General features: G+C 42.1%; 1 long non-coding RNA gene across 1 annotated transcript; it reads left to right on the top strand.

Moving 5' to 3' along the window:
• The first annotated feature begins 51,644 nt into the window (after positions 1-51,644).
• On the top strand, positions 51,645-57,348 carry LOC133259197 (uncharacterized). Its single transcript, XR_009740305.1, has 2 exons — positions 51,645-51,924; positions 55,497-57,348. It is a non-coding gene; the product is annotated as an uncharacterized LOC133259197 (long non-coding RNA).
• The last annotated feature ends 14,741 nt before the right edge of the window (positions 57,349-72,089 follow it).

Here is a 72,089-nt window from a genome sequence, read left to right as displayed (position 1 = left end):
TTCTTATCTCTTCTTGCTATTCTTTGGAATTCTGCATTCAGATGTTTATATCTTTCCTTTTCTCCTTTGCTTTTGGCTTCTCTTCTTTTCACAGCTATTTGTAAGGCCTCCCCAGACAGCCATTTTGCTTTTTTGTATTTCTTTTCTATGGGAATGGTCTTGATCCCTGTCTCCTGTACAATGTCACGAACCTCATTCCATAGTTCATCAGGCACTCTATCTATCAGATCTAGTCCCTTAAATCTATTTCTCACTTTCACTGTATAATCATAAGGGATTTGATTTAGGTCATACCTGAATGGTCTAGTGGTTTTCCCTAATGAAGGTTACCATACTATAAAGCCATAGATGTTGTTGAGTGGTGTGAGATGGGATGATTGTAATCCTAGCCCTGTCTGCATTTGAAAAGACAACATAGTGTTTAAAAAAAAAAAAAAAAGGCCATGCTAAAAATTGTATTTTGATACAATGCTTCCTTAGAACAAAGAAATTTAGGGCCAATAAATGTTGGGATCCACAGTGATCATAAGCAGAGTGAATGTCCCTGAAAGTCTGGCAGTGAAACAATGTTTAATGTGAGTAAATGTAATTAACTTTACCATCAATACTTTGGGAAGAATTGATCCACAAGGTAAAAATTACACACAGTGATAATCATTATCTCATGAAAACAGTGGAAAACTATAACTTACATTCAACAAGAAGAGGCTAAATTTACTTATATATTGAACTATTATATAACCATTACAAAGTATGCTTACAAGATCTAAAAAACAGGCTTTATAATAATAAAATAATATACAATTGCTTTAGAAAATACAGAAATAAATGTAAGAAAATTAAAATCAGTAAACCCAATACCCAAAGGTAAAAAGTTAACTTTTGGGTGTTTTTTTTGTGTGTGTATGTGTGTGTTTGTTACATTATTTTCTACACCCACAGACAATACACAAGCACATATGGAAGCAAAATTGATTTTGTATGTGGATAACACATTTTTAATCCTATTTTTCCAGTTATTATTTTATGAACCTTTTCTTGTCTATATGAATCCATGGCTAAAATCTGTTGTTTAGCGATAAAATATGCTTGTTTTAATCAATATTTCCATTTCTCATTGTTACCAAGTCCACACCCACTCTGCTCACCACACAACAGGCCAGTATGTCAGCAAACAGGTATTAAGGCAAAGAGTAATGACTGTATGTGGAAAGCCAGCGGACTGAGAAGATGGCAGACTAGTGTCTCGAAAAATAATCTAACGGGATCTGGATGCCAGTTTCTTTTACAGAACACAGAGGAGGAGCAGGTGAGGAAGTAAAAAGGCCATTAATGTTGCCAAACTTCTCTTGGCTTGGCCAGCATCGAGGAGGGTGTGTGTTAATTTCTCCTTTCTTGCAGCCATTTACAGGTGGACGGGGTCAGGGTGTCTGTCTCCTTGAACAAAGGCACTTCCGTTTAACATTCAAGCAGTCGGGCAGTGTTCCCCGAGGAAAGCCATTATGTCTTTTAATGAACAAAGCAATAGGAAGCAAAGGCTAAAGTAAAAGAAACAGGACTTCCCTGGTGGTTCAGTGGTTGGGAATCCACCTGCCAGTGCCAGTGACATGGGTTCGACCCCTGGTCCAGAAGGATTCTACATGCTGCTGGGCAGCTGAGCCCACGCACCACAACTGCTGAACCTGCGTCCTAGAGTCTGTGCTCCCTAAGGGGAGAAGTCACCGCAATGGGAAGCCTGTGCACCTTCACTAGAGAGCAGCTCACAGCAACTAGAGAAAGTTGGCATAGCAACGGAGAGCCAGAGCAGCCAAAAATAAATAAATAAAATTTCTAAAAGACTTAATGATTAAAAAAATTTTTTTAAGTAAAAAAAACAAATCTAACATCTAGTCAGATTTGTTTGTTCTTCCTGTAACATGGCTAGCAGAAGTTGTTTCCTGATTCATCTCTCAGCATGTTGTTTCAAACATTGCCGGTCTCCTTGCTAACCCTGGAGTGTTTCCTTTTGGCACTTAAATATTCTGGCCTGGAAATGATTTATGTCACTTGTGCTCATGACTCATCGTGAGGCATCCAGAACCCCAGTAGACACTAGGGCTCCAGACAATGCCAGCCTCCCCAGTGTCAGGGAGGTGGGAGCTGATAGCATGTGGCAGAGGGTACCACTGGCTGCCCCCGACTCCCAGGCCCACTGCACTCACTGCATTGAGTCAACACACCTTGTCTTAACCACACTCCTTGTTGGACAGTTTAGGGTTTTCATTATTTTTAGTCTTACAAAAATACCTGCAATAGATTACATATTAATCTTTGATTCCATCTCTGGTTAGTCCCTTTGGATACATATCTTGCAAGTAAACTATTAGATCAGGGCACACAAATACTGCAATACTCTTCAATTATTTTATCAGTTTTTTTCCAGAGCATTTGCACAAAAAAGTTGCTACCAGCAGCACTGTCAAGTCCAATCAATCTCCAGTTTCACCACCTCTAAATCTTGTGTTTTTAGAAGTCTCTGCTAATTTGATACCAGACATAATATCCCACTGTTGTTTTAATTACTTGGTTAATGATATATGAAAATGCTTACTATATGGTAAGAAGTGACAGGGTAAAAGTCAGCTATACAAAGCAATAACCAGGTTGGGGAGAAATCATCAAAAAACTGCACAATAGTTTAATGTACTATGATAATTTTTGTCTCCTCTGTACTTTTTATTTGCTAATTTTACTACAATTATCATAATAGAAGTAATGTTTATTAAATGAATGGTAAAGTAGTATTCCAAATCAGTGAAGAGCAAAAGAATTATTCAATAAATAGTATTGGGAAATTGAATAGCACAAAGCGTAGTATACCTTCACTATAAACATTAATAAATTCCAGAATAACACCTGCATATAAATAAGCAAGTAAATAAATAAATCTCAATGCAATTGTGTTATAATAAAATGTCCAATTAAAACCGGTAAGAAAGAATTCCTTAAGCAGTATAAAAAACACAGAAAAGATTTGTTCTCATAAACCTTTAAAATGTATAGAACAGTCTTTTGGACTCTGTGGGAGAGGGTGAGGGTGGGATGATTTGGGAAAATGGCATTGAAACATGTATAATATCACATGTGAAACGAATCGCCAGACCTGGGTCGATGCATGATACAGGATGCTCGGGGCTGGTGCACTGGGATGACCCAGAGGGATGGTACGGGGAAGGAGGTGGGAGGAGGGGTTCAGGATTGGGAACACGTGTACACCCATGGCGGATTCATGTTGATGTATGGCAAAACCAATACAATATTGTAAATTAATTAGCCTCCAATTAAAACAAAGAAATTTATATTAAAAAATAAAAATTAAAAAACTAAACCAGCGTGGGGACATCTGTGTTGTGCAGTGGTTAGAACCCCATGCTTCCACTGCAGGAGGCGGGGTTCAATTCCTGGGGAACTAAGATTCTGTGTGCCGCACAGCATGGCCAAAATAAATAAATAAAATTAAAACAGTGGAATAATAAAAGTCAACAAAGATTAACAGATATCTGTTAATGAGAAACAGATAACAGAATAAGAAACAGAATAACAGAATGAGATAACAGAATAAGAAACAGAATAACAGAATGAGATAACAGAATGAGAAAATGTGTTAATATGTGTTACATGTATAGAACTAGTGTCCAGAATATATCTAGAATCTCTACAAATCAATAGACAAATAGTAAAAATGAATCCTGATATAATTAGCACAATGCAAATTAAAACTATCAACTATTGCTTTGGGATCTTTCCTACTCTTTTCAAAAAAAAAAAAAAGATAACAAATAATGTTGGTTGCTAGAAATGCTGACAAAGTCTTCCTGGATGGAAATTTAGCAGCATTTATTAAAATGTCATATACATTCCCTCAGCACAACATTTCGCTTTTAGGTATGTCAATGAGAGATGCTGCCACATTACACACAAAAAGTATACAAGAATATTTGTTGTAAGTTTATAATAATAAAAGACTGGAATCAACCTAAACATCCATGGATGTCGAATGGCAAAGTAAATTAGCATTCATTGATGCTATGGAATATTAGCTTGTAATTTAAAAATGAGTTATATTTCTATGTAAGGAAATGAAAAAATACCCAAGACATATCATGAAATGAAAAAAAAAAGTTACAAAGTGATCTATCAGGTTTGTTCTCCTTTTCAGTGTGTCAGAGCACAGAGGTGAGAGTGTGGGCTCTGGACCCAGACTGCCTGCACTCCTGTCCTGCGGGCATGCTTTGGGCACATTCTTCAGCCTCCCTGGCCTTGGTCTTAATGTTTCTAGGACTGGTGCCATGACAGTGCCTATTGCCTAAGGCTACTCTGATTATCAGATGAATGAAACACAGTCAGGCAGTTCAGTTGCTCAGTCATGTCCAACTCTTTGCAACCCCATGGACTGCAGCATGCCAGGCTTCCCTGTCCATCACCAACTCCTGGAGATTGCTCAAACTCATGTCCATCGAGCCATCCAACCATCTCATCCTCTGTCATCCCCTTCTCCTTCTTCCTTCAAACTTTCCCAGCATCAGGGTCTTTTCCAGTGAGTCAGTTCTTCGCATCAGGTAGCCAAAGTATTGGAGTTTCAGCTTCGGCATCAGTCCTTCCAATGAATATTCATGACTGATTTTCTTTAGGACAGACTAGTTGGATCTCCTTGCAGTCCAAGGGACTCTCAAGAGTCTTCTCTAGCACCACAGTTCAAAAGTATCAATTCTTTAGTGCTCAGCTTTCTTTATGGTCCAACATTCACACCCATACATGACAACTAGAAAAACCATAGTTTTGACTAGACAGACGTTTGTCAGCAAAGTCATGTCTCTGCTTTTTAATATGCTGTCTAGGTTGGTCATAACTTTCTTCCAAGGAGCAAGCACCTTTTAATTTCATGGCTGCAGTCACCATCTGCAGTGATTTTGGAGCCCAAGAAAATAAAATCTCTCACTGTTCAGTGCTTACAAAAATCTCAAGCACATTGCAAGTGTGTTAGCTACCCATTTAGTTAAAAATAAAAACATACAAACCAAGATAGAATGGTTTGCCCACGTATACCATATACATTCTTGTAAATAGAAAGAAGAAAGTATGAGAGATTTAGAAATTGTGAACCTTGGTACCTTCAGAGCCAGAAAGTGGGCAGAGGATGAAGCTGAGAAATTGGCTTTTATTTTGTGTGAATTGTCAGCAAGGCTACCCAAAGTGATGTATGTATCTGTTGTTTGAGCCATCAAAAAATGCCAGTGATGGTTAAAATGTTTTAATTTAATGCATAGAATTGGTATCCTCACATATAGTTCTTACTTCTCTGAAATCCTTTTATAACTATGCATATGTTATAGATTTACCATTAATTTATTCCATGATCTACAGCATCCTGACTGATGTCTATCATTATGCAGTTGACTTAAGGAGCATATTTCTTTCAACATATTCAACATTCCACTAATTTTTATTGAACAGCTCCTATGTTCCAGACACTGAAGTAGGTCATGGAATTTTTTTTTAAATTTATTTGGAATAATAATAGATTTTTTGGGAATATTAACAACAATAATAATAATAGTTGCTTTACAATGTTGTGTTAGTTTCTACTGTCCAGTAAAGTTGATCGGCTATACCTATACATATATCCCCTCCTTTTTGGATTTCCTTCCCATTTAGGTCACCACAGAGCGTTGAGGACAGTTCCCTGTGCTATAAGTAGGTTCTCATTAGTTATCTATTTACTATACGGTATCAGTAGTGTATATAAGTCAATCCCAATTCATCTCACCACCGCTCTTTCCCCCTTGGTATCCATGTTTGTTCTCTACCTCTGTATCTCTGTTTCTGCTTTGAAAATAAGATCATCTATACCAATTTTTTCAGATGCCTCATATATGCATGGAGAAGGCAATGGCACCCCACTCCAGTACTCTTGCCTGGAAAATCCCATGGACGGAGGAGCCTGGAAGGCTGCAGTCCACGGGGTCGCTGAGGGTCAGACGCGACTGAGCGACTTCACTTTCACTTTTCACTTTCATGCATTGGAGAAGAAAATGGCAACCCACTCCAGTGTTCTTGCCTGGAGAATCCCAGGGACCGGGGAGCCTGGTGGGCTGCCGTCTATGGGGTCGCACAGAGTTGGACACGACTGAAGCGACTTAGCAGCAGCATATATGCATTAATATATGGTGTTTGTTTTTCTCTTTCGGTAATGGAATTTTAAAAGTTAATATAATCAAGTCAGGTTCCCAGCAAAGTAAAAGGGTCTTGAGCTACCAACCTCTTGACAGTGTGGTGCTTGGGACAGAGATGCACAGGGAACTCAGGGAAAGCCGGGAGAGTTCATGCAAAAGCAGTCCTGAGCTCTTGCTCACCATCCAGTCCCAGCCCCAGACACTGCTGAGGGCATGAAGATGTTGGGTAGGAGGCAGAGTTCTGGAAGACGAAAGAAAGTGAGGAGCAGATGGAGACAGGTGTGGGTATGAAGGCTGACAGCAGGGCTGACCTCCATGGGGCAACTAGTCGCTGCCTCCTTTCCTTTCCCAGGGCTCAGGGGTCCAGATATGGCCCTTTCCAGGCAATTGACCTGAATAGATAAATAAAACTCACCATAACCACTCCAAAAAGTACATGATCAAAGGAAGTGCCTGGTATTAATACCTGTTTCGATGTCAAGTGATCCTGTGAATAAGCCTGTTCTTATGTCAACAGTCTGAACCCTTGACCAAAATTAAAATTTGGGCCAAGTCGGTAAGATCAGATGTTGCCCTTTGTCATTTCACAGACTTTCATGTGAGACTCTTGTTAGTATCTTCTGAGGAAGCCACCCCTACATGACTCAACAAAGAGACGGTGGTAACTCTTGCCCAAAATGAAAATGGCAGGGCTTCCCTGGTGGTCCCGTGGCTCCCAGGGCAGTAGGCCCAGGTTTGATCCTTGGTCAGGGATTCCACATGCCACAACTAAGAGTTTGCATTCTGCAACGAAGATCAAATTTCCTACATGCCGCAAGTAAGAACTGGTACAGCCAAATTAATTAATTAATTAATTTTAAAAAAATGAAAATGGCATCCCCAGCCTACAGCTTCAGGAAGTAAAGTGTGGGAAAAGTCCACACACATGGGTTTCTTTCCATAGTTAAAAAGGAACTTATGACCAAGTAGTGTTATATCCTCAGTCATGTCCAACTCTGTGCGACCCCATGGACTGTAGCCCACCAGGCTCCTCTGTCCACGGAATTCTCCAGGCAAAAACACTTGAGTGGGTAGCCATTCCTTTCTCCAGGGAATCTTCCCAACCTAGGGATTAAACCCTGGTCTCCTGCATTGCAGGCAGATTCTTCACCATCTGAGCCACCAGGGAAGCCCCATGGTCAAGTAGACCACAGTCTTAAGAAAATACTCATCTGGTGTGTTTGTTTTATTTTTTTTTTTTAGATGCCAATTAAAATTAGTTTTCAGTCACTTAAAATTTTCCCTTCCTGGGGTAAGTGTACAAAGGTTGAAATGTCAAATGAGGTTAAATACAGCTGTCTTCATAGCACCATGTGAAGCTACAAATACCCTGCTGATTGGACCAGCACGAATCATGTTGTGTTGGTTAAGCCTCCAGTGTAGCCGTTAGACTGGTTCACATATAATTTTAAAATGGAATAAAAAAAAAATACAGCAATATTTTAACACCATGCAACACTATGTATTTTGACTTTTATTGTCAAAATACTAATTTGGTCAAGACTAAAACAGTCATTAATTACATCTGGATTTTGTAGTCTTATTTAGGGATCAGCAATCTGTGTTTCCACTTTACAAAAGGAAGTGGAATTAAACACAACTTTATCTTCTGAACTAAAATGAATGATTTTTTAAATTTTAATATTGAAATTAAAACTGCAATTATAAAATGAAGATAATAATGTTATAATAACTGGACAAGAAAATCAATAACAAATTATATATATAATTTGTTAACATTGTATTTGTTAACAGATGGCAAATACCAGTTCAACTAAAATTCACAATGGATTTACCTTGTTACCATAGGTCTAAAATGCCTTTCTTAAAAAAAAATAAAATAAAAAAAAAAAATAAAATGCCTTTCTTTCTTCAAAAAGAGACGTGATCACTGTTGTTCCCTCTTTGGTGAAGTCATTTAATAGCCAAAAATATATTAAAAACTTTTAGTATCAACGGAGTAACTTTACTCAATAACCCATTTATTTTCTAAAAATGCAAAGTGATTTGTAAGGTAGAAATTTGTTTATGTAAAATATGTTTCTCACAAAAATGCTTGCTCGTCCCCAACTGGAGGCATTTCCTTTGAAAGTCCCCAACCGATGATTTTCAATCAATCATTCTCTTAAAACAAATTTGTCAATTGAAATGAAAACATCCAATGACATCTCTACATGCTATTGCATGTTGGGCTAATAAGGACAATAGTCCACAAATCTTAGAAAAGTCCTCTCTCATATAAAAAGAAAGAGAAGAATCCCACACGTGCAGAAGGCACAGAATGACTCTTGGAAAACCAAGGTTAGAAATGTTCTCCAAATTTCACTTTTGCCGACTTATTCAGGAAAGCAAAGAACGGTGCCGCGCGCTCTATGGCGTCTGGCCGACCGGTGTAGACCTCACCCAGAGAGACTGGACGCATATGGACGCCATTTGTAACCAGGGGAGAGAACCCAGGGGTCAGCCTAACCTTTGGTGTCTGCCTATCCATCTGTTTTCACATTAGTTGCAAATTATAGAATCCTCCAGACCCAAATGACCATAAATCAGTACTATGAGCATGTACACTTTTCCCGTCTGTCATAAAACAATGAATTAAATTCATGCCTGTCAAAATAGGCTGCAGCAAAATGGCCTTCTCCTGCAGCCCGAGAAGCACAAAGCTTCGCCTCATCGCTGTAATTTATGGTCTCCGTGGGGCTTCGGGGTGATTAGGCCTCGGCCCACCAACACGCAGAAAAACAGTAGGAACTCCAATAACTGCAAATGGAAATCTTGGGTCAAATTTATCAAACAAATCAGAGAGAAATCTCTTTCTGTTTGGAAAAGGAGGAGATATATTGCATGTTTAGCGTTCATGCACCACTTTGGAACTTTTGGCTATTCGGTATTTGTGAGTTTTGGAATTTCTCGCTTAAAGAGTATCACCAAAGGACATGTAATGTATTAGACATGAGCCATTTTTAGCCAAATAAAATATACAACCGCAAGCAAAGAGGCTTTTCAATGTTAACATCAACATAGTTTTGCAAATGATGTAACTGAAAATTTTCTAGGTAGACCTAAAAAAAGCAGCGCTTTAGTGCTGGAAAAATACACCAGGAGAAAATGAAATATGTTCGCCATAGGAACCCAACAAAGGTAATAAAAAGGTGGGGGAAGTTACAGCGATAAGGTGGATGGACTTTAACTATCCCATGCTTCGGTTTATATCAATCCCGCCATACAGCAAATGTTTCTTTGAAACTTGCCTTCTATTAAACTGCCTTCAAGTCAAATCTAGCTAGCATCTGAATGCGAAGAGACAGAGAAAAATCAGCACCGTGCAAGGCAGGCAAGAAACACTGATGTTCGCCGTACACAAATTACTGGTCACAGTCAGATGTGATGAAAAATAAACGGAGATAATTTGGTTAGGAGGGGGAGCTGTGGGGAAGGGGTTGCTGCTAACTCATCTAGAGGATCTGGCACTTGTCCTCTGCTTAGAAGCCGCAGTGCGCTTGGGCTGGTGTTTATCACAGAGGCCCGCAGGCATTCATTCAATCAGAAAGTCGTATTTCACCCAACACCCCTGCTGTATTAGAAACGTCCGGCAGGGTTAGAGCCAGTGAAATGAGAAGATGTGGCAGCCCCGTATGTCACAGATCTGGTTAATATCCAGCCGTGAATTATTGCGTCTTTAAGAGAAATTCCCCGGCCGGGCAGTATCATTTCCAGGGGACTGGAACCCGCGTCCAACAAGAGTTCTCAGGTCGGTGACAAAATATGATTCCTGCCAGGGGTAATGATGTTCTGTCTTCATCTCTGATCCGCGGGCCGTGTCACCCCATGGGTTCCCAGCCAGCCGAACCCACAGAGACGGGGCGCGGCCCTGACACCCAGCACTCAGCAACCCTTTCTGGTTGAAATACCTTTGCTTTCTTTACTGCCTCTGCACGTTGAAGGGCTGGGGAAGAATATTGTGTTTCCGGCTGGCGGTAAGGTGCAACACAGGACATTTTGGAAACAAGCTTTGGAAACGCTTTACTAGTAGTGCTGTGGTTTACTTGCCTTAAAAAGATAACCAAAGTTAGAAATACCTATTTGATACAGGTATTCTGAAAAGTCAACTTAAGGAGCTTGGTAGAATCTTAAGATGTAGGTTCCCAATAATTCAGAGCCATCTGTCATTTGCTCCGTTGTCTTTCTCTTTTCTACTTTCTTTTTTCTCTTTTTTTTTCTTTGTGTTTCTTTCTTGGTCTCTCTTTTCTTTTGTTGCCTTTCTTTTCTTTTGTTTTCCCCCAGTTACCGTTTTCTCTTTATCTTTTCCTTTATTCCTTCTCTCTCTCTTTTTCTTTCTTCTTGCTCTCCTCTGCTTTCTTTCCATTCTTTTTGCCTTGCTTCTATAATGGATACTAATTACCATGCATGCCTGCAGTAATTCAGCTGCCGAAACTGAACAACTTTTGCCCTTAAGTAGAGTTTTATGGAAGACTGAGATATTAAACACCACATTATGCACTCAATTATGGCTATGATCATCGCTGAGAGTAAAAGCTTCTAGTTTCTGTAAGAACACAGAGTAGAGAAGTGGAATTTGACTGCATACTGGTTTTCTGTATGACTAAGCTAAGAAGTCCCACCCCAAACCAAACACAGCAATCAAGGTCATTTTCCTGTAAGGCACATCACAGGAGTTATCATTATAACCACTGGTTTATTACTTCATACCCAATAAAGTGACTCACGGTTTGTTTTATTGCAGCCTTGTATTTTTCTTTAATGGGAAACTGTAGTAGCTCCTATTATGTGAAACTGACCACCAATAACTACGGGCTTATTTTATTTGAGAGGGAATTTATTAAATAAGAACATATGTTTGAAAGAGAAGAGAAAGTGCCACTGAGTTTCTGCTCTCCTCCCATTTACTTCTCAAACCAAAGGTTATGGAAGCCGCTTGCAATTGATTAAACCAGGGCCCTGCCATCTGAATCCATTGCCAACAGCACTCATCAAAGTCAAGTGGCAAAATTAAAAAAATTATTAAAACTTCCAAAGATAAAGTTGCAGATGGAAATAGTTTCAGGAAGGCTAGTGCAAAAAAAATATTACTAAATGGGGAGAAGTCATTTCATTCTGTTTACTTTAAAATTAGTATACTATTTTTTCCAGTTCTAAAAATGCACACACAGCCTCATGTCAAAAATCAGATCAGAGACATCAAACGAATGCATATCAACAGCTTCTAAGAACTTGAAGGAAATGACTTAACGTACCTAGATAGAATTTATATTGGATTCACAATAAGCCTGTTTTTCTTTTTAATCTCTGTCTTGGTAGAAGTGTGAGCCAATAAAATATGTTTTTTACTCAAATCATTTTTTTTTAATTTCTGTTTTTCATGCTGTTTCTTTTCCACTCATGTTTGGTTTATTCTAACGGGCAATCTGGCTGAATTACTGGTAGAGTTTAGAAACTTTGAAGGGCAGGAGGGAAACTGTGTTTATAATTTCAGTCTAGATGGTGATTGCCAAGCCTGTGTGAACAAAAGATTCATGAGAAATGGGGCTTGCCTGAACCTTCACAGCCCCTTCAGCAAACAGGATGCCATGGGAGGGTACTAGAGATTAACAGCCTCAGGATTCTAACCAAGTATCTCCCCAAAAGTCTTTTTCACCCCAAGAAGAATGAAGAAAGACTTTCCATAAGAAAACCACACACTCTAAAGGGCCCACTGGAAAGATTGCAGCCGGCTTCCACCAATTTGCATCACAAGCAGGCCCGGCTGCGGGGTCTCAGTTGCCCATTATTGGAAATTATTTATTTTCCTCTTCTTGGATCCGTAATATTTTAAATGTGAAGTTTGGCAATTAAACTGTGGCAAGCTATAGAGAGAACGCTCTGCAGCAGCGTGGAGCAGGAAACCCTGCAGGAAAGCGGTATAAATCCCGGCTGACGTGGGGAGACGTGAAAGCAGGCTCAGAGCCACCCCCTCGGGAAGAGCAAATTGGGGAGCCGTCTTGGCTTGCAGCTTAGTGGGGGAGGGGCCTGCAGGGCTGGAGCCGGATGGAGACCCAGGAAAGTTTAAAAAAACAAAAAGGGGCTCCCTCGGTTAGTTCTAAATACAAATCAAATATTTGTGTATGCAAATAAAGCAAAATAATCCACGATGTATTAATATATGTGTGCTACAAATCTTCAAAGAACTCAGCCATCCTCCCTACAAAGATGTTCTCAGCCTTAGGTGTTTGCTGAAGGCTGCCAGCATGCGACAATGTGTGCTATGTTTCCCTTTCCATCTGTTTTTGATCCAGGTAAACACGGATGAGAACGACCTTGCCAATGGAAAGATGAAAGTGAAAGTAAAGTGAAAGTGTAAGTTGCTCAGTCTGTGTCCAACTCTTTGTGACCCCATGGACTGTAGCCTGCCAAGCTCCTCTATCCGTGGGTTTTTCCAGGCAAGAATGCTGGAGTGGGTTGCCATTTCCTTCTCCAGGGGATTCTTCCCGACTGAGGGATTAAACCCAGGTCTTGTGCATTGCGGGCAAGTTCTTTACCATCTAATGGAAAGGTGGGAGACAGCTTATTCCCTCAATGCCTCTGGGGATGAAGTTGTCTTACATGTTTATTTCTGGAATTAACTGAGTTGTAATGATAAAAATGTGTGGCATTTACCAATGGCCTCTTATAGGTGAAGTTGAAATGCCATACATATCTAGACGTGTCTACCGTCATCTAAAAAGAAAGGTAAGCACAAACCTTCCCCAGCCATCAAGGAACTGCCCACATTTGATCTGATGTTCAGCAACTGGGAGGCAGGAATTCATAGGAAGCTGGTTTTGTAAACAATGCAACAGCCTTTATGACCACATGTGCCCAAGCTCCCAGACGTTCAACTTGAGTCACAGAGGCTTTTACACCATCCTGTGATGGAAGCAGGGAAACTGCTGGGAAAAGCCTGTTTCACTGACAGTTTGGCAGTCTGTTGTAAAGCTGCTTACTTCTTTCACTCTGCTGTGGTTCCTCTGCTGTTCTGTCTACATCAAAGGGCATTTCTACTTAGAATTTCTATGCCAAAAATGAGTGCGATGACTTGATCATTTTATTTTATTATATACGCTTTTTTTAATTCAGTGGGGCCCCAGGTGTCTCAGTAGGTAAAGAATCTGCCTGCGATGTAGGAGATGAAGGAGGCAAGGGTTCAGTCCCTGGGTCGGGAAAATCCCCTGCAGGAGGAAATGGCAATCCACTCCAGTATTCTTGCCTGGAGAATTCCATGGATAGAGGAGCCTGGAGGGTTATAGTCCATGGGGTCGCAAAGAGTCCTACACAACTGAGTGACTAACACTTTCTCTTTCACTTTTAAATTCAATAGTTCATAAGACAGTCTATTTATTTATAGATGTTTGGTCATGGCCCATGGCATGCAGGGTCTGTGTTCCCAGACCAGGGATTGAACTCAATTCCCCCGGCAGTAGAAGCTCAGAGTCTTAACCACTGGACTGCCGGGGAAGACGCTACTTAATCACTTCTAAAGCCTTTTCATGCACATTGTTTTGATCTAATCTTCCTCCATTACAAAGCACTTGTCTACTATAGCAGAGAATCTCCCCCCTACCCTGTGTGTGATGGAATCCACTATATTTCTACCCCCTCGGCTGGAGCTATGGTTGGATTTGATCCAAGGCAGCCTGGATTGAGCTGTTGGGACAGCAGCCAAAGGGAAGCAGGCTTGCCCTGTTGTTCCTGTATGACGAGTGGCATCCTTGTGGAACTCAAGCCCATGCTCTTGCTCTGCCATCCACTCCTGCGGGCGAGGCTGTGCCCAGAAGAGAGAGACGGGGCAACCGAGGGAGAGGTTGTGGTCTGGGGGCCCCCAGGGCCTGGGGGATGCCTGTCTAGGGTCAATCTAGGTCACAGTCCCAAAGCCCTGTCCTCTGGAGTATCAGAAACTGACATCTTTGTGGCTCAAGTTCCCTTTTCCTCCAAACTACATGTACAACATGCCTGCTGTCACTGGGCTTGTGCATCCTGCAGAATAAAGCTCTATCACACTTTCAAAGTCCAGGTTTGACACATAGAAATCAAATGAATAATGCATCTGTGCTTATTATCATGAGATTCCCTGGTGGCTCAGCAGTAAAGTATCCACCTGCAATGCAGGAAATGCAGAGACTCAGGTTTGGCCCTTGGGTCTGGAAGATCCCCTGGAGAAGGATATGGCAAACCACTCCAGTATTCTTGCTTACTATCATACGAAATTGTAATAGCTTATTTTTCCATTAAGGAAAAGCAGAAACTTTGGAGTCTTTAATAGTTCAACTGTTGTACATTTTTGAATGATGTACAATGGCTATTTTTTATTATCTATTTGAGCAAACAAACTTTCTGATTCACAATGACTATAAGAATCTGGAATTATTGAGAAGGTAACCTCAGTAAGGTCCATGGTGTCTGACTTTCCAGCCCTATGAGTCCTGGCAGAGTCAGTGGCGGTCACAGAGAGGCTGGGAGGGGGAACCACGCTTCAAACATGACTTTTTCTATGTACGTGGTTCTGATAATGATCTAAACAGATTGTAAAACAAAAGGCCTTATATCTCCAAGTCTCCAGTAATATACTATGACTTTTTTCTCATTCTAAATAAATGTGAATTTTGTACCTTGTTTTATATTTGCAATTTTCTGTTCTCCCTTCCTCTCATATTATATAAGCTTCAGACCCAAGAAACCTGAATCTGTGACTGATGGGGAATTTCATAAAGCCACACCAAGCATAAAACCTGAAGAAGTTAAATTTAGATTATAGGGGCAAGTTCAAGTTTCTCATTAAAATGTGAGGTTGGGGGTGGGGAGGGATGGGGGAAAACTGTAAAATATTTTATGTAGAAGATTTATACAAATTCTGTGTTTAAAAGTTTTCTAAAAGACTCATATTTTACTTTTCTTATCATAATTATATAACATAAAGAACACATAATGAAAATCTCACCGAATACTCTATAAATGCCCCTAAATCAACTGGTTGCTATGCTATACGAATGTGATGGTTCTCAGTGCTCTGTGATGTGGAAAAGCAGAAGGAAACTGCTCTGTGCTGGGCAGTCCCTGGGATGCTCTGCTGTGATTCTGGAGCTAGAAGTCCAAGGGCGCAGAGTCCTGCAGGCTCTGGGGGCCACACAGAGACTCATGACCAGGTGCTCGGGCTGCAGGGCTTTGGTCAGCCCTTCATCTACAGGGTAACAGTTTACATCTGACGGGTTGCAATGCCCATCAAAGCTGTCTGCACTGTCAGATGTAGGATGTGTTTATGTGGATGTGTTTATGAAATGTGTTTATGAAAGTGCCCTTTGTGTTTCTTAAGAAAGAGTGAGGATTTCCTTTCCTGAGACCCCACCCAGTTGTTAAGGCATTTAGCCAGTCTTCCTCTTCACAAACAATTCAAACTCATGGAGCTGCCAGGTTGCACATTTGGAACAATTTCCCTTCATTCTCTGTTGAGGTCATTACCAGATTGTTGTAACGCAGTGACTTGGAGCTTTTGAAGATGACTGTCCTGTTCTGCTCTGGTACACTCCTCACTCTGGGTTTATTCACTGTTTCCTCAAGACTAGATACAGTTTTTGCTTTTGGCAGGAAGGTGACAGGGGCAATACTGTGTCTGATAACGTGTCCTTCTTATGACGTCACCTTAGGGGCTCCAACGGTCAACTGGTCCCCATGTGGGTGAGGTCAAATCTAGCAGGGAAGAATAGGATAAGGGCTGCAGATTAGATATCAATATTGCATTAATACTAATTTCCTGATTTGGACATCATGCCATGGTTACTTATGAGAACTCTCTTATTTTAGAAAGCACACACTGAAGAGAGAACCAGAACAATAAAGGAACCGGGTTAAAATGCTGAGTTTGGAGAATATGGGTGAAGATATATAGACATTATTTGCACTCTTTTGAAAGTTTCAAGTCCCAGATTATTTCAAGATAGAAAGTTAGAAAACAGTGCAGAGAAAGTCCACTGGACACCACATCAGACCTGAAGGAAGGCTTCTTTTTCTGGCTGCTTGGTGCTGTTTAGGTGTTGTGTTATCATCTGAGGGATTTTCTATCAAAGCCATGTTTTGGACCCAGTTTTCAATGGGGAGTCCATCAATCCAGAACAATCATTATAACGAAGTTTCTGTTCAAAAATTGAGGCATGAAAAGATTACAACTGCTTTTCCATCTCTTTCTGAATGCGTGGCTTTGGATCAGCTTTCAGCTTTGCAAAGATCGACTCAAATATGTCTAAAAACCATGTGCCAAAATACACAGCAGAAAAGACTGGTTAAAGGACATATAATAGACTTGTGAACTCTTTGCTTTCCATTTCACTGTCACTTTCCCATCCTCTGTCTGCCTTTGGGTGAAAGCTGCTTTCCAAATTTTTAAAGGAAAACTATGACTAGGTTAGGACGAAATTCCAGGACACCCAGCTGGGACATCAGAACCAGCGGGGATCCCTGAGCTGGCTTAGAGTTGTTGCCCTCACAGCTGATGAATGTTAAGGTCATGCTCAAGATGCTTGCTGTTTTTAACAATTTGCCCAGTTGAATTGGTTGAGGGGACATTCTCCAGGAATCCCAAAGACCACAGTAAATTGTTTTTTTAACTGCAGTCCGTAACTTAAGACTTTTTAGTATCACAAAGTTTGGGTACATTAGCAAAACAGAGAATACATACAGTTGCCTGAATGGAATCTTGAGATAATCCAATGGTGACTGCTTTTTCAAAAATAAAATGTACTCTGAACAGCTGAACAACTGGTCACAAATACCAAATAGCAAGAGCTATAGAAACCTCAAACTGTTGGCCTCCTGACCTGATCAGAAAGGTGTTTTGAAGTAGCTAAAGGAGCAGCAGAACTGAAGTTGACTACATTTGGATTTGTTAACAACCAGCTCTGACATTTACTTTGGGTTAAAAATCACATGTAGCACAACAGCCGTGTAAGGTTAATCAGGTTGTTGACTGAAAAAAAAAGGCATGTGGTCAAGGAAGTGGATGCACAAACCTAGCCCACACCCTGCTCACCCCACTTTGTATCTGGCAAGGCTGTACCACCCCTAGGAAGGGACCCTCTTCTCTAAGTGGTCCTTTCAGAGGAGACATATCCACCCAGAAAGGCACCTCTTGGAAGTTGCTGCTGCTGCTGCTGCTGCTAAGTCACTTCAGTCGTGTCCGACTCTTAGCGACCCCATGGACTGCAGCCCACCAGGCTGTTCCATCCATGGGATTTTCCAGGCAAGAGTACTGGAGTGGGGTGCCATTGTTGCTAGGGGGACACAAATGTGCCAACAGCAGCCTAAAAGGGTCTCTGTGCATGTCCCAATTTCAATGTCCTCATCCCTAAGGAGGGACTGAGCTAGTTGAGGCTCAAAAATGGAACCTGGGGGTGTTGATGGTCCCAGTGTTTGAGACAGTGAAGAATTGGCCAATGAAAGTAAAGCCAATGAAAGGGAAACAGTTCAGTATGCTATGATGTGTGAGATGCATCAGGCCATTAACATCACCTTTTCAAACAATATTTAACAACATGGGAAAATGCAATTAACAGTAAGTAATATTAATAAAAGAAGCAGAAACATATGTTCACAAAATCATACGGGATTATAGATGTCACAGTACTGACAGTAGTTTTCTCTAGGTTACAGGAATATTTATGATTCTTATGTTATTCATTTTATGGGTTTCTTTTTTTGTATTTTCCATATTTTAAGATGACAGTATATCATTTTCAGAGAAAAGTGTTGTAATGAGCAAACACTAACCAAAAAGTTCATGTTTTTTGACCAAGGTCCTTGACTTCAACTGTTTCTCCCATGGAAAAAAATTAGAGCCAGGCATTAATGAGAGAGTTACAAAAAAACTGTGAAAGGAGGGAAACAATTGAGAAAAATGGTTAAGAGAGTCAGTACCTATAGATGCCACCATGTAATGACATTTTTATTCCTGTTTTATTCTTATCCTCCTTTTATTTTCACGGGACTCTTTCAGATTGTGTGTGCCTGGCTGGAGGAAGAGAGAGGCCTGCTTATCTGGTTCTGGGTCTAAAGCATAATATTGGCATCCTCACTTTATTTTTTGACATATTTCCTGAGAATGAAACATGACAATCCAAAATTACTGAAAGAAAAACAAGACACAATCTACATATACTTGGAGACCTCGGCTATGTCAATACAGAAATTACAGGACACAGAGCCAGCATTAGAGACAAAACTGGAAGGAAAGCCTAAAATCCCTGTGAGGGATTACAGGCAACATGACTCTTACTTTTTTTTTTTTTTTTTTGGACTGTGCCATGCGGCTTGTAGATCTTAGTTCTTCAGTCAGGGATTGAACCCGTGGCCCCTGCAGTGGAAGCCCACAATCCTAACCACTGGACCATCAAGGAAGTCCTGGCTCTTATACTTTATAGCATTTTCTATATTTTTAAATTGTTCTACAATTTGGGACATATTAATTATGGGGACAGGAGCAGTTGGGGCAGGGAGTATATTTTAAAAACAAAACACTCCATATGGTTTATCTGACTTTGTGACATTATTTTGACCCTTTTTCACAATATCTCAGTGAGTGACAGCTTAGAGACATAAATGTGATTGTTTTTGGAGAATATCATCGCTCTGAACCACTGAGGAAATTTCTGGAATATTGCACAGCTAGGTTAAAAAAAATCTCATTTATTCCATATAGATATCCTTCCTCAAAACTTTTCCTCTCCTTATCTTTGAGTAATTCTGCCAAAATTCTTAGGTCTCGTATGCTAAGAAGATAGCAATGGGGTTTCCCTGATGGCACGGTGTAAAGGATCTGCCTCCAGTGCAGGAGACACAAGAAATGTGGGTTCAATACCTGGGTTGGGAAGATCCCCAGGAGAAGGAAATGACAACCCACTTCAGTATTCTTGCCTGGGAAATCTCATAGACAGACGAGCCTAGAGGGTGATAGAGTCCATGGGGTTACAAACAGTCGAACACAACTCAGACACTAGACGACAACATAGCAGTGAGCAGATATTTTGAGGGACTTCTGGCTGTCTGTCTGCCTAGTCTGTTTGGTCTGTGAGAGGGTATGAAAAGCTTGCTGGTAGCTCGTGTTTATGTCAATGCTATCACTTTTCTGGAGCAAAGTGTGCCTTTCTCCAACCTTGAAAGAGGGCAAGGATGGGAGGACTGTCCAGGCTGGCAGTGTGGAGGGAAGTTAGGGGCTTTCACGGTCAGAGACTGGAGGGGGCTGCTCCCAGGGAAGATGCCACTGCTGCTGCTGCTACTGCTGCTAAGTCACTTCAGTCGTGTCCGACTCTGTGTGACCCCATAGACAGCAGCCCACCAGGCTTCCCTGTCCCTGGGATTCTCCAGGCAAGAACACTGGAGTGGGTTGCCATTTCCTTCTCCAATGCATGGAAGTGAAAAGTGAAAGTGAAGTCGCTCAGTTGTGTCCAACTCTTCGCGACCCCATGGATTGCAGCCTACCAGGCTCTTCCATCCATGGGATTTTCCAGGCAAGAGTACTGGAGTGGGGTGCCATTGCCTTCTCCGGATGCCACTGCAGAGAAGGGCAATGTTGCCCCAGTGGGAAAGGCCAGATGACTTGAACTCCTACCCACACTGGTCAGTCCCATGGGTGGGGTCCACATGGCTAATGGAAGTACAGCGCCCAGCAGCAAAGGGCCCAGGGTGTGGATATGGCTTCCAGGGAGCTGACCAGCCTCAGATGAAGCAGGGAGCCTGAGCCAGGAGCAGTGGCAATGACGTGAAGACCTGGACTCCCCCATTTCCACCGACTGAGTTATCCCCGAGGTACTCTGAAACTGGGGAGAGGAGGCAGGAAGGGTCCCCCCAAAACTCATGGATCCTGGATTTCTTACCTAGGCTGCTGAGTGGGAGCTCAAGCTGAATTTAATTTGGTACTTTTTTTTTAAAGTGGAGAACCGTGGCATGTTAGACTCTGAATGTCATGGGAAAATTTATGCCAGTTTTAATAAATAAAATTATTTCTAAGCTGTAATTAATAGTCAAATAGCATAAAAAGCAGTCCCTGAAAATCCTAGTCAAAGGGTTGTGCTAAACCGTTAAAATCAGGTTGATGGGCTCTGAAAGCATGGTTTCTACTCCCAAACCAGAGTTTAGGAGCTGAGCTGAACTGGCACCTCTCAGGGCCGGGTAATGCCTGTAGGGAGAACCCACACACTCCCACCAATTCTTCAGGGCACGTTGGAATTTTCCAGGAGTGAGGGTTTTCTTGCTGAAAATTCCACTGAAACTTCAAAGAGTAACCATGACATTCCCAAATCCACGCCTTTCTCCTTGTCCCCTTGAACGTCCAAGTCCCAGCTATGCCTCTCCAGAATTATCCCTTCTGCTTACTTCCAGACATTGCAGAAACCCACAGGTCCTCATGCAAAACTGAGGGGCAGGAGAGAGAGGCAAATAGATTTCCATCTTGAGGATTCTAGAAAATTCATCTGGTGTGCATGCTGAACCCCAGTGGGGTCTGGGGGTGCACCCTGTGAGCACACACAGGTCAATAACTCTGTTTCCAAGGTATGAACAGTCCCAGAAGGATAAACCAGGACTGGCTTGTCTGTTGGTTTAGGTCTGTCAAAAGAGTTATGAAAAAAGTTCCATTTCTTGGAGACGTATGGATCCTTGAATTGTGAGTGACACAATGGACCAGTGTCTAATCTGCCTGTTGGAAATCTGGGCCTGATTGACTAAATGTTATCTCAAAATTGATATCTCTACAATAAATCCCCTCCTTCATAAAAACCCTCACTCACATTCCTCATTTCTTGGTCTCTTTACCAGCCAGGTTCCAAAGGCTGAAACCCTCCCTTCTCTCAGCCCAGATGTTGACATCACCAGCTAGTCATGTCAGCTCATTGCCCACCACCTCACTGCCTCCACCATGGTTCACATCACCATCAACCATAACTAGGGGTTGGGCTATAGGACTTCCTAACTGGAGGCTCTTCCACCATCTTGGATTGCAGATAGAGGAATCTTTTAAAATAATAAATCAGCTCTTGGAGCTACCCAGCTTTCAGCCCTTCTGTGCCTCCCACAAACTCCCATAAACTCCTAAGAACATCCAAAAACCCAAGCAGGTCCTCCCAGTCCAGCTGGTCACTGCCCTCCAGCGATGCTGGCCCTGGGGACACCTGCCAACTGTCCCACCTCAGGGGATGGTGCCTGCTGTTCCCTCAGGGGGGCCCCTCCTTTCCATCTGATCTCAGCTCAGGTTGCCATTTCCTGAATATTCTATCTGAGGCAGACCCACCCTCCACCTCCACTTCTCCTCATCACATGACCAAGTTCTGTTCTGCCTTTGTGCCAATCTCATTGATAGGAAGTCAATGTTACTGTATTCAGTTATTCACAGCACTACCATTATCATCTTTAGGAGGTCAGGCCCTTGGGCTTGTAGGATCCACAAGGGCCCCAATGAATGGAGGCAGGGAGGGCTCTCTCCTCCATGCTGCCCACTTCAAAATTCCAGGTAGAGCTGACCCCTTGCTGTCGGCTTGCCTTCCAAAGCACAACGACTATCAAGGAGTTTAATCTATGAGTCCTGGGGCTTCCTTGAAGAACTCTGGGGACTTTTAAGTGGGTAATTAAATCTTGAGAGATTGGTCTTGGGCATTTCATTCAGCTCAAAAAATATTATATTCATTGATACTCACCATAAGGACCTCAGAAGAGGAATTCATTGCTTAATGATTAAACTTCACATATGTTACATATTAAAGTCCATATATCCCATGACATATTTAGATAACACGTTTTCCAATTCTTCTGCTGTGCAAGCCCACATTTCTTTTTTTAAAATCAGATTAGTTATCATCCTGACCTACTATATGTTGCCCATTCATCAATTTTTAAAAAATTCTATCCAGTAGAAAAGATGAAAAAGTCATAAGGGTTTCTTTGTTTTATTTAAGGTAGAAGAGAGTGATTTCAAATTTTTAAAGTTTTATCTGAAAGAGAATTAAATGAATAAACTACACTTATGGAAGAAACTTTGCATTGGCTTAAAAAAGGGAAAGATACATTTCCAGAGACTGTTATTATGTGAGGTAATTTAAAACACATATCAAAACTACTTTCCTCTAATACAAAGGATACAGCCTTTTTAAAAATGAAAAGGACATGAAAGATATGTTTCTCATGCCATTTGATGAAATGTTTGACAGAACATAAAACCCCTGAGAATTTTTGGATTTGATGTTCTTGGAGGCCATTCACCATGATTTCTGCTTTTGTGGTTTCTTCAGGATAGAGTAAATTATGAGCATTCACCTAATGTGAAAAGTCAGATTGGACCATCTGGCTCAATTTCAACATGATCTTCTAATTTTCTTCTCAGAATTAAAAAAAAGAAGAAGAAATAAAAACCACTTACTGAGTAGATTTATTAATACACTTGAGATCTGGGAGGATGGAGCAAAATGTATTTACTTGGGAAATATTTGAGAAACAGTACCTTCAATCACAGTTATGGAGCAAATCCTATGGTCAATATTCAAATAAACAGTGATCTTAGAGGGTCTCAGGATACTCCCATTCACCTTATTAAATGAATCCCACTGATTCAGAGTTTATAAAAATTATTACCTGACTGGGCTAGAGCTTTTTGTATTTTTGTTTTTAAAAGCTAGTTTCAAGAAAAAATATGGTTACTGTAAATAAGACTTCAAGTAATGTTCCCACATTTCATATATATTTTTTGCATTTTATTCACCACCATTATGTCTGGAATCACTTGTTCAGAGCTCACTCTGAGCATATATGTCCTTCCAACATCTTCACAGCAGTTCTGCTAGCTGGGTATCAGGGTCACCATTTTATACATAAGAAAACAGAGGTTCACAGATGTTAATTAACTCTTCAAGGATCATGCAACTAGAAAGAAGAAGGATTTTTATTCCAAGGATTTTATTTTCATCTAGTCTTGAAAAAACATGCTAACCACTAGCTTGTGTGTCTATATGAAAATTTTAGAAATTAAACATTTTAACATCTGCAATACAGGCTGTTCCTCAGTTCAAAATAACTTTTCCTGAACAAAAGAAGACTTACACATTTGGGTGTCTCCATCATCCATTTAGCCCTGTTTTCTTAATTGTACTTTTAGAAATAACAATATCAAATGATGCCAAACTGTTATCTTTTTCAATCTGTTTTTCAATCTGTTTTAACAGACAGTGTGGTTTTCTGGGTGCTAAACCAACTATCAAGACCCAGGTCAACCCCTTCACAATGATCCAAAATCAGACACCTGTAGATTCCAGCAGATCGGCAATTGTGCCCTTGGACTTCATGGTCAACCCAACATAACAAGTTGATATGTTGCCTCTGAATCCCCAGGAGTGGCTGCTTGCATTATATAAAGCAGTGGTCACTGATGACTGTGGTTAAACCTGGACTTTCTTGAATCCTGTGGACTCTCTTTTTCCCACAGAGAGAGGCTGCATAACGCAGCACAAGTTAGACATCCATGGCCTTTCTTCTGTGTTGGGCATGGTGGCTGCTACCCTTCTGAGAGATCTAAACACAGCACACACACACACACACAAAATATATATATGTGTGTGTGTGTGTGTATATATATTCACAGATGTTGCTTTACTTTTGACCAAGGTCTAAAAACAGCCATACCATGATTCATAAATCTTTCCATGGTGAAACTCCTTTATGACATTTATGGTGAAAATACTGCCATATGAAATCCAGTTGAAGCTTGAGTCATTTGGCTTAAAGTAACCCAGATTGCTGTGTGACAGTTCTTTGGTTATACAACTACAAAGAGCCCAACAGATAGTTATGACCATATTTCAAATGCAGAATAAACTCAAGACACAGTAGCTTTAGAAATTAGGGAGTTAGCCTGAGTCCAAAAAAAAAAAAAAAAAGGGAAAGCTATTCACTGGCTTTCAAATATAATAACAACCTCCACCACCACCCAGCAAAATTTCTAGGTTCTTCCATGGCTTTCCTGGCCCTTCACCTGGATGCAGTGTAGTAAGAGATGACCTTAAAAGTAAAGGGTGAGGGACTACCTTGGTGGTCCAGTGGTTAAGACTATGCAAGGAACATGAGTTTGATCCCTGGTCAAGGAGCTAAGATCCTATATGCTGCACAGCATTGCCCAAAATTTTTTAAATAATAATAACATTTTTAAAAGAGATAATTAGCAAGATAATTTTTTAAAATTCTAGAAGTCAGAGGTGAAATATGTGTTATTTTACCTTATTCAGCAACTGTTAGTTGGATCCTTCAGAAAGCTAATGCCAAGATAGAATTGTAAGTGCAAAAGGTTTATTGGAATTAACACCTGTGAATGGTCAGGGAGAGAGGAGGAGAAGGGAGTGATGTCTTCAGATCATTCTGCAGCTCTCCTGTGATGCGAGGCATGGAAGGAAAGAGGACCAGATAGGAAGAGCTCAAGACTGCAGGTCAGTCCTGAGAAACAGAAAAGAAACTCGAGGGACTGGTAGAAAGAGTTAGACCCCAGGATGCTCCATCGCTGATCGAGGGCTGCCTGCTCCACTACAAATGCTTCAGAAGATTCCAGAGGTGCTGTCTCTCCTCCTCACGGCAGGTTGGCAAGTTCTTTCTTAGAGAAATATCCAAACATGGCATCTCCATGAATGCCAAAGTGGTTTCAATTAAATTACATGTAGGTGCTCAGTCACTCGCCCATGTCCAACTCTTTGTGGCCCCATGGATTGTAGCTCACCAGGCTCCTCTGTCCATGGGATTGGACATGGCAAGAATACTGGAGTGGATTACCGTTTCCTCCTCCAGGGGATCTTCCCAACCCAGGGATCAAACTCACATCTCCAGCATCTCTTATACTGCAGGAGGATTCTTTACCTCTGAGTTACCAGGAAGCCAAGTTAAAAAAATGTAAACCATTATAATTTGGTCCTACATTTTAATTCCACCTCTGGTTTTTCCAGTAGTCATGTATGGATGTGAGAGTTGGACCATAAACAAAGGTGAGTGACGAAGAACTGATGCTTTTGAACTGTGGTGTGGAGAAGACTCTTGAGAGTCCCTTGGACTGCAAAGAGATCAAACTAGTCAATTCTAAAGGAAATCAGTCCTGAATATTCATTGGAAGGACTGATGCTGAAGCTAAAGTTCCAATACTTTGGTCACCTGATGCAAAGAGCTGACTCATTGGAAAAGACCCTGATGCTGGGAAAGATTGAAAGCAGGAGGAGAAGGGGACAACATAGGATGAAATGGTTGGATGGCATCACCGACTCAATGGTCATGAGATTGAGCAAGTTCTGGGAGTTGGTGATGGACAGGGAAGCCTGGCATGCTGCAGTCCATGGGGTTGCAAAGAGTCAGACATGACTGAGTGACTGAACTGAACTGAATGGAACTGTAGGGTAAGGGAGTTAGAGAAGGCAAGGTTTGGAAAAAGAATGAGACCGGCACTTTACAGGAACAGATCACCTTTAATGAGGCGAGAAGGGGCAACAGTCAGATTAGTGAGCTGCTACACTAACTCAAGAAAAGAATATAGGCATATATGTGAAAATGTACTGTCTTAAGGGAGCCTGTTTTTCTCCGAGGTTGTTCGGAGTAGTTATCTCTTAAACAGCTGGGGCAAGGAATTCTGGAGATCAACCAGAGGCTGGACTGGCTGGGCGCTGGACATAATCAACCTTAATGTCCATTTTTTTCTTTGGGTGAGAGAGTTCTTTATTTTGCATAGAATGGTGGGGAGGACCTGGAGGGGAGTTTTAACTCCAGCTATTTTGAGCCATGTAACTTTCCTTCAGGAACTACTTACAGAGTCCTAGAAAGTCAACTGAGTGAGTAAAACCATGATTATTATTAAGAAAGATGTGATGATGTGATGGCCTCAGTTGTCATGAATTTCATACTCACATCTCTGCTGATAGTGGCAAATAATCAGCTGGCATCCATGTGTTTCCATAGCACAATGGCAACTTAATAGTCTTTCAACTTTGCTTTTGTAAAGATTTTATTTTTTATGTGGACAGTTTTTAAAGTCTTTATTGAATTTGTTACAACACTGCTTCTATTTTATGTTTTGGTTTTTGGCCTTAAGGCATGTGGGATCTTAGCTCCCCATCCAGGGATGGAACCCGCACCTCCAGCATTAGAGGGTGAAGTCTTAACCACTGGACCATCAAGGGAGTCTCAGTCTTTCAACTTCTTTTTGCTACTCAAAATAGAAGCTTGTTCCCATGAAGCAAACTGCACAGTCTCCAAATATGTACTTGATTCAAACCATTCTGTTTGGTCTCCTATAGTGATCATTTGATCTGGCCCCAAGGTATCTTAAAGTAGACATCAGGAGGAAACATACAGAGCATTTTGATCTCTTTACTCTCTTGGATGAGTCATTCAGTTATCTACACATCTCCAGCCTTGTTAGAAACCAGTTCCACATTGAGGGATCAATGTCTCTACAGCATGTTCCCACTTACAGCTCAGCCAAAGGGAAGGTCTTCATATCAGCCAAAGGGAAAGTCTTTGTATCATCTTCCAGGCAAGCATACTGGAGTGGGTTGCCATTTCCTTCTCCAGGGGATCTTCCTGACCTAGGGATCGAACCCAGGTCTCCCACATTGCAGACAGATGGTTTACCATCTGAGCCACCAGGGAAGCCAACTTAGTATCATCAGGGCTCTCAAATGTCTTCAAGTTGAAAAGCACTCCCACTCCACCAAATGCGTAGTTTGCAGGATTCTACCCAACTGTTTTTTTTTTCTAAAACATATAAATTTTGATTCATGCAAAGTCATGAAAAAAGAATGTTTTCAAAGCAGGTTCCAAAATAGCAGAAGAGATGAAATCAAATTCATACACACCTCATTCCTTACCCTACATGATGATAGAATCCAGTTTAAAAAAAAAAAAAATCAGATGGATAGTGTTAGCCTGCCAGAGCTGCCATGACAACTACCACAGACTGAGTTGCTTGAACAAAAGTCTGTCTTTTCACAGTTCTGGAAGCTAGAAGTTCCAGATCATTTAACCTTTATTACTTCGGTAAAGGCTTTATCTCCAAATATAGTTTGGGGGCGGAGAGGGCTCCATTCAGCCCATAACAGAGCACAGTCCAATTAAGTACCGCATGGAACATGGAAAACCAAAATATCTGAAATGTATGGGTACTGTGACCAGTTACAGATGAATCACCAATAATGTCAGGAATTAAAACCAATAACACTTCCTCAGTTTTATGGTTGTGTATATCCTCAGTGGAGCCTTGAGAAGGGCATACATCAACATCAGCCCTTGGCTCAGTTACTAAGATAGCAAATACCTCTCCTTTGTCCTGCCCACTGCTGAGGACCACCTGGGCCTGGCTCTTGGTAGAAAGATGGAATCAGGTCTCCACCAGCCACTCAGCAAGTTTGTAGATTTCATGGTGCCAGGACCCCAGAAAGAAAAGATAGCTCTCACATGGCTTGTCTAGAGAAGAAGAGGATTAAACATCAGGAAAACATGAGGCTCAGGTTACTTCTGTAATTTTGATGTCCTTGACACATGGGGAGGCCAGAACAAGAGCACTTTGCTCTGCAGCAGCTAAGACTGTTTGAGCAACAGATCATTAACTCCACTACCCTGTTGGTTCAGTGATTAAGACTCAAAGCTTCCAATGTAGGGGGCACAGGTTCAATCCCTGGTCAGGGAACTAAGATAATTAACTTGAGCCATTTATTAGATGTTCTTCTCTGATGCTGCTGTGGCATCTAGTGAGCACAACAAGGCGACCTAAAGTTCCTGTCCCTTCTTATCACGAGCAAGAACCTGGATTTGCAGGCATGAGGACAGGGTTACAAATGCAAAGAGGAGCTGGGTCAGTTTCCCTTACCACTGTTCAACCATCCCTGCTGGTCATGACTGTCCATTTCTTGTTAAGTAAAGGGGCTGGCATGCTGAGTCAGGCATGGGAAGCAGGTGATGACAGAGAAAGATGGGATAATCTTTCCACATGGGATGCTCTTATGTCTCTGTTGTCCTTTGATGATAAGATCACACACACACCTTTAAGGATAAAAGGGCAGGGAACACAGGAGGAATCTAGGGGTGCAAAAGGTATTCTAACTTATCAAGGTGCATTTCCTTTCATCCTTTTCTCCTGGTCGGGAAGCATGGGCAAAATAATTGTGAAGGATTGTCTGTGATGATAGGATAATAAAATGAACAGAGCCAGTGCCCAATTCACTGTGAATAAGGCACGCATCATACATGATGTAACCATTTGTGAATCTATTTTACCAGATATGTACATGTTTTTGCACACAGATTCTATGCTCTTGCCTGGCATCTCTCCAGAACAAGTAGCGCATGACTTATGACTCAGACAGTAAAGCGTCTGCCTATAATGCAGGAGACCCGGGTTCGATCACTGGGTTGGGAAGTTTCCCTGGAGAAGGAAATGGCAGCCCACTCCAGTATTCTTGCCTGGAAAATCCCATGGATGGAGGAGCCTGGTAGGCTACAGTCCATGGGGTCGCAAAGAGTCGGACATGACTGAGCAGCTTCACTTACTTACAAAGCAAAGGGATCTTGTTTGGGGTACAGCAGTCTGTTCCTATGGAATAAAAAGTTCACAGTAGATTCACAGGAAGATTCTGAGTGCGCCTCAGCCTCACACCAGTGTCCTCCAACCACCCTAAGCCAGCTCTGGGCATATGCGGCTCCTGTCAGGCAGATAAGATTGCTCTCATTCCTTCAAAGGAGAAACTTCCTACTGCCTCACACTTACACTCTGTTAGCAAACAGCGAAGGCTAAGAAATGACCCTTGTTCCCCCAAGCTGTGTCTCCGTCTGGCAGGCCTGCTCCAAGATGTGTTCTGCTCCGTTTCCCGGGACTGTCCCAGGTGTGCGCCCTAGGGCCCAGAGTGGGATGCTCTGTCTGCTTTCTCCTCTTACCTGTCTCTCCTCCTGCCCCCTCATAGATTCCTGGGATTCAGTTCAGTTCAGTCTCTCAGTCATGTCCGACTCTTTGCAACCCCATGGACTGCAGTAAGCCAGGCTTCCCTGTCCATCATCAACTCCCAGAGCTTACTCAAACTCATGTCCATTGAGTCGGTGATGCCATCCAACCATCTCATCCTCTGTCATCCCCTTCTTCTCCTGCCTTCAATCTTTCCCAGCATCAGGGTCTTTTCAAATGAGTCAGCTCTTCGCATCAGGGGGCCAAAGTATTGGAGTTTCAGCGTCAGCATCAGTGAATATTCAGGGTTGATTTCCTTTAGGATTGACTAGTTTGATCTCCTTGCAGCACAAGGGACTCTCAAGAGTCTTCTCCAGCACCACAGTTCAAAAGTATCAATTCTTCAGCGCTCAGCTTTCTTTATAGTCCTACTCTCATCCACACGTGACTACTGGAAAAACCATAGCTTTAACTAGATGGAACTTTGTTGGCAAAGTAATGACTCTGTTTTTTAATATGCTGTCTAGGTTGAGCATATTCCTGGGATTACCTGCCAATAAACTACTTGTGCGCAAATCCTTGTCTCAGGGTTAGTTTTTGGAAGATTCCAACCTAATGCAGAATCAATTCATCTTTCTTCATATTCGTTCCTCTTTTCCAAACCATCAGAGATTTTCTCTCTTTTTCTGTTCAGTTCTGTTCAGTTCAGTCGTTCAGTCATGTCTGACTCTTTGCGACTCCATGGCTTTTTCTGATCGGTCTTTATAAATTCAGATTCCATTCAACAAGATGGACATTCATAATTGCCTGGTTATGCAGGGGTGTCAGGATGTAGTTTCAAAGAAATCTACTGTCTACCACCAGGATGCCAGAAAAATTGAATGAGAAAGTTCATAATCTGCCCTCCAGCCCCGGCTCTGAGCCTGAGGCTATGGGTTGCAATTGAAGAAGATACGGTTTCATCCCATCACTGACTTTTCATCGGAATTATCTTTGATCAAATGTTTCGTGCTTTGATTTTTCGATTCATTGCCTCTAGATAACATTTTGAGTCAACCCTTTCTAGAAATATTATTTCTTTGAATTTGAAAAATCACAGGATAAATAATAATGCAATCTGATTTTTTTATTTCCCCCAGAGAGTTCCTATCTCCAAACATTTCTGGAATGACTTTCATATTTCTTCTCTTTATAGTTAACCGTGCCCAAAAGCATACTTATAACTCAATGTAAGACACCCTTTCCTTTATAAGCTTCAGTCATGCAACCCAATCATACAAATAAGCCCCAAGATTCATAATCATTTTAGCCTTTGTATCCCACTTCTGGCTTTGTTTACGCTAGCTTAGTCTCCATCAAAATAATGTCCAAGTTAATCCTGAAAAACAGGCATTTTCCCTAATCTACCAACAACTTCACTCCACTGTGGACATACAGCTAATGTATTTACCACACACACACACACACAAACATACACATAAACACACACACATGCTGTTGTGGGTTTATCGTTTTTCTGTAGAGAGTCTGTGCTTTATTTTACTCATAATGATTTTTGGAACTTCATTTTGAAAACCCCCTTGTTGATCATCTTCTAAAATTACACTCTAATGGAATACCACAATGGCTTTATAGCAATCTCTGGTCTGAAACTTTACCTTGAAAATAGGCTAGCTCTGACACTGATAGGAGAATCTGGAGGGAAGCAGTTGGAACCACACTATTAACTTGACCTTCTCTACGCCATCCCCTTATATTCTTGTGAGCTAGAAGTTCCTGCCCGAGTGAGTCTGCATCCCATGCCTCTCCAAGTTCCCTGCCCCCAAATAAGGAACAGAGCCTGTTAAAATGTGGAAAATTAAGAAAATGCAGAACACATCATTAACTCATATAGTCAGGAAGCTGTGGCAACCTTTCCCTCTCCTCACATAAGGCCCACTATAAATGAAATATATATTTTAATTATTTCCAGTTTAGATATTCCCAGTGTGCTATACACAACCTCAGCGGCTCGCTGTAGAAGAAAGGCAAGTTGGGCGGCGAGAAAGCAAGAAGAAAGTTGCACTTAATGCAGAACAGTTGCAAGGCATCGTCACATCGCCCTGAGCAAAACTCTTCCTTTTATTTTGTAGAAAAAGCAATTGATTTCCCCTACGAACTGCGTCTGTATTCAGATTCTGTTTACTCATGAGCTGTGACAGGTTTACCCAAAGCAGCTTTGCAAACCAGCTGCTCCCTCACAACCTCTGTGGTTATAATTCTTTTAAGTGGCAGGGATAACTTAAAATGTCCACGTTCCTCCGAGATGCAAGACAGGCAGCAGGAACTGTTGACATTTTTTTTTTTTTTAACGTAGCATTTTCAATGCCAGAGAATGGCACAGCCATGAACCTTCATTCGGGGCTTCCCTCACTTGACAGTCATTGGAAAACACAAAGCATAAAAGTCCCTTCAACCCAGCCTCTCTCCAGAGAACTCTGCCAAGTGGCCAGGGATGACATTCCTGACTCCATGAAAACCAAGGTGGAGCCCTGAAAGCACAGAGTCTGTGCCTGTCCAGCGGAACCACGGGAGGGTCACCCCCAAGAGGGACTCAGTGCAAATCACCACGCAGATGTGACATCACTTTCAAACTCTTCAAACTACTCAGCCAGCTTCGGCCTGGCCTTAAAAAACAAGAGAAAACTGATTTCTTCAAAAGTTACTTGTTCTTGTTACTTGTTCTTATTTTTCAAGCTTACTAACTCTGTACTCTTAACTTTTATCACAACAATCGCTTATGTTAGATTCCCCACATCTGCTTTAGCAGTGGCGTGGTGGGGGTACATTTAACGTGCGTCTTGTGCAAGACAGATTTAGTACTTTGAAGACTCCGAGAAGGTTCGCCTGGTTTTATAAAGGTGTTTACAAGCCCTGCTTTGGCCTGCAGCCAACTTGTGATTATTAAATAAACTTCTACTGCTATTCTACCTAAATATGCCCTGAGGGGAACGTATCCTGGAAATTTAAACTGTCAGGGAGTAGAAATGAAATGGTCACAAAGCATCACAAAGTGGTTCGGGGTTGGGGGGAATGGTTTTTTAAGATTGATGGAGGCTTAGGACAGCCCCCTCCCGCTCAGGAGTGGCACTTTCTGACTGCAGAAATACCCACCAGGGTTCCCCAATTTTCATTTCCCTCCATTTGTCTGAGTCTTTGCACAGGCTGTTCCAGGAGCCCAGGGTGTTCACTGTCTTTTCCTACCCTGGGGAAAGCTCGTGAGCTCATCCCAGCTCATCCTCCAAGCCCTAGATCAGAAAGACCGCTGGCCAGCCTCACCCTGAGACAGTGCCCTGCACACCTGTGGTCCAGCTGAAGCATCCTAGGTCCTCATCCGTGACCTCCTGTGGCTCTGTTCCTGCCTCCTTTGCCCCACCAGCCAAGCCCTCAGCAAATGTGCTTGTCTGCACCACACTCTCTTTAGTGTCACAAGCCCTCTGCCAGGTGCCAGGTGAAGAAAATGTGTTAAATAAAGATAGAGTAACAGTAGAAATACATACATGCCTATCTGTGTATATACTCATATCCCACTTTTAATACTTGGGGTGGGGAGGGAGATGGGAGTGGGGTTCAAGATGGGGGGACACATGTATATCTATGGCCAATTCATGTTGCTGTATGGCAAAAGTCATCACGATACTGTAATTATCCTCCAATTAAAATAAGTAAAAACTGTTTTAAAAACTAAAAAAAAATTATTTCAAATCAGCTTCAAGAAGAGACCCTTCCAGCCTATAGCTCTCAATTCACTATGAGAAGCAATCACATTTTTCGTTTTTCTGGAAGAAGACCAACATTTTTCAGAAAAATATTTGCTTCAGAGATAAACATTATAGTGTCAAAGTTATTTCTAAAATATTCATTGAATTTTAGGCACCATTTGGTTGCTTGTGTACACCTTTTTTACTTGGTTTATAGACTCTTTATTGGAAAAAATGTCCATTTGGATGTGTGTGAGTGTGTGTGTGTGCTTGCACGTATGTGTGTGTGAGTGTCTGAAATCATCAGCACTTCTCGAATAACCTGGACAAAATGGGTTCGATTTCATAGAACAAATAAAACATAACATATGGAGGTTAATGCTCAAGTCTGTTATTAAAAAAGAAAAAGGAGGAGAAGGGAGAAGAAGAAGGAAGGGGAAAAGGCAAGAGGAGAAGGGAGGAAGAAGGAAAGACTTAGAAATTTCCCCTGATCCCAGGTACAATTTTCACTAAAGCTAACATTTATTAAGCCCAGGCATTTTTTAAAGCACTTTTCACATACTGTCTTATGCAAGCCTCAACTACATTCCATGAGGCAGGTCCCATATTGTCCCATGTGTCACAGGAGTCACCGAAGGTGATTCCCCCGAGGTCACCAGCTAATAAATGGTAGCGTCAAGATTTGAACTTGGGTTCCTGGCTCCCTTGGAAGAGTGCTCCAAATATTCCATTTCAATTTCCTCACCTTTCACTCACCGTTCACTAACTCCAGACTGGCCTCTGACCCCATTAAGCTAACAGAACAGCCCTGGGGGGTGGAGGTCAGTGGTAAGTTCCATGTCAAAGGGGATATTCCTCAGGCCTCATCAGACTTGACCTCTTGGACCAATTCAATCCTGCTGACCTCCACATTCTGTGTGCTTTTATTCTGGGGCACAATGCTTCCCTGTTTTCCTTCTATATCTCTGCTGGCTCTTTCTCTGGATCCTATCCTGGTATCTTCTTTTTTTAAAATATTTATTTATGTATTTGGCTACATTGGGTTTTAGTTATGTCATGCAGATCTTTTGATGTGGCGCACTGACTCTTTAGTTGTGGTTCATGGGCTTACTTGCCCCTTGGTGTGTAGAATTTTAGTTCCCCCACTAGGGATTGAATCCACGTCCCCTGAACTGCAAGGCGGATCTTTAACCACTGGACCACCAGGGAAGTTCCTGGTATCTTCTTTTTAACACGTCCAATTATCAGTTGATGTTCTTCAGGGATGGTCCCAGGGATTCCTTTATTTTTTTCCTCTTATGCAATGTCCTCACCCTAGAATCTAAGACTCAAGTTATTTCATCTAATTCCCAGCTTCCATTATCACCTACATGTAAACAATACACAAATGCAAAGTTGTAACCCATACCTCAGACCTACTTCCTGAGTTCCAGGCCTTGTCAGTCCAGGTCCCTACCTAATTGGCTCCTCTTGGATGTAGAGAAGATACTTCCAACTTGCCCATCAAATTACACATCGTTGAGCCTAGCACAATGCCTGCCACGTAGCAGGCAATCCATTCATTCTCAGTGAAGGAGTTAAGAAATAAATGGATGAAAACTCAAATGTCCAAAAGCAAGCTTATAATCTATTCCCTCAAACCCATCCTCTTCCAGGTTTCCTTCTTTCCAAATGGCACCACCTTTGAAAACTCCATATTCCTCTGTCATCTCAGCACTGAATTTCTGTCAATTTCATTTACTAGTCATGTTTCATGTTAACCCACTTTGTCCACCTACACCGCCACCTGGGCTTCCCAGGTGATGCAGTAGTAAAGAATCCACCTGCCAATGCAGGAGATGCAAGAGATGCAGGTTCAATCTCTGGGTCAGGAAGATCCCCCAGAGTAGGAAATGGCAACCCAATCTCATGGACAGAAGAGCCTGGTGGGCTAGAGTACAGGGGGCTACAAAGAGTCGGACACAACTGAGTGACTAAACAAAAGCAACAAGTCACTTAAATGCCAAGAAAAGTGGGGGGAGGAAGGAAGGTGCAAGGGGAGAATAGAGGGAGGAAGGGAAGAATGAAGGAAAAAGAAATAATACAAGAAAAGAAAGGAAAGGAAAAGTGAAGGAATTACTACTGATAACAAAGAAATATGAGAATCTGAAATTAGAAAAGCCATTTCCTCCCCTTTCCCTCGTGCTGTGAGACCCAGATAGCTACTGAGCATCCTTTAGAACCCGGGAGCTTGCCCATGACCCTGCTCTCATGATGGACTCAGAGGCTGAAGATGCTGCTCTGTCCTCTTTCTTTCTTCTCCCTTGAACAAGGACCCCCTGGCCACCTTGCCACCATGTTGGAAAGGCCAGAAGAAACCTAGAAAATTTAGTCCTGACAGACTTGACCTAAATACAGGGCACCAACAACCATCTACCTCCTGACTCCTTGTTTTGTGAGGGAAAAAAAAAGTATGGGTGGAGAGACTGAAAGCATTCTTCACTGGCAACAGTAAGTAATAAGGTGAGGACAGGGGTCATATCCATAGGATGGATCTAAATTAACACATAGATGCAGGTACAAATGGGAATTCATTTTATGATGAGGATGTATCAAGACAGTGATGGTGAATTAGGACAGCTTCACAGCCAGCTGGAGTAAAGAAAAGAATAAAGATGAAGCCTTTCCCAACTTCTTACAGCAAAATATAGTCTAAAGGATCAACCTGGAATTTTGCCAAGCAAAAGTGGATGGACACAGAGTCTGTCATACAGAGTGAAGTCAGAAAGAGGAAAACAAATATCATATATTAATGCATATATGTGGAATCTAGAAAAATGGCACTGATGAAATTATTTCCAGGGCAGGAATAGAGACACAGATGTAGTGAATGTACATGGGGACAGAGGAGAAGAGGAGGGGGTGAAGACTTGGGAGAGTAGCATTGACATCTATACACTATCATGTGTAAAGCAGATCACTGGCGGGAAACTTCTGTGAAATAGATGGCTAGAGGGAACTCAGCTTGGTGTTCTGTGATGACCTAAGGGATGGGATGGTGGGAGGGTAGGGAGGTCCAAAAGGAAGGGGTTACATGTATACATATGACTAATTCATGCTGTTGTACAGCAGAAACTAACACAACGTTGTAACGCAATTATACTCTAATAAAAAATAGCTACTCAGAAAAAATAAAAATATGAGTACATGTTATTCTGTCCTGAAGCACTCCTCCCAACATTTGGAAAGAAAGTGAATAACCATGTCAGTCATGTCCGACTCTTTGCCACCCCATGGACTATAGAGTCCATGGAATTCTCCAGGCCAGAATACTGGAGTGGGTAGCCTTTCCCTTCTCCAGGGGATCTTCCCAACCCAGGGACTGAACTCAGGTCTCCCACACTGCAGGCAGATTCTTTACCAGTTGAGCCACAAGGGAAGCACAAGAATACTGGAGTGAGTAGCCTATCCCTTCTCCAGTGGATCTTCCTGACCCAGGAATCGAACCGGCGTCTCCTGCATTGCAGGTGAATTCTTTACCAACTGAGCTACCAGGGAAGCCTGTTTGGAAAGAAATCCCTGCCTCAATGTCCATTTCTTAAACAGTTGTAACTGCAAGGTGAGCACAGAAGTCAAATGGAAGTATTACACTGGCTTATTGCACGTTTAGAATCAGAGCCCCTTTAAACTGTATTAACCACAAAGATGAATTTGTATTAACTGCAAAGATGACTCAGTGTTTCCCTGAAGTGAACCCAGCAAGGAAATAATTCTTTTCCTGCTGTATTTATGGTTCTGAAACACAAGCATGCATCTTTGTGTTTTTAGTTTTCTTAAGAGTATTCTTCAATCCTTAGAAAGCGACTCACGCTGTACAACTTTAAAAGATTTTTTTTTCCAAGAAACATAAGTTAAGACATAATGGAAAATACGTTTCTTGAATTTATGCTAATAGTTGCTAGAAAAACCCCCTGGGCCTGAGTCTTAGGGGATAAAATATCATGAACTCCCATTTCAGTTTTTATCATTACATTTTTATGATTGTGAACCTTCTTGATAATCTTCCTCTAAAACCAATCTTGACAATAACAGTTTCCTAAAAAATCATCTTATTTCATGAGTTTTTAAAAAACTTATTGGTGTAAAGTTTTTCAGATTGACCCTGAAAATTTTTAAAACTACTTCTGCATAGTTTATGTTAACATTATCTATTCCTAGTATTATTTATATGCTTACTTTCACTCTCTCTCTCTCTGTCTGTTTTATTGTTCTTTTAAAAATAGCATTTGACCTTACCAATTAGCTATCCTTTTCATTTATTTGTTATTAAATTAATTTCTTATTTATCTCCTTTCTGCTACTTGATTTAGGTTTTCATGTTATTCCACTTCCCACCTTTAGTATTTGAAATATTATGCAGCTGTTTAGTCACTTAGTCATGTCCCACTCTTTTGCAACCCCATGAACTGTAGTCCACCAGGCTTCTCTGTCCATGGAATTTTCCAACAAAGTATACTGGAGTACGTTGCCATTTTCTTCTCCAGGGGATCTTCCCTACGCAGGGATCAAACCTGCGTTTTCTGCTTGGCAGGCAGAAGCTCTTGGATTTATTTATTATAAATTTGTCCTTGAAGTACAGCTTGGGATGCACACCACTGGTTTTTTCATATAAGGTGCTTTTGTTTGAAGTATTTTGTACCATTTCCTTGGTTTTCTTCCTTAATGATTTTTAAGGGAGCTGCTAAGTAGCTTCAGTCGTGTCCAACTCTGTGCAACCCCATAGATGGCAGCCTACTAGGCTCCTCTGTCCCTGGGATTCTCCAGGCAAGAACGCTGGAGTGGGCTGCCATTTCCTTCTCCAATGCGTGAAAGTGAAGTCACTCAGTCGTGTCTGACTCTTCGAGACCCCACGGACTGCAGCCTAAGCTCCTCCGTCCATGAGAGTTTCCAGGCAAGAATACTGGAGTGGGGTGCCATTTATTTATTATACATTTGTCCTTGAAGTACAGCTTGGGATGCACACCACTGGTTTTTTTATATAAGGTGCTTTTGTTTGAAATATTTTGTACCATTTCCTTGGTTTTCTTCCTTAATGATTTTTAAGGGAAATATATCTTATAATCCTTCAAGGGTGTTTTTGCTGTTATTTGTTGTATTTTGATTTTATGTATTTTGTGTTCCCTTCCTGGTGGCTTGGACAGTAAAGAATTTGCCTGCAGTGTGGGAGACCTGGGTTGGATCCCTTGGTCAAGAAGATCCCCTGGTGAAGGGAATGACTATCCACTCCAGTTTTCTTGCCAGGAGAATTCCGTAGACAGAGGAGCCTGATGGGCTACAATACATGGAATCACAAAGAGTTGGACACCACTGAGAGACTAACACCACTCCCCAAAAACTTCAGTCTAACTGTGAGGAATGACTTCTTAGTCTAGTCAGGAGAAAACATGAAGCACACCCAAATGCAAGAGTATTGTACAAAATTCTGCCCTCAGAACTGTCAAGTCATCAAAAACAAGGGAGCTCTGAGAAAATATTCAGAGGAAACTAAGGACCCATGACAACCAGATCTGATGTGACGTCTTAGATGGAATCCTGGGATAGAAAAAAAAATATTAGGTGGGGAGTGGTGAACTTCCAAATAAATGTGGAGTTGAGTTAGGTGTAACGGAACCATACTGGCTCCATGTGTGACCAGCATACCATGGTGACGTGAGGTGATGAGCAAGGGAAACTGGATGGATGTTGTATGGGGCTACCCACACCAGCTTTACAACACTTCTGCAAATATAAAACCATCCTAAAGTTTGAAAGTTTGTTTTCATTTCAAGTTGAACAAACCAAAACAAAAACCTCATGGCTTGCCCTTCACTGGCCTATCACAGGTTCACATCCTTTCCACAGCCTTGATGGCCCAGCGTGGTTGGCCGCCCACCCCTAACTGTTGGACCTCCTGGCACTTGCCGCCTCACTTTGCTCCACCTGCTTGCCCAGCGTGAGGTCTGCTCTGTGTCCGAGTCCCACACAGCTCACTCCCTCACACACTGCATAGTTTACACCAGTGTAAATTCTTACACCAGTGCACACTTCTTCCACGAAGTGCTGTCTTTCTGACTACTTGATTTAAAAGTACAGCTTTCTCATGTTTCCACTTTATCCCCTTTTATTTTTTTCTCCATAACACTTAAATCAGCTCCATGTAAGACGCACACAAACACACACAAAATTGTGTAGGCATACACAATTTTCTTTATGGTCTAGCTCCACTCCTTAGAATATAAGCTGTCTTTGTGTTTCATCCACAGAGGTATCCCTAATACCTATCGAACATCTGCCACATCATAAGAACTCAGTAAATATCGATCAAGGACAATTAATCAGATAGGATCCTTTAGCAGTAACTCCATGAGACATAGTGACATACTGGGCATGATATATGGCAGAAGAGATGGCCAGAAGGGTCAGCTTTGGGGCCACTTCGAGTACCTTGGGCTTCCCCAATAGCTCAGTTGGTAAAGAATCCACCTGTAATGCAGGTGACCCTGGTTCTATCCCTGGGTTGGGAAGATCCCCTGAAGAAGGGAAAGGCTACCCACTCCAGCATTCTGGCCTAGAGAATTCCGTGGACTGTATAGCCCACGGGGTTGCAAAGAGTCCGACATGACTGAGCAACTTTCACTTTCACTGTCGCGCTTTGTGTACCTTGGGTTGAGCAAACACAATACAGATAGATTAGATGCAGGTTTTCCATGAATGACATGAGTGAAGGATGATCTGAGGCATGTTGAAGGTGGCACCATTTAATGAGATGGGAGAAACTTCAGAGGATGTTTGGGAGCACAGAGCTATGTTTGAAACATGGTGAATTTGACATGCATCTCAAACACTCAAATGGAGATGTTCCACAAGAGTTAAAGAGAAAACAAAGGATTCATCAAAGAAACCTTACCAAGTAAATGACAGAGACCAAATTATTAATTTAGTCAATAGGCCAAAATGGGTTAAATACCTCTATTAATACAAAAGTTTCTCAGTTCAGACTGAAAAACTGCTTTATTCAACTTGATGGTCTATAAAAGCAAGGCTATTGAAAACCAAATGATGAATAAAGGATAGTATAGAAATGTGAGCTAACAGAAAGATAGAATCTCAATAACGTCCTTTTAATAATTTTACCTCCTGGTTGGTGTTTGAGACAAAGGATAACCAAGTGGAAAATACTAGCTTTGTTGGACTCCAAGCCTCAGGACAGCAGAATCAACACAGACTGGGGACGTAAGGCAGCGGGGGTGAAGGTCATGGCTGCCTTTAGTTCTTGTCAGTGGCAGCTACCATCATACTTGATTTGAGGTTCCAGAGAATCCTAAACGTGGACACCCCAAAACCCTAAACACAGGACACTTCCTTCTTTGGTTGTAGGTTCTGGGATTGTAAGATGTATATAGTGGGAAGTGGAGTAGAGATGTGTTTGGGAGATAAAATTTATAGGAAACATGGTATTTACAGGGTATCTATTTATAATCTTAAACTCAATGCAAGAATTTTTATTTTCAGTGTCCATAGAACATTATGAAAATATAAAATTATGAAATTTCCATGAAGAATCTTCACATTTTCCAAAAAGTAGAAATTCTATAAGCACAGGTTTATAACTGCAACCAGCACTGACATTGTTACAAACATTAAACATACAAAGATGACAATAAAATCTAACCCCTTGGAGTTTGAAATAAAAAATATCGAAATTAATGAGAGGGACAAAAAAATAAACATTCAATTTAGTCTCCTCAGGAATAATAATGGTCAGAAAATAATAAATCCTAAGTCATGCCATGTGGCAAACACAGTATACAAAATAAAATTTATAGCCTTTTTATGAATAAAAATAAAGAACAAAGTCAAATGACATGAAATTGTAACCTGAGAAGCTAGAAGGGACAAATAGCCTAATAAAGGGAAAGGAAGGAATTAATAAAGATATATGCTGAATTTGGTGGATTGAAGACCAATAAAATTCATATATGAGTTCAGGTGGGGATTCTGTGAGAATATCAGGGAATTGGAGAAGAACCACTGGGATCAACCTAAAGGGTGCACGGAGGTGGGATGTGGCAAACACCATCCATAGAAACCACTATCCATGGCAACCACGACCCATGGCAACAACTGTGCAGTGAGCCAATGGGAACTAGGGTTCCCCACCAAGAGCCATTATGAGATAAGTTGTGTCCTTCCAAAGTCCCAGAAGAACCCCACATTCCTCCCTATCCCAGCCAGTCCCTGAGGCCATAATGGGTCTCAGTTCAGTGCAGTCGCTCAGTTGTGTCCAATTCTTTGCAACCCCATGAACCGCAGCACATCAGGCCTCACTGTCCATCACCAACTCCTGGAGTATACCCAAACTCATGTCCATTGAGTTGGTGATGCCATCTAACCATCTCATCCTCTGTCATCCCCTTCTCGTCCTGCCTTCAATCTTTCCCAACATCAGGGTCTTTTCAAATGAGTCAGCTCTTTGCATCAGGTGGCCAAAGTGTTGGAGTTTCAGCTTCAACATCAGTCCTTCCAATGAACACCCAGGACTGATTTCCTTTAGGATGGACTGGTTGGATCTCCTTGCAGTCCAAGGGACTCTCAAGAGTCTTCTCCAACACCACAGTTCAAAACCATCAATTCTTCTGCACTCAGCTTTCTTTATAACCCAACTCTCACATCCATACATGACCACTGGAAAAACCATAGCCTTGACTATATGGACCTTTGTTGACAAAGTAGTGTCTCTGCTTTTTAATATGCTGTCTAGGTTGGTCATAATTTTCCTTTCAAGGAGTAAGCATCTTTTAATTTCATGGCTGCAATCACCATCTGCAGTGATTTTGGAACCCGAAAACATAAAGTCAGCCACTGTTTCCACTGTTTCCCCGTCTATTTTCCGTGAAGTGATGTGACCAAATGCCATGATGTTAGTTTTCTGAATGTTGAGCTTTAAGCCAATTTTTTCACTCTCCTCTTTCACTTTCATCAAGAGGCTCTTTAGTTCTTCTTCAATTTCTGCCTTAAGAGTGGTGTCTTCTGTATATCCAGAGAAGGCAATGGCAACCCACTCCAGTACTCTTGCCTGGAAAAATCCCATGGACGGAGGAGCCGGTAGGCTGAGGTCTACGGGGTCGCTAAGAATCAGACACGACTAAGCGACTTCACTTTCACTTTTCACTTTTATGCATTGGAGAGGGAAATGGCAACCCACTCCAGTGTTCTTGCCTGGAGAATCCCAGGGATGGGGGAGCCTGGTGGGCTGCCGTCTATGGGGTTGCACAGAGTCGGACACGACTGAATCGACTTAGCAGCAGCAGCAGCAGCAGCAATATCTGCATATCTGAAGTTATTGATATTTCTCCCAGCAATCTTGATTCCAGCTTGTGTTTCTTCCAGTCCAGCGTTTCTCATGATGTACTCTGCATATAAGTTAAATAAACAGGGTGACAATATACAGACTTGACGTACTCCTTTTCCTATTTGGAACCAGTCTGTTGTTGCATGTCCAGTTCTAACTGTTGCTTCCTGACCTGCATACAGGTTTCTCTAGAGGCAGGTCAGGTGGTCTGGTATTCCCATCTCTTTGAGAATTTTCCACAGTTTATTGTGATCCACACAGTCAAAGGCTTTGGCATAGTCAATAAAGCAGAAATAGATGTTTTTCTGGAACTCTCTTGCTTTTTCCATGATCCAGCGGATGTTGGCAATTTGATCTCTGGTTCCTCTGCCTTTTCTAAAACCAGCTTGAATATCTGGAAGTTCACAGTTCACATATTGCTGAAGTCTGACTTGGAGAATTTTGAGCATTAATTTGAGATGAGTGCAATTGTGTGGTAGTTTGAGCATTCTTTGGCATTGCCTTTCTTTGGGATTAGAATGAAAACTGCCCTTTTCCAGTCCTGTGGCCACTGCTGAGTTTTCCAAATTTGCTGACATATTGAGTGCAGCACTTTCACAGCATCATCTTTCAGGATTTGAAAGAGCTCAACTGGAATTCCATCACCTCTACTAGCTTTGTTTGTAGTAATACTTTCTGAGGCCCACTTGACCTCACATTCCAGTATGTCTGGCTCTAGGTGAGTGATGACACCATCATGATTATCTGGGTCATGAAGATATTTTTTGTATAGTTCTGTGTATTCTTGCCACCTCTTCTTAATATCTTCTGCTTCTGTTAGGCCCATACCATTTCTGTCCATTCCATTTTTGACCTTCTGTCTGAGCCCATCTTTGCATGAAATGTCCCCTTGGCATCTCTAATTTTCTTTAGAGATCTCTAGTCTTTCCTAGTCTGTTGTTTTCCTCTATTTCTTTGTATTGATCACTGAGGAAGAAATAATGGGTCTAAGCTCCCAGAATCTTGGGTACCACTTCAGGAGGAAGAGGAGGGACTGAGCCTCTTGAACAAAATGAGAGAATCTTGAACAAAATGAACCAAGTTTACATTACTGAATTAGATAGAGAAATTATACTGATTTTGATATCTAAAAATGAATACATTGGGCTATAGGGACTAGAGAACTAAATAAAGTTCTAAATATACATATATTTAGAGCTAAACAGAACTAAAGAACTAACTAGATAGATAGATACATAAATACATGTATAGATAGATAGATGGGTTTCCCTAGTGACTCAGATGGTAAAGAATCTACCTTCAATATGGGAGACCAGGGTTTCATCCCTGGGTTGGGAAGATCCCCTGGAGAAGGGAATGGCAACCCACTCCAGTATTCTTGCCTTGAGAATTCCATAGACAGAGGAACCTGGTGGGCTATAGTTCATGGGGTCTCAGAGTCAGACATGATTGAACAGCTAATATATATATGTGTGTATGTGTGTAAATTGGTTTTCCTACCTATGTTAAGAGGTCCATAGGTTTCACACCCGCATAGATATGAGACTAAATGTTCAACTTCTATAATAATAAAGGAGGCACAATTTATAGTCTATGACAGTGACAGTTATTTAACCAAGATCTGTCTTCTCCACTTTCTCATGATTCACAGAGGCAGAGTCATATCTGTTTACACAACATTGTAGGTGAGGGATAGGGGATTCAGTAGTCTTCACTGAGCATGTGCTAAAAAAATTTTCTTAAAAAGGAGAGAAAGAAGGAGGAGATGATGAGGGAAGGAGGCAGAGACAGGAAGAGGAAGACAAAAGGAAGGATGAGAGGGAGGAAAGGAGAAAGGAAGGAAGGGGAAGGAGGGGAAAGGAGGGAGAAGCAAGGGAAAGAAGGAGATAAAGGATGGTTCTGTGGAACGCCATTTGGAAAACATGGATTGTGTTTTCTGAGGTCCTTTGCCCTATAAATATTTATGTTGGAACACTTGCATGTGTGTTACACCCAGGAGAAAGTGGGGTGGGGATTCTGGACTGTAGCGTGGAGCATTGGAATACTCGCTTAAGCATCTGGGGTGATGGAAGGAGCTTTAAGCCTTGACAACCACAGCTGATGGCTTGTATCCCAGTGACACAGTGGTGGGACCATCACCAGCCATATCTACTTCTCCTGCCCTCCATATGCTTATCCCCTTTCACAAGTTCTCTGCTCTCCCTTTCAGCTTATCCATCTCTATTTCTGAAATAGAAGTTCTCTAAATCATAACCACATGTCATCACTTTATATGCTCTGCTCATTCCTTCTCTCCCTCCCCACCTCCTTTTCCCTCACCTTGTTCTGCCTTTGCCCCTTCTTTCCTTGAACAAATATTTACAGCAAGTCAACTCCATGGCCATTCCTGGTCTGTTTCCCCTCATCTGCACAGATTTTTTCATTGTGTCTCTGTCCTTCCTGAATCTGGAGAGCTCCCAATGAAGGTCCTCCTCCAGATGTGGTAAGCCAGCCTGTGGAGTGGGGCAGTCACGTTTCTGGGCCTGAATATTAGGTCTTCATTAATCCAGGTTAGAAGTGCATTTGTGTTGGGGCAGCCCATAACATTTTGGCTCAAGACGTGCTCACGGTCAATTGACCCCTCTTGGGCGCTTGTCGGGGGCCACATTGCTGGGTTCATAGGACCAATCGCTGTCATGACAATGCTTAGATGAGGTATTCATCCCTCTTACAGTTTTCTGTGTAGCTTTCAGTTTCTCTTTGAAATCAATGAAATCCTTTGCAATCTCATGGTTTATTTGCCTATCAACAGAATGATGTGAGAATTAAATTTCATAGCCTGATAAAAACAGGACTTAAAGCGTTGACATATTTTATCCACCTAATTCCTTTATGGATTCTATTAGTTTTCCAATGCATTTGTGGAAACTCCAGGCTTTGGAAGGTAAAACTGAGGCCACTTCCAAGCAGAAGAGACTGAAGATGGGTGTTTCCCTCATTTTGACAAGACCAGTCCTGATTTCATATTTTTCCTATTTCAATATTCTGCATGAGATATGGGGTAGAAAAAGACAAAGGACTGCATTATTCTTAAAACATTTGAAAACCAGTAAATTTTACAATCCACTCCCTCTTGTTTACTTTGAAATGTTAAGGTCATCTCACATGTTCTAGTCTCTCTCTTCATGTGGGCTCGAGGGTGAGTTTTCCTTCTTCTCTCCTGGGTGAATCTCCTATTGATTCTCCCAGCTCCTTACCTTCCAACCTCTGCTGCATCTGCAGTTTCTTCCTCTCAATTAGCAGCATCCTCCTCTCAGCCAGTGGACTGACACTCATTCTACCCTGGCCCCATGCCAGGCTGCCTCTGCTTCCCCACCCACTAGCTCCCTCTGGCCTTTGAGTTGTATCTGATATTTGTGTTTCTAGTCCCTCTTCACCCTAGAGCACCACACCTACTTCTCCAGGCTTATTTCCTTGATCCTTCTGCAGCATTTCTTAAAATCCAGCCATCAGCCCTGTTCTCCTGCTGCAAGAGTCTCCCAGGAAACCCCTCCTCTCCCACAACCAAACCCACATGCATTACCACTGTCATGGCCCAGGTTTCAATGTTGTCAACGTTACTTGAATGCTTTACAAATTTGGGATAGATCCACATAACCTAATCCAGTCAAACTTGTGGTTTTTGGCATCCATCTATAACATATTAGGTTGAATCCCATAAAATTGCCATTTTGCACATCAAAAATGTACTGTAGCTTTGCAAGATGTTACCATTGGGAGAAACTGGGTAAGGCATCCACAAGCTCTTTCTGTGCCATTTGTCACAACTTCACATGAATCTGTACTTTTTAAATAAAATTTTTAATTAAAAAATGGTCAAATAATTTCATAAGATTCAACCTAATAGCAGCCAAAATAGTACAAAACAAATGAATTATTTATTTTCCCCTTCGGGATTTCTTCAGGAGCTACAAAGTGCTAATTCAGAGAGCCACACTTTATGACTGTTAAATAATTTATGAAGTAGAGAATTTTTTTAGGGATAATTAAACTTGTTCATACAGTAATTAAGTTCATACAGTAATAGAAATTCAGTCTTTACACAGTGCCAAATTCTTTTCACAAAGAGCTGACCTTAAAAGATTTTCACTTTGTTTATAAATACGTTTTTTTCATGTGTTACATAATTTTTAGAACAAATGAATCTAATGTCAATTGCATGACCTTGGACTTGTGTTTGGATGAAAAAATCAAAACAATTTATTTTTATTCATTTATTTGTTCAGAATTTAAAGATTAAAAAGTTGACCATGGATTAGGGGTCAAGCCATAGATTAAATGCTAAAGGGTCTTTAAATTACAGATCTCAGCGTAAAAGGGGTACTAAGGTCACATGACCTGGTTGCACATATCTTTTCTGCAGCTCTACCCCTTAAAGCATCCCAATCATCCTTGGGCATACCCAGCTGCTAGAAATGTGTTTTATTTTTCATAATAAGGTAGCACTTACACCTCTGAAACTTCATCTTCACTACTGTTAGTTCTATGCCTGAGTCAAAGAGACTTGAGTTCAGACTCTCTGTGTCAGACTTGAAAATAGTTGTGCACGGCCATCTTGCCCCCTTTAGTGAAAGTTGCTCAGTCGTGTCCGATTCTTTGCGACCCCATGAAATTCTCCAGGCCAGAATACTGGAGTGGGTAGCCTTACCCTTTTCCAGGGGATCTTCTCCACCCAGGGATTGAACCCAGGTCTCCTTTATCTTGACTCTTTTCCAAGCCCAGTGCTTCCTGGACTCCCAATCCTTCCTCTTGGGCATGACGTTATCTCTGCTGTGTTGGGTTCCTGTGTGTATTTGTTCACAGTAAACGCAGTGCCTGGAATCCCAGCTGCAGTCTAAGCATTCATCTGACCCCTCCATCTATCTAGACAGTAGATATAATTAATGAAGATCTAGATGATTGTCACCCTGACCAGCTTCCCTGATGGCTCACAGCTTTTCGGGTGGCTCAGTGGGTAAAGAATCCTCCTGCAATGCAAGAGACATCAGAGACACAGGTTCAATCCTTGGGTTGGGAAGATCCCCTGGAGAAGGAAATGGCAACCAACTCCAGTATCCTTGCCCGGGAAATCCCAGGGACAGAGGAGCCTGGTGGGTTACGTCCACGGGGTTGCAGAGAGTTGGACACGCCTGAGCACAGTCTCCACATGATCATCTCAGATATTCTCAGTTTGGGCATCCAAATTCACTGTTAACTCTTCCAACTCTTAACTCCAGAACCAAAATCCCCTTCTCCTCTTTCCCTTCTCCCCTCCACTTCCAGACCAAGTTTGAGCTCTGATAAGTGAAGAATGGCCAACAACACGAGAAAAATAACTCAGTTCAAACACGAATGTCATCAGTTGCTCTCACGTCCTCCAACACTTGAAGGAATACTGCAGAAACAGGTGGTGAAACAGAAAGCCCAATGGACCTGCACCGTCCCCTTGATCTGGTATGATTTTTCAGGTTCAGACTTCTGATTAGCAGAGAGAAGATCAAAAATCTCTTTGAAGGAAATAGCTAGTCTTCCAGCTCGATTGGAAGATGACAGGGATCATTCCAGAGTGTTTTTCATGGTGGGAGGGGAATGCCAGGCTTTCTCTCAAATTATAGAGCGAAGCAAACAGATCTTATTATTTCCAGACAAGCAATGAGGCAAATGCTGGACCAAGTTAAAGTTTACAAGGAACTATGTCATAAGGAAGAGAGGAGAGTAAGTGGTGAGAGTCAGTGTTGGGTGGCTGTAGCAGGACCCGTGAGGGCCGGGTACCCTCCCCCACCTGCCCAGGGTATTCTCAGATGTTACCTGGTGGGGAGCAGGGGACCGCAGGCCTGGAGCCTTCCATGATTCGGAGGGTGTGTGGGGCTCTGAGGAACTGAGCTCCTGTGACTGAGAAACTGAACTCTCGTTGCAGTGGTTCGGGGGAGGGGGAGGTTTACTCTTTAGCTGTGGTCCACGGGCTTCTCATTATGCTTGCTTCTCTTCTTGTGGAGCACAGGCTCTAGGGCCCTCAGCCTTCAGCAATTGTGGCGCACGGTGCTGCTTGGCATGTGGGATCTTCCCGGACCAGGGATCGAACCTGTGTCCCCTGAATTGACAGGAGGATTCTTGACCACTGCCCCACCAGGGAAGCCTTAGAAAAGAGTTTTATTTGAGCCAAACCGAGGACTAGCCCACGAGCCCACTTCCCAGATGACTCTGAGGCTCTGCTCTGGAGAAGCACAGTTTCCAGCATGGCTTTATATCTTGGCAGAACCAAAAAGCATCAGACAAGTCAGGGATCTATTTCAAGGAAAAAGATACACCTGCACAGCAAGTCAGCATGATCTTTCACTTGGGAAGGGAGTCTTATCCTTAAAGGTGGAGCAGCATGGGAGTCCCAGGAAGGCAGGCGTTTCATCTTTATTTTTGGATGCTCTTTACTTTTGGCCAATGCGTGCTTTTCTCTACTAATTTAAGCAAATGTGCAATGTATGTTTTTGACGGACCAAAAACAGGCTATTGTAGTTGCATACAATTCAAGTTAACTCGTGTATAAGACAGAATGACTTCCCTAGATCCCAACACATGAAAGTTCCTGTTATTATCAGCTTCCACTCAGTGTTTCCCTACAATTTCCCTCAATGCTTCAGCCCAAGCTCCACTATATAACTATATCTCTGAAAAGGTTAGATTTAATCTTAAGCAGCATTTGGAAGAGGCTTCCCTTGGGGCTCAGTGGTAAAGAATCCGCCTGCCAAGGCAGGAAACACAGGTTCAATCCCTGGGGTGGGAAGATTCCCAGGAGAAGGAAATCGCAACCCACTCCAGTATTCTCGCCTGGGCAATCCCATGGACAGAGGAGCCTGGGGGGGGGGGCGGGGGCTACAGTCTATGGGGTCATAAAAGAGTAGGACACAACTGAGCGACTAAAGAACCACCACCACCACAACAAACGTTTGGAAGGCATCAAAATATAAGCCGTTATCTAGGGACTTGAATTCTAACAAATGCTTCCTTTCTATCAGCAGGTGGCGCTGTTGCATGAGGCTGCGTTTCTTCTGCTGAAGTTCATCAGAAGGACCAGGTCTGAACCAGTGTATTTAATTCATGGATCCTATTTACAAAAATAGTAACCACCTTAACAGAGTGATGAAATGATCGCCCCTAACATGGAATACACCAACTCTGCATCTCTCCTGGTCGGATGCACCGTTACCTTAGCGGGTATTTTTGCCTAAAGTGCATAACCTGAATTTAACTCTTGAAGCTGAGAGACAGTCACTCAATATCCAGCCAGGACCCTTCAAAAATATCACAGTCGGGAAGCCAGAAAATGGTGAGTAATTGTTCCTGATTAAATGAAATTCAAGAGACATAACTAAATAAATGTCCTGTGTGGCCTATGGACCAAGAGACTGAAACTGCTATGCCAGACATTAGCAGTTAGTCATCCAAAGCTGAGTTATAAACCAAACAATAGTGTCATATCAACGCTGAATCTCCCAATTCTGGTCATGGTACTTTGGTTATGTAAGGGGATACATGCGCCTGGTTCTTAGGAACGGTCTCCTGAAGTACCTGGAGGAAAAGGACATCATGAAGTCATCTTTAACTTATTCTCAAATGTTCAGTTGAAAAAATATGGCTTGGATACTTTACATATGTCAAAATTATATCAAAATTAAAATTATGCAAGAAGTTATGTTTTCTCATTTCCTGGACCAGCTTCTCCTCCCAGCCGCTAAAACCATATACTCAAAGTCGATCCTGCAGAAAGCAGCCCTGTCCTCTGTTTCAGCCAGTGATCAGGTGTTTTAAGTTACTCACCATTGCCCTTCTGGCTCCCAGCTTGTCAGTGTCTTCATGGAAGACCCGAGGGGAGGTGTTACCTAATGATGTCATTCCTCTGAGATCTCATATTCTTCAATACACTTGTAGGTTCCCTTCCAATAATCAGTTCATGAGGACATGTTTAGGAAGTCTGATCAGAATGTGGAAAATCAATCCTGCTGTAAGCAGCACAGAAGCTTTAGAAGTCATCATTCAAACACTGTACCCGCCTCCCCACCCTCTACCCATCTTCAGAAGATGAAGAAAAGGAAAACGATAGGGCTTTGATGACTGTGTCAAGTTTACAGAGCCACTTAGTTGCAGAACCAGGTAAAATTGCCCAATTCCTGCCTTTGGTCAGGGACATCATTCCCTCCTTTTCTCCTCATGTTGGAGACACTGAAGGTGCAAGGTCAGGTGCCAAGGACATGAAAATGCAAAACAACCCAGTGTACTCCTGTCTTATAGCAAGAAATTCAGAATACTGTATTACGCTAACATAAACATATGTAAAATCTACCTCAATTTTCAAAATTTGAAAGCCAGCAATTCCAATCTTGGCTAGGTATCTGGAAAAAAAACAAACAAACACTAATTCAAAAAGATATATACACCCCAGTGTTCACAGCAGCATTATTTATAATTGTTAAAGTATGGAAGCAACCTAGGGCTTCCCTGGCTGCTCAGCCTGTAAAGAATCTACCTGCAATGCAGGAGATCCAGCTTCAATTCCTGGGTGGGAAAGAGCCCCTGGAGCAGGAAATGGTCACCCACTCCAGTATTCTTGCCTGGAGAATCCTGATGGACAGAGGACCATGGCGGGCTAGAGTTCAAGGGATTGCAAAGAATCAGGCACAACTGAGCAACTAACATAACACACGGAAGCAACCTAAGTGTCCATCAACAGATGAACAGATAAAGAAACTGTGGTACATATGTATGCAGCAGAATACTACCTAGCCATAAATTGGATGAAATATTGCCATTTGAAGCAGCATGGGTGAACTTATGCTAAGTGAAATAAGCCAGAGAAAGACAAATACTGTATGATATCGCTTATCTGTGGAATCTAAAAAATACAACAAACTGGTGAATAAAACAAAAAAGAAGCAGACTCAGGATCTGGAGAACAAACTAGTGGTTACTAATGGGGACAGGGAAGGAGGGCAGGGCAATATAGGAGTAGGGGATGAAAAAAAAGTTTATTATAGGATTCTATCTCACGTGTGTGAGATTTTGACAATTGTAAAGTACTATGGGATTTAATATTTCATTCCAAAAAGTTTTTAGAATTAAAAAATAATAACAAAGTAATACAGAAGAAAGGAAGCAGGCTTGAAAGACACTTTGCACTTGTCAGGACTTTTGGGAACTGTCTCCTGGGGGCTCCCCAGAAGCAGAAAATCTCTGTTTTTCCACAGTTAGACACCGAGAATCCCCAGGAACAATAGAGCTGACCAATGACTCAGTCAGCAGAGCAGCCTCTGGGATCATCTCATCAAGGCCCTGCCCAGTTTCCATGGCAGCAGCAAGAGTCTGTTCCGCTGCTAACAAAGCAGAATCCTCAGTGATCAGAGGCCTCACCTGCATAGAACCTCCAGGTGCTGGTGTGGCCAGGGACACACACATAGATGGGCCTGGCCTGTGGTTCCCCTGTCTGGCCCGAGGTGTTTAAAGCCTGGAGCTTGTCAAGCCCCGCACTTTGGAAATCCAGAGGGGCTCCCCTGTTAATCTTTGGGCAAATATTTTCTCTGCTCTGCTGGCTTCATGGTGAGTTACCGGCCTATGCCTCTGTGGCAAATTAATGGAGCCCAGTTGTCCGCTTGGTGGCAAGGGGACCGAGACTTTCCACCAGCAGGCAGCTTCTGCTCGCAGGGGCGGGGTCTGTCCTGGTACCAACCTCCCAGACGGGAAACGTGAATATGGTCCTGCTGCCTCTAAGGGGAGCCAGCCCAGGACCCAAGGGACAGGGCTGCTGTGGAGGACGAGGGTCCCTGTTTCTGCATGGGAGACCATGGAGCTGGCCCTGGCCCCTGCCTGGCCTTGCGTTTGCAGCACAGGAAGCTGCTTTTGCAGTCCCTACTGGAGACTCACTCAGTCTGAGAGGCTGACCACACGGGCTTCTGAACTGGCACACCTCACTCTGAGCTTATTGTGCGTTTTGACTTCACTCTGAGTCTGAAATGTCCTCTTATTTTCCACTGCGGGAAACCCTACACACACACACACACACACACACACACACACACCTGTCCTCCCTGCCCCACACCTGGATGTTGACTGGCTCAAATTCTCACTCCCTCACCCACCACCACACCCCTCCACAGCAGGAACAGGTCTTAAAAATCCATGCAAATTGTCCTCCCTCCAGGGGTTCTGCTGAGCAGGTGTGCTGCCATCAGAGGCAGCGTTGCCCTGAAACAGAGTTTAATCTGCATTCGCGACACCTGTTTCTACCATATGCCTCCCATGCCCACAAACTCCAGTACATTTGATACAGGAAAACGGGGAGGATAGCACGGCCATGTGTGTCTGCAAGGCCCCACAGTAGGAAATGCTGTGTCTTAGGTTGAATGAAAAGTGACCCTGTAGCAAGGACTTGGACACAAGAAGTTGCTTAGAGGCATGATCCCAGGACTCTGGAGAGAGTGACCTGGGGAGCCAGACAAGGAAGGAGAAAAAAGTGCCAGAAAGAGTCTGTTGACCTGCCAGGGGTGCTGGGCCTCAATCCCATGGATCCAAACACAGCTCAGAGCACACACACACTCCACACTATTGTCCCCGATGCTCTCAGTCAAAGATGCTCAACCTTACCCAGGCCACTGTTCCATATCCAAACCTCAAGGCTGGTCTCACTTGTGCCCTCCTGGGAGATACACTTCCGAACAGGTTGTTACCCTCCAGACTTACTGAGAACCCTCTTTTTTGATGCTCCTCTGGGTCCTCGGCATCCCTTTAAAGAATCCTCATGACTCTACATTACCACGTGGCCTTGTCGGGCACACAGGCCGTGTGTTTTCATTTTGATAGTCCCAGCCTAGAGCTAAGCACTTGGCTTCGGGAGTAGCCCCCAAGTGTCCGATGAATACATGGAAAAATGAATGAACAAGGCCTGATCATACTAGGCATGTGCATGTACAGTGTGACAATGGGCAACAGTCACGTGCTCTCCCCTTTTCTCTTCCCTGAGCATCTCCTAGAACCCGCACGGAGCCCCAGCCCCCGGCCACCCCAGGTCCTCCCAGCATCCCCAAAGCCAGATCTGAGAGGAAGAACAGAGGGGAATTCTGACTGTGCCTTGACCGGCAAAGACTTTACAAGTTCGACAAAATTGATTTTTCCAGGCCTGCATGGCTTGGCATAACAGCCAGACAGATTTTTATTGAATCTGGCCCTAGGTGGTTAGATTTTTGACCTTAACAATGTGGCCAATAGATTCAACCATGAATACTTTTTGTTTTCTCATTTTCACCACATAGGCTCACTTCCCCATACAGGCCAGTAGGTTCAGACACCCTGGTCCCTTCCCTGGGATCTGTGGTCGTCAGTAAGTGGTGGGCGCTTTTCTGAACGGCAGCGTGATGACTGGAATGGCAGGAAGTGCGGACCCGCTGGTGCTTAGTGGCCGTTTGTGTTTCTCAGTGGCCCCTGTAATTGGAAAGCTGTCTTGCCTTCCAGTTATGTGAAGGGTAATAAAAAAAAAGTTAGGGAAAGCGTATGAGTATAACAGCAGATCTAGACCACTAATATTTTGTAATTTTGCACAAATACAATACAGATTTCCCTCCCTCCAAATCCACTCAACTGTAGTGAATACTGAACAGAGAGAACTCAGAAAGCTCCACTTGAAAATCCAAGTACAAATGAGTATCTAATCTTGCTGTCCTTGAACATGATCCAGTCCACCATGAGCACCAATTCAATTAAGGCAGGAATCCAAGGTTGTTGTTTCTTCTGATGAAAAGCATTCATCAGGAGGATGAAAACAGCATGCCACAAGGAAAACGGGTCCCTTTTATAATCCGAGGATCCTACCACGCCGTCATGAGATTGTCTGCAGTGACCTCACCCACTCATTCACACGCTACTCTACCTATCTTTAAAAAAAATTCAAAAGGAAAGGAAAGAAATATTCTCCTGAGAAGAAGAAGAATGCAAAGTTACATTTTCTGGAAAGGAGAACACAATCTGAACATCCCCCTTGTTTCCAAAGGAAAACAAAAAATTAAAGCTTCTAGCCACAGCCTACTTCCTGTAGATTCAACAGAATGACATTATTATTAAAGGGATTATTTCTTGAGAATGAAATCAATCTATATAAATAGCCTAGTAAGTCATCTTTTATTTTTTATCTAGTTTTGGCTGTGCTGGGTTTTCACTGCTGCCTGTAGGCTTTCTCTACTTGTGGCGAGTGGGGGCTGCTCTCTAGTTGCCGTGCATGGGCTTCTCTTGCTGCAGAGACAGACTGTCGGGTGCAAGAGCTTCAGTAGCTGTGACACATGGGCTTGGTTGCTCCACATCATGTGGAATCTTCCCAGATCAGAGATAGAACCCATGCTTTCTGCACTGGCAGGCAGATTCTTAACCACTGGACCACCAGGGAAGTTCCACTTAGGATGTCTTAATGTAAGCAAATGGTGAGGAGGTTTTTTTGTTGTTTTTTGTTGTTGTTTTTTTTGTTTGTTTGTTTGTTTTATTTCACTTGGGACTCCTTTGTATTATGAAAAGTGAAAGTGTTAGTCACTCAGTTGTGTCCAATTCTTTACAACCCCATGGACGGTAGCCCACCAGGCTCCTCTGTCCATGGCATTCTCCAGGCAAGAATATTGGAGAGGGTTGCCATTCCTTTCTCCAGTGATCTTCCCAACTGAGGGATCAAACTCGGGTCGACTGCACTGCAGGCAGATTCATTACCATCTGAGCCACCAGGCCTTTGCATTAAACTTTCTTTAAAACACTCTTGAAGGGAACAGGTTACCTAGACCCACCCTCACAGTTCAGACTCTTGCTTGGGAGACAGCGTCTCACAGCCTGCTTACAATCACATACTTTTCCAATGTACCTCCAGCTTGTTTCAGTATTTTTTTTTTTTTCTTGCTACACAACTGTATGGCACGCAATGCAGTTACATAACTAAGCACAAAAACAGCCTGTATATATATGGTGCTTTGTCAATGATACTGGCCAGGGTATTAACATGTAATTTATTTACAATGTTGATGGAGCAAGAAATAGCCTCTGCTATTACTTATGCATTTGTTGATATTTGAGATCTTTATTTTTCTTAAAGTAGCAAACTTCTTTGCACTGATTTATTGCTTCCTTGGCTTTTTGTCTTCCAGGGCGGCACGTGGAACCTGGAAGGGTGGCTGTCTCTGGACAGCGGGCTGCTTCCTCCAGGTGTAAGTCTCTCCCTTCTGGAGGAGGCACTCTGGACCTCTTTGATTTCCACTCATATCTTTTCCAGAATGTTCCTTGTGTGAACAGAAGGAGGAGAAAGGGCCAGACTCCCAGGGCCCAAGTTTAGCTCTCGATCTTTACAAGCAAGTTTGTTCCTGCTCTCAGAACCAGCTGGAAACGGCCAAGATGAAGTATGACCCTAACATTTTTCTGGCAGTCTACAAGGTTTCTGAGCTTCTTTACTTAACGCACTTAGCATCTGGACCAGCTTAACTTTCCCGCGGCGATGTTTTGGATACTTTAATGGATAGGAAGTGCCTTCTCATTTTCTCTCCTTTGGGGGAACCAAGACTCCTGCACAGATTTTCCTCTCAGGTTTGAGTGAGAGGTCTCCAGTCAAAGCCAGAATTTTTTCCTCCTCTGCACATGCCGTGTGCCCAAGCCCCGGGAATGTCCTTCTGGGGGCAACAGAGGGCACCCTCAGAGGCCCTGTGCAGGTGGCAGGCGGAGACAAGGGCAGAAGATTAGACTTCCTGCTTCGTTATAATTATTTTAAAATTTATGATTCTTGTCCCTTTCAGTCTTGAAGGGGCATTCTTAAAAGTATTTTTCTTGGCTACCAGCTAAGGTTTGTTGAAAACTAAAGCCAGAGTTAGGGGAAAATTTAGAGGACAGGGAAGCGGATGGCCCCCCGGGAACAGTAAGCCTCATTTCCCGGCCTTGTACAGACACTGAAGGCCGAGGACCTCGCAGGGCTTGGAGTCCTCAGCCAGCAAAGCAATGGCTGGTGTTGACAGATGGACCACCAGAGCTCATGGTGAAGCCAACTGCAGTCAGATGCAGAGAGTTGTGTACGTGTGTATGTGTGTGCATGTGCATGTGTGTGTGTGTGTTTGTGTGTTAGTCACTCAGTCATGTCCAACACTTTGCAACTCCATGGACTGTAGCTCACCAGACTCCTCTGTCCATGAGATTCTTCGGGCAAGGATACCGGAGTAGGTTGCCATTCCCCTCTCCAAGAGATCTTCCTGGACCAGGGATCGAACCCACGTCTCTCACACTGCAGACAGATTCTTTACCATCTGAGCCATGAGGGAAGCCCCAGATGCAGAGGAGACTCTCCCCTATTTTACACGAAGACAGCTCCAAGATGAGGAGTAAAGGCAACTCAAAAAGTAACATGAAATCTAGTTTCTCCAAGAAAAATAAAAGCCTTAACAATCCACAAAGTCCCAAAACCAGGGGCCGGTATCCTATGTGGAGAGCTGTCCCATAGCGAAGACCCTTCCCCGAGGATGGCTCAGCCCCTGGAGCTTCTGACAGCTCTTTGAAAAATTCCCTGCATGTGAGATAAATCTCATCAACCCAAAAGCAGACTCTGAGGGAAAGATTCAAGTTCTGTCCTTAATTTCTCTGTCTTCAGTGTCAGGAGCAGAGCCATACAGCCCAGGGTTTATAGTTACCAGTGGAGCCCTCTGTCCAGCACAACCTGCTGTACCAGCTGGAAGGTCAAAGGACAAAGGGTAGCCCCGTTTCGGAGACTGCTCAAAAACTCTAAAATACTCAGGGGTGAACTGGATGGAAAGGAAAAGGAAAAAACTCTGTGTAGAGTGGAGTGGTGGGAAATTCATTTCCATAGGAAGTAGAATTGAATGACAGGACTTTCAAAAAAGAATGAAGCCTGCCTACTACCCTAGAACAAACTAGGCTGCCAGAAACTCATGTGGCTTGCGTGTCAGAACGCTTTTGATTAGAGTCTCATTGTAATAATTATAAACGTAGTTGGACAACTCACATCAATTCCTGCTTCTGTTATTTTAAAGATACAGTCTCTGTCACACCCTCTTAATTTTCAGAACAACATTCTCCTTGGCAAAATCAATGCGTTGAGTTTCATAGTTGTATTTTTGGATAAATTGTGGGGCAACAAATTTCCATATTGTGAGAAACTTCTCAATTCATGTTTATATTTTATATTTATTTTTATAGTGATGTTTTCTACTTTTTTTTTTAATTACAAAATGAGATTGGGCACATGAGAACTACTAGCATCTGGCTGAACGTGGTATACGCTTGAAATCACTCCCTAAGCTACACACAGATCTACCAGCAAAGGACAAAGAACTTACAATCTGGCCAGTCACTGGCTGAACATTAAGTTATGCTGAGCCATCTGTGACTTCTTGGAATCCAGGATTAAAAATAAAAACAAGGCAATGGGGGCAGGGGCAGCTGAGCAGTGACCTCCAGGCAACACACTTTGGAGAAAGTAGATTTTGTAGAATTAGTTCAGACAAACCATTAAACACATAAACTAACAAAACCAGCAATAGCAACAAGCCCCCAAAGAGGAGAAGGGATCACTACTGAAAATCCAGAGTTGCCAAAATTTAAGATTTTTTTTCCTTTTTTATTATTGGAGGCTAATTACTTTACAGCATTGTGTTGGCCTCTCCATACATCAGCATGAATCAGTCACAGGCATGCTTATGTCCTCTCCCTCCTGAAACCCCCTTTCATCTCCCACTCCATCCCACCCTTTTAGGTTGTCACAGGGCACTGAGTTGAGCTCCCTTTGTCACACAGCAAATGAGGTAGATGAACCCAGAGTCTATTGTACAGAGTGAAATAAGTCAGAAAGAGACAAATACAATACATGATTTTAAATGCCCAGCTTTCATTGGGAGAGAGAGAGATTGAGGGAGAGCTGCTGCTGCTGCTGCTGCTGGTGCTGCTGCTAAGTCGCTTCAGTCGTGTCCGACTCTGTGCGACCCCAGAGACGGCAGCCCACCAGGCTCCCCCGTCCCTGGGGTTCTCCAGGCAAGAACACTGGAGTGGGTTGCCATTTCCTTCTCCAATGCATGGAAGTGAAAAGTGAAAGGGAAGTCGCTCAGTCGTGTCCAATCCTCAGCGACCCCATGAACTGCAGCCTACCAGGCTCCTCCGTCCATGGGATTTTCCAGGCAAGAGGACTGGAGTGGGGTGCCATTGCCTTCTCCGATTGAGGGAGAGAGAGAGATGCAAATAAATAAGACAATGTGACCTTTACCCATTTCCTTTTCTCTTGTTTTTCCACCAGGAAAATGGTGGAAAATAGCAACTGCCTTTGATGAGGGCCAGAGGTCTACGGAAGCAGATAAAATTTTCAAAACAAGTCTTTCAACTAAGAATCTCACAGCCAGCAAACCATCTTTCAAAAATGAAGGCCAGGAATACTTGACTGATAGAGAGTTGGGCGTTTGACCCAATTTAGGCCAGTCTTTCCTTAGAATTTTTTAAATTAGAAATAAGAAATGGAGTCAAGAAGTTTCCAGTAAAGGAAATTCAGACAGCCAAGATTTTTTTCTTCTCTGTCTCTTCTCTGACAGAGAAGCAGATTTTTTTTAATGCCTCAGTAATGTCATCTGTAAAATGGGGGATAATTATATAGCTACATCCTATGGTTAAGTGAAAGTCGCTCAGTTGTGTCCTACTTTTTGCAACCCTATGAACTGGGGTCATGGAATTCTCAAGGCCAGAACACTGGAGTGGGTAGACTTTCTCTTCTCCAGGGTATCTTCCCAACCGAGGGATTGAATCCAGGTCTCCCGCATGGCAGGCAGGTTCTTTAGCAGCTGAGCCACAAGGGAAGCCCAAGAATACTGAAGTGGGTAGCCTATCCCTTCTCTAGATGATCTTCCCAACCCAGAAAACGAACCGGGGTCTCCTGTATTGCAGACGGATTCTTTACCAATTGAGCTATGAGGGAAGCTCTCCTATGGTTATGCAGAGGCTATATATAAGTCAATATATAAAAAGTGCTTAAGAGAGTGCTTTGGACATAATAAATGCTACATACTTATGTAGCATTATATTATGCTTATATTTATAAGCTACTTATTATTCGGTGAAATTCTAGTTTTAAGCAGGAATAAGTGAGAGAATCTTGGTAGCACTGAAGTCGCTATTTCTAATTATTTCTGAGATTGTGTATCTCGGGAAAGTGGCATTTCAAGAAATTCTTTTTTTTTTTTTTAACTTTCTTCAATATACCCTCATATTTCTAAATTAATAAAGTGCCCAAAAATGGGGGAAAAAAGTGAAGGCCAAGGGAAATCAACTCCTCTCATGAGAATATAAGGAGCTCTGATGACCTGCTTTCCAAGGAAACTGATGAGAATTATCTTTTAAAAAACCAATTAAACTTCTGGATGTGGTCTTAAGGGCAAATAGCAAATGAAGAGACATCTACTGAATAAAATCCATGAAACTCCAGTAAGAAAGCGTATGGTAAATGAACCATGACCCTTCTCTCTTCCCCTGTCCCAGTTCAGCAAGGTTCAGACTCCACTCCAGAAAGCTGCCACAAAAAACATAGGTTCCCTCCTCCTACCCCCCACCCCCCCACCAGCTCCCAGGCAGAGGGCTTTCTTCCCAGAAGGACCAAGACACCATTTCTCATCCTGCCTCAGCTTAAGAATTTGAATTCATACACACACACACACAAATAAAAAAGCACCAGTAAGGGGAATTTTGTCATTATATGAAACAGTATAAATGCATGCCTTTCTCATTTATTATTTTTAAAGCAATTGTATAAAATACTATGAATATAATGTAGTATCTGGCTTAGCAGATATAGAAATATAATATACATGTAATACACTGGCCAATAATAACACAAAAGGGGTGGAGAATATAAAGCCATTTCCTGAACTTAAAGAAGAGACTACAGATGATAAAGTCATAATTATAACTATGAATTCTTGAATTTGTAACATTAATAAATGTAATAGATATAACAGCATCATGAAAAAGGAAGGAAAAGATCTATGTAGGAGTAACGTTTCTATGAGTGTGTGCTAAGTTGCTTCAGTCATGTCCGACTCTTTGGGACCCGGTGGACTGTAGCCCACCAGGTTCCTCTGTCCATGAGATTCTCCAAGCAAGAATACTGAAGTGGGTTTCCATGCCTTCCTCCAGAGGATCTTCCCAAATCAGGGATGGAACCCATGCCTCTTACATCTCTTGCATTGCCAAGCGAGTTCCTTACCGCTAGTGCCGCCAGGGAAACCCTTATATAACTGTAATTGTGCAAGGGTAAATCTGAAGCTGATTCTGATACGTTAAGATGTAAATAACAAACCCTAGAGTGGTGGTTTAAAAAATCAAAAAATATCATTTAGAGAAACTAACACGCTACATCAGAAAATACTCAACAAAATAGAGCAGTGAAGACAGAATAGAGAAACAAAAGGATATGAGACAAAAAAACAGTAATGAGACATTGAAATCAAAAGCTAAAATGGTAGATGCAAGTCCAACTATATCGATAATACAATTAAGGTTGAATGGATTAAATAGTCCAATCAAAAGTTAGCCTGAATTTAAAAAAAACATGACCCAACAATATGCTGTCTACAAAAGGTGCACTTTACACTCAAAGATAAAAATAGATTTTTATCTGGATTTCCCTGGCTGTCCAGTGGTTAAGACTCCACATGCTGACTCCAGGGGTTGCAGGTCCATAGTCCGTGAGGTGCGGCCAAAAAAAAAAAAAATTTTTAATAGGTTTTTTTTAAAAAGGAGAAAGAAATAAAAACATGTAAAAAACATTGTCCTTGTGTGGGTAAAGGGATTAAATGTTACATGTGAACAGTACCAATTTTTCACTTGAGCAAGAGAGATGAGAAGAAGTCCCCAGTATTACACACAAACCAGCATTACCGAGCATCGGCTGCCTCCGTCCCAGCATGACCCGTCCATCTTGAGGGTAACACAGCTCGGGCCCCAGGCAAGTGTTTCTCTGAATTTCATGCATTATAGCCTCAAAGCAGAGGGTGACAGCAAAGGAAGCCTTGCGGCCTGTGCCTCTGCCAACCTCAGAGACAGACGGCTTCAGAGAACATGGACGTTTTAATCTGTGGAAGCACTGAGGCAAAAAAGTAAGTGAATAAAGACAAATGAATTTTCCCTCAGAAGGCATGAAGACAAATTCTCAAATAACAAAGCACTGTTTCCCAGCGGGGCCAGCCATCCATTTTCTTCCTTCTCTCTGTGTTCCGATTTGTGTTTCCAGAAGCATTCTTGAATTTTCATGGTATTTTCAACATTTCCATTTTTTCTCAGGGAACATTTACAATATTAAATGATTCATAGAACCTTTCATTACATATGTATAGAATGTATGTGCATAAAATGTATTTTTATTAAATCTATGTAAAATGTATGTAAAGTAAGTACCTACATTTTATACGTAGATATGTATGCACGTATATACATACATATATGTATGTGTATATATATATATGTATGTATGTATGTATGTATCAGTATGGACCTAACATATGATTCCTTACATTTAGGAACTAGATGGACATTGAATGTATCTATTATCAGAATTGAAAATAACACAATCAGGTTGGACAAAGGATGCATATGTGATCTACATTTTTGCTTAAATATGGTAGTATGAACATTGTCTTTTACAACCGAATTTCTAACTAATCCCCCATTTCTGGACATCTATGTTGTTCCCAGTTTTTGCTTTTAAAACCAGGGTTGAGATAAATAACAGTACCATCAAAGCTTTGCAAACAGTCAAGGGATAATCCTCTGGAAATTACTTGCTGAGACATTTCCCTGGCAGTCTAGTGGTTAGGACTCCAAGTTTCCAATGCAAGGGGCACAATTTTGATCCCTGGTTGGGGAGCTAAGATCCCATATGCCACGTGATGCAACCAAAAAAAGTTTTTTAAGAAATTATTTGCTGATTTCAAGGTAATTAAAAATGTTTAGCATAAACTATGTTATTTTGCAATGACTAGTAATTATGTTAGTTTAATAAGTTAAAGTATTAGTGTCTTAATTATAAAAATTCTGTGTATAATAGTTGTCTTTTTCAGTTTTTTCACATACATAAGAAAATTTAATTAATCACAGGTAAAGTCATGAATAGCAGGCAATCAAATTATATCTCAGAAAATTCCGCTGCTTTGGCTATTCTAAAAGTGGGTAATCTTAGTAAAAATGGAATTTTTTAAGAGACATCTTACTCCCTCCGGGAGTGAGAATAAGTAAGCAGGTACCACATGTGCATGTATTTGTCTGTGACATTTTATTTATTTATATATTTATGACTAATTATTACAACACCTATGTTTTACAATGACATTTGAGTGAGCAACCATACCACAGAAATATGCTGTGACTTGGAACCTTTCTTCCATCTGTAGTTCAGATGAAACTTTGGGCAAATACTTATTCACAAAAGAAAACTAACAGGAACAAACTTTCTTTCCATTTTTTTAAAAGTCAAGTGAATAATATTTGTCAATAAAGAGCCGAGCCAAAGTTACCGAATAAAACCTACTTAAAACCAGATAACAAAACAGTCAAAGGAAAGCTCATCTTAAAGTATTTATAGCTAACCATCTTCCCTGGTATGAAGGCTTGTGTGTGCTATTTCCTTCTCTGGGTTATTCCTACCAACACATTAATCCTTCTGTGCTGTTTTGAAGGAAACTATTCAACCAAAGAACTATATTCTCATCTGTTAAGCTTTACAGTTCACTGACACAAAATATATTTGCCAAATCGTCCAAAATCTGATCGATAGTCATATTTTGCTACTATTTTTTTGAAAAAAAAATTAATACAAATCTTCCTTGACATATAATGGGGATATGTACGTACTCAGTTGTGTCTGACTTTTTGCAACCCTATGGACTGTAGCCCACCAGGCTCTTCTGCCCATGGAATTTTCCAGGCAAGAATACAGGAATGGGTTGCCATTTTCTACTCCAAGAGATCTTCCCATCCCAGAATCAAACCCAAGTCTCCTGTGTCTCCTGCATTGGCAGGTGGGTCTTTACCACTGAGCCACCTGGAAAGCCCCACAGTGGGGATACATCCCCATAAATCTATCTTAAGTTGAAAACAGCATCAGTTGAAGATGGATTTAATACACCTAATATAACAAAAATCACACCTTAGTCCATCCCACCTTAAACATGCTCAGAATGCTCAGATTAGCCTATAGTTGGGGGAAACCATCTAACACATTTTATAATAAAGCATGGAATACTTAGTGTAATTTATTGAATACAATACTGGACATGAAAAACAGAGCGAGTGTTTAGGCACAGACAGTTTTAAGTATTGGGTTGTTTCCTTCGTGATGGTGATGATGGGGCTGACTGGGAGCTGTGGCTGCTGCCACTGCCAAGCATCACAAGAGGACTAGACCCCATGTCTCTAGCTGGGAAAAAGATCCAAAGCCAAAGTACAGTCTTGACTGAATGCCTATCACTTTTGCTCCCTGGTAAAGTCAAAAAGTTGTAAGTTCAACCATCATTAAGTTGGGGGCCCATCTATATACTTATCTTCATGTGTGTGCTTGCTCAGTTGCTCAGTCATGTCTGACTCTTTTGTGGCCCTTTGGACTGTAGCCCTCCAGTCTCCTCTGCCCATGGATTTTTTTCAGGCAAGAAGACTACAGCAGGTTATCTTCATATGAAAGTGAAAGTCGCTCAGTCATGTCCAACTCTTTTCGACCCCGTGGACTATCAGAATACTGGAGTGGGTAGCCTTTCCCTTCTCCAGGGGAATCTTCCCAACCCAGGGATCGAACACAGATCTCCTGCATTGCAGACAGATTCTTTACTAGCTGAGCCACAATGGAAGCCCAAGAATACTGGAGTGCACTGGGTAGCCTATCCCTTCTCCAGGGGATCTTCCAGACCTAGGAATCGAACTGGAGTCTCCTGCATTGCAGGCGGATTCTTTACCAACTTAGCTTGTTACAGCATACTAAATAAAATTAATGAACACTCACTAGGAGTTTCAAACAGAAGTATACATTAGACTGAATAGCACTAAGTTGAATTCTTATGAAAGTGTGCAGATTCACAGCTCAGGTAGTTCAGTTCAGTTCAGTTCAGTCATGTTCAGTTCAGTTCAGTTCAGTCGCTCAGTCATGTCCAACTCTTTGCAACCCCATGAATCGCAGCATGCCAGGCCTCCCTGTCCATCATCAATTCCCGGAGTCCACCCAAACCATTGTCCATCGAGTCGGTGATGCCATCCAACCATTTCATCCTCTGTCGTCCCCTTCTCCTCCGGCCCTCAATCTTTCCCAGCATCTTTTCAAATGAGTCAGATCTTCGCATCAGGTGGCCAAAGTATTGGAGTTTCAGCTTCAACATCAGTCCTTCCAATGAATACCCAGGACTGATCTCCTTTAGGATGGACTGGTTAGATCTCCTTGCAGTCCAAGGGACTCTCAAGTCTTCTCCAATACCACAGTTCAAAAGCATCAATTCTTCTGCACTCAGCTTTCTTTATAGTCCAACTCTCACATCCGTACCTGACCACTGGAAAAACCATAGCCTTGACTAGATGGACCTTTGTTGGCAACTTAATGTCTCTGCCTTTCAATATGCTATCTAAGTTGGTCATAAGTTTCCTTCCAAGAAGTAAGCATCTTTTAATTTCATGTCTGCAGTCACCATCTGCAGTGATTTTGGGACCCCAAAAAATAAAATCTGACATTGTTTCCACTGTTTCCCCATCTATTTGCCATGAAGTGATGGGACTAGAAGCCATGATCTTTGTTTTCTGAATGTTGAGCTTTAAGCCAACTTTTTCACTCTCTTTTTTCACTTTCATCAAGAGGCTCTTTAATTTTTCTTCACTTTCTGCCATAAGGCTGGTGTCATCTGCATATCTGAGGTTATTGATATTTCTCCCAGCAATCTTGATTCCAGCTTATATTTCATCCAGCCCACGTTTCTCATGATATACTCTGCATAGAAGTTAAATAAGCAGGGTGACAAATATACAGCCTTGACGTACTCCTTTTCCTATTTGGAACCAGTCTGTTGTTCCATGTCCAGTTCTAACTTGCTTCCTGAGCTGCATACAGGTTTCTCAAGAGGCAGGTCAGGTGGTCTGGTATTCCCATCTCTTTGAGAATTTTCCACAGTTTATTGTGATCCACACAGTCAAAGGCTTTGGCATAGTCAATAAAGCAGAAATAGATGTTTTTCTGGAACTCTCTTGCTTTTTCCATGATCCATCAGATGTTGGCAATTTGATCTCTGGTTCCTCTGCCTTTTCTAAAACCAGCTTGAACATCTGGAAGTTCACAGTTCACGTTTTGCTGAAGCCTGGCTTGGAGAATTTTGAGCATTACTTTACTAGCATGTGAGATGAGTGCAATTGTGTGATAGTTAGAGCATTCTTTGGCATTGCCTTTCTTTGGGATTGGAATTAAAACTGACCTTTTCCAGTCCTGTGGCCACTGCTGAGTGTTCCAAATTTGCTGGCATATTGAGTGCAGCACTTTCACAGCATCATCTTTCAGAATTTGATAATAAATAGCTCAACTGGAATTCCATCACCTCCACTAGCTTTGTTAGTAGTGATGCTTCCTAAGGCCCACTTGACTTCACTTCCAGGATGTCTGGCTCTAGGTGAGTGACCACACCATGGTGATTATCTGGGTCATGACAATCTTTTTTGTACAGTTCTTCTGTGTATTCTTGCCACCTCTTCTTAATATCTTCTGCTTCTGTTAGGTCCATACCATTTCTGTCCTTTATCGAGCCCATCTTTGCATGAAATATCCCCTTGGTATCTCTAATTTTCTTGAAGAGATCTCTAGTCTTTCCCATTCTATTGTTTTCCTCTATTTCTTTGCATTCATCACTGAGGAAGGTTTTCTTATCTCTCCTTACTATTCTTTGGAACTCTGCATTCAAATGGGTATATCTTTCCTTTTCTCCTTTGCTTTTCGCTTCTCTTCTTTTCACAGCTATTTGTAAGGCCTCCCCAGACAGCCATTTTGCTTTTTTGCATTTCTTTTTCTTGGGGATGGTCTTGATCCCTGTCTCCTGTACAAAGTCACGAACCTCCGTCCATAGTTCATCAGGCACTCTGTCTATCAGATCTAGTCCCTTAAATCTATTTCTCACTTCTACTGTATAATCATAAGGGATTTGATTTAAGTCATACCTGAATGGTCTAGTGGTTTTCCCCACTTTCTTCAATTTAGGTCTGAATTTGGCAATAACAAGTTCATGATCTGAGCCACAGTCAGCTCCTGGTCTTGTTTTTGCTGACTGTAAAGAGGTTCTCCATCTTTGGCTGCAAAGAATATAATCAATCTGATTTTGGTGTTGACCATCTGGTGATGTCCATGTGTAGAGTCTTCTCTTGTGTTGTTGGAAGAGGGTGTTTGCTATGACCAGTGCATTCTCTTGGCAGAACTTAAATATTTACGTGTTAATCTGATATTCATTACTCTGACCTGAGCACCATAAATATGCAGAAACCATGCACATTAGACAACATGAAGACATCATTTTCTCCCACGGGCACCTCTTCTATATCTTCTCTTCCAAAATCTCTTTGTCTGCTATGATCCAAATGCTTGTGTCTCCCCAAAATTCATATGTTGAAACCCTTACACCCAATGTGATGGTAATAGGAAGAGGAGTCTTTGGAAGCTGATGAAGCCATGAGGGTAGGGCCTCCAGGAATGGAATCAGTGCCTTTATCAAAGAGAACACCCCTCTCTATCATCTAAGGACACAGTGAGAAGGTGCCTGGTATGAACCAGTAAGAGGCTCCTCACCAGAACCTGACCATGCTGGTGCCATGACTTTGGACTTCCAGCCTCCAGAATTGTCAGAAATAAATCTCTGTTGCGTATAAGCCACCCAACGTGTGGTATTTTCTTTATGATAGAAGCTCAAACAGACTAAGACCCTGACTGTGTGACTCACTGAGAAATCCTGTGGTTGAATGAAGCTCTGGTGGGTCCTTAGGAGAGGACTGCCAGGTGACAGGCTATAGTGTGACTATTAGCCTCTTCTCAGACTATTTGCAAAAAAAAAAAAAAAAAGTGCTGCTGATGAATGTCTCAGGTCTTGCCTGAGGCCATGAATTGAGGAGTCATGCATCAGTAGAATCCCCACGAGTTATGACTTCAGTCAGGGAACCCACAACTGTAACCCGAGAAGTGAGCTTAGGCAGGCCCATGGAGAGTCAGTACTGGAGTGAGAAGGAGCCTCTGAGGGCGGGACCAGGCTCTCTGCGAATATTCAGTTCTCAGGTGACTCAGGATTTCCTCTGAATCCTAAGACACTTCTCTGCAAAAGAACCATGGTTTCTCAAAAAAACTCAAGAAGACATACAGCGGCCCCCAACAGCTGTCCTGAAAACTAGGATCTTTTCTACCCTGGCTCCTCTGAGGCCAGAGTTGCTTACCTCGTCCTTGGTCTTCAATTTATTTTCTTCTAGATTAACTTCCGGCTACAGTAAAATCCGAAAAGCACTCTGACTCCACCCCCCTTATTGGAAGCTGGACAGATATGTCATCCCCTTAAAAGAATGGCTCTGCCGGAGCTTTTAGCAAGGTTCCATATATTGTTTTCATTAGGCAGGGCTGTATAAAAATTCTTTTTTCTGAAGGCAAGACACTAATAGAAAAGGTGATTTGTCAGGAAGCATAATTATTTTTTGATTAACTACATATTGTTGCATCTGCAGGAAAGTGGTGCAATAATTACATCTCTAGACATTTCCAATCTATATTTTCATAAAGCACATGGAGTTTTATGAAATTGTGTGGCAAAGAAGGCAAACTAAAAAAAGAAAAAAGAAACCCACAAGGTGGACATGTTCATTTTTAACTTGTAACAGTCTGAAAGCATTGGAAGCTGCATAAATGTGACTACGAGAAAGCAGAGGTTTTTCAGGCTTCCCTCGGGGCTCAAATGGCAAAGAATCTGCCCGCAATGCAGGAGACCTGGGTTCAAGCCCTGGGTCAGGCACATCCCATGGAGGAGGGCATAGCAACTCACTTCAGTATTCTTGCCTGGAGAATCCCACAGACAGAGGAGCCTGGCAGGCTACAGTCCGCGGGATCACAAGGAATCTAACACACACACAGCATGTTTTGTTTGTCCTTAATTGTGTGCCTCTCGTAATAAAGAGAAGAGAGCAGGTTGAGAAGTTAAGCTGCTGTTTACTCACTGTGATTCATCTGTGCTGCCCAGTCCCTCAGCAGGGAGATGATGGTGTAGAAGTTGCAAACCTGACTTGGTCTCATTGTCAATTTGACCTGGTGAGTATGCCTGGCATGGACTCTGCAACTTGGAAGCCACCATACTGGTCATTGTGAGAGCATTGGAAGATGGTGCTCTCTCACTGGAGATAAGGAGACAGAGATGTGATAAGAGCCCAGATTTGTCTGTCCTTTCTTCCCTGTGACTGTTGAAGGCTGGGCCATATCACAGGGAAGGGGCAGAAAAGAATGTATATACAACAGAACCTTGGGCTTCCCTGGCGGCTGAGAAGGTGAAAAAAATCTGCCTGCAATGCAGGAGACACGGGTTCAATCCCTGGGTCAGAAAGATCCCCAGGAGAAGAGAATGGCAACCCACTCCAGGGTTGCCTGGAGAATCCCATGGACAGAGGAGCCTGGAGAATCCCATGGACAGAGGAGCCTGGCAGACTACAATCCATGGGTCACAAAGAGTTGTACATAACCAAGCAACTGTCAATTTCACTTTTAATCGAACCTTAACAAATGGACAAATACACACACACACACACACACACACACACACACACACACACACTAGTTAACCACAAATAGAAAAGAGCAAAATATTTTACTAGTCAATTAATCTGAAAAAAAAATAGTAGCATCAATGGATAATAGGAATCCAATTCTAGGTGTAGGAGTGTAGTAGCATGCAAAATTGTTGAATGCTTTTGAGGGCCTGTAACATGAATTATAATTTGTCACTCAGCTTGGAAGTCACCAATTCCTAGAAGGCTTTTAATCTAAAGTGACATAAAAATGGAAGTACATAGTTGTTGCTCTTGTTCAGTCGATAAGTCATGTCTGACTCTTTATGACCCCACGAACTGTAGCATAGCAGGCTGCTCTGTACTCCACAATTTCCCGGAGTTTGCTCAAACTCATGTCCATTGAGTCAGTGATGTTAGCTAATCATCACATCCTCTGTCTTCCCCTTCTCCTCCTGCCTTCAATCTTGCCCAGCAATAGGGTCTTTTCCAATGAATTGGCTCTTCACATCAGGTAGCCAAAGTTTTGGAGCTTCAGCTTCAGCATTAGTTCTTCTAATAAATATTCAGGGTTGATTTCCTTTAGGATTAACTGGTTTGATCTCCTTGCAGCCCAAGGACTCTCAAGAATCTTCTCCAGCACCACAGTTCGAAAGCATCAATTCTTCAGTGCTCAGCCTTCTTTATGGTCTCACATCCGTACATCTGACTATCATATCCGACTACTGAAAAAAATCACAGTTTCAACTATATGGACCTTTGTCGGCAAAGTGATGTCTCTGCTTTTTAATATGCTGTCCAGATTTGTCATAACTTTTCTTCCAAGGAGCAAGCATCTTTTAATTTCATGGCTGTAGTCACCATCCACAGTGATTTTGGAGCCCAAGAAAATAAAGTCTGTCAGTGTTTCCATTGTTCCCCTACCTATTTGCCATGAAGGAATGGGACTGGATGCCATGATCTTAGTTTTTTGAATGTTGAGTTTTAAGCCAACTTTCTCACTCTCCTCTTTCACCTTCATCAAGAGGCTCTTTAGTTCCTCTTGCTTTCTGCCACAAGTGTGGTGTCATTTTCATATCTGAGGTTGTTGATATTTCTCCCAGCAATATGTATATATATATATACATATTTATATGTTTCAGGCAATATTTATAGATGTAAAATATATGTAATACATATTATATATATGAATATATATATCAGGCATATATAATATATACACAGACATTCCTCCAAAGTATATATACAAATGAACAATAAGTACATAAAAAATAGTCAATATTCTTAGTCATTCAGTTCAGTTCAGTTCAGTTGAGTCGTGTCTGACTCTTTGCAACCCCATGAATCGCAGCATGCCAGGCCTCCCTGTCCATCACCAACTCCTGGAATTCACTGAGACTCACGTCCATTGAGTCAGTGATGCCATCCAGCCATCTCATCCTCTGTCGTCCCCTTCTCCTGCCCCCAATCCCTCCAGCATCAGAGTCTTTTCCAATAAGTCAACTTTTAGCATGAGGTGGCCAAAGTACTGGAGTTTCAGCTTTTGCATCAGTCCTTCCAAAGAACACCCAGGACTGATCTCCTTTAGAATGGACTGATTGGATCCCCTTGCAGTCCAAGGGACTCTCAAGAGTCTTCTCCAACACCACAGTTCAAAAGCATCAATTCTTCAGTGCTCAGCCTTCTTCACAGTGCAACTCTCACATCCATACATGACCACAGCAAAAACCATAGCCTTGACTACATGGACCTTTGTTGGCAAAGTGATGTCTCTGCTTTTCAATATGCTATCTAGGTTGGTCATAACTTTCCTTCCAAGGAGTAAGCGTCTTTTAATTTCAGGGCTGCAATCACCATCTGCAGTGATTTTGGAGCCCCCAAAAATAAAGTGTGACACTGTTTCCACTGTTTCCCCATCTATTTCCCATGAAATGATGGGACCAGATGCCATGATCTTCATTTTCTGAATGTTGAGCTTTAAGCCAACTTTTTCACTCTCTTCTTTCACTTTCATCAAGAGGCTCTTCAGTTTCTGCCATAAGAGTGGTATCATCTGCATATCTGAGGTTATTGATATTTCTCCCGGCAATCTTGATTCCAGCTTGTGTTTCTTCCAGCCCAGCGTTTCTCATGATGTACTCTGCATAGAAGTTAAATAAGCAGGGTGACAATATACAGCCTTGACGTACTCCTTTTCCTATTTGGAACCAGTCTGTTGTTCCATGTCCAGTTCTTACTGTTGCTTCCTGACCTGCACACAGGTTTCTCAAGAGGCAGGTCAGGTGGTCTGGTATTCCCATCTCTTCCAGAATTTTCCACAGTTTATTGTGATCCACACAGTCAAAGGCTTTGGCACATTCAGTAAAGCAGAAATAGATGTTTTTTGGAACTCTCTTGCTTTTTTGATGATCCAGCAGATGTTGGCAATTTGATCTCTGGTTCCTCTGCCTTTTCTAAAACGGAAATGCAAATCAAAACCACAATGAAGTACTACTTCCCACCCACTAAAATGGCATTATAAAAACAATCAGAAAATAAATTATCACAAGAATCTGAAGAAAATGAAACTCTCATACATTGCTGGTGGGACCATAAAATATTTCAGCCACTGAAATATTGGAAGAAATATTGGAAGACAGTTTGGCAATTCCTCAAAAAGTCAAATGCAGAATTTCCTCATTACTCATCAATTCCACTCACAGATATAACACATAATAACAGTCAAACAAATACATGGACACACATGTTTACAGAAGCAGTATTCATAATAGCTAAATATCTCTCCATGGATGAATGGATAAATTCATTGTGATATATACATACAATGAAACATTATTCATTTATAAAAATGAAGCACTGAAACATGCTACAACATGAATGAAACCTGAAAACATTATGCTAAGCAAAAAAAGGACAGATACAAAACGGTACATATTGTATGATTCCATTTATGT

Source organism: Bos javanicus, chromosome 13 (assembly GCF_032452875.1).
Source record: "Bos javanicus breed banteng chromosome 13, ARS-OSU_banteng_1.0, whole genome shotgun sequence".
In the NCBI taxonomy this organism is placed as follows: Eukaryota; Metazoa; Chordata; class Mammalia; order Artiodactyla; family Bovidae; genus Bos; species Bos javanicus.
Note: the sequence above shows the minus strand (reverse complement) of the source record. Positions and strands in the feature narration are given on the sequence as shown.